This window comes from Nothobranchius furzeri, chromosome 6, assembly GCF_043380555.1.
Source record: "Nothobranchius furzeri strain GRZ-AD chromosome 6, NfurGRZ-RIMD1, whole genome shotgun sequence".
NCBI lineage: Eukaryota > Metazoa > Chordata > Actinopteri > Cyprinodontiformes > Nothobranchiidae > Nothobranchius > Nothobranchius furzeri.
The window spans coordinates 57,105,660-57,166,607 of NC_091746.1; the positions used below are offsets into that span (position 1 = coordinate 57,105,660).

The 60,948-nt window shown below is 41.2% G+C and overlaps 2 protein-coding genes across 4 annotated transcripts; both read left to right on the forward strand.

Moving 5' to 3' along the window:
* Nucleotides 1-9,074: 9,074 nt before the first annotated feature.
* On the forward strand, nt 9,075-10,463 carry tmem250 (transmembrane protein 250). Its single transcript, XM_015942812.3, has 2 exons — nt 9,075-9,263; nt 9,418-10,463. Exon 2 carries the CDS (start codon nt 9,595-9,597, stop codon nt 10,012-10,014), a length of 420 nt encoding a protein of 139 aa, XP_015798298.1. The 5' UTR covers nt 9,075-9,263; nt 9,418-9,594; the 3' UTR covers nt 10,015-10,463.
* A 6,308-nt stretch (nt 10,464-16,771) lies between these two features.
* On the forward strand, nt 16,772-58,710 carry LOC107374665 (nucleus accumbens-associated protein 2). Of its 3 annotated transcripts, none has more exons than XM_054744406.2 (7): nt 16,772-16,991; nt 52,696-52,868; nt 52,946-53,725; nt 55,380-55,556; nt 57,478-57,583; nt 57,796-57,893; nt 57,967-58,710. In XM_054744406.2, the coding sequence occupies exons 2-7, from the start codon at nt 52,757-52,759 to the stop codon at nt 58,482-58,484; spliced, it is 1,791 nt and encodes a 596-aa protein (XP_054600381.1). In that variant the 5' UTR covers nt 16,772-16,991; nt 52,696-52,756; the 3' UTR covers nt 58,485-58,710. The 3 variants fall into 3 exon arrangements, with proteins under 3 accessions (XP_054600381.1, XP_054600382.1, XP_070408446.1); XM_054744407.2 differs by lacking the exon at nt 16,772-16,991 and adding an exon at nt 51,110-51,312; XM_070552345.1 differs by lacking the exon at nt 16,772-16,991 and adding an exon at nt 52,283-52,373.
* The last annotated feature ends 2,238 nt before the right edge of the window (nt 58,711-60,948 follow it).

A 60,948-nucleotide genomic window follows, 5' to 3' on the forward strand; every position in this document is an offset into this window, starting at 1 on the left:
GTAATTCACATTCATCTAATATTGCAGATAATCTACTATCTAATAAAAGCTCAAATTGACCTCAAATAAGTCTTCGAGCTTATAGCAGCCTGGGTGGGGGGTGGGTGGGTGTGGCCAGCTCCAGCTTGTTTTCTTAAAGTGACAGAGCCCTCCTGAAATGCCTCATTCTGGATGGTACAAAAAATGTCCATAAATAAGGACAACTGCTGAAATCACTTCATGTAAGAGATTTAGTGCAAAAACCTTATCAACCACAGAACTATTGCCTCCTTTAACAAGAGAAGATGAAGCATTGTTCCTTTTAAACCGATATGTCTCATTTTGTATCAATAAAGGCTTCACAGATGTGCTTATTAATAAAGCAGATGTTGGCTTTTGAACTATGTGCAGATGAAAAGTCAGGTAACCCTAATTATTCTGACTGAAGAATGTAGGATTAAAACCCTTTATAAATATGAATTTATTAGAAATATTAATTTCATTCATTTACTGTCTTTAATCTATTTTTGCTCTGAGAAGGTAGTAAAATTATTCTGTTCACACCCAACTACCCTAAACCATTCTAAAGTCAAAGTCATTTATTGTCATTTTCTACCACATGTGCAGGACATACAGAGAAATGAAATTCAGTTTCAGCACACACAATTCAAAGATCAGACATACGTGGCATTTCTCTTCACAGAGAACAGGTTTGTCCCATCTGCACAACTAACGGAGCTTCCATTATTAGCTTTTTTCCACTGTGTAATCCACCCGAGTTGTTTAATAGTAAACTCATCTCAGCCCTCCAGGCCTGCACCAATCACTTTCTCACTCCCTCTTTCTCTCAAATATCAACAGAAATAAATTGTACATCTTTTCCAAACAGAGCTATTTCTCTGCCATCTGTTCACCGACGTAAATCAGGCCTTGTTGATGTAAACCTCCTCCTTCTTCAAACCAGCTCCCTTTCCAGTGAGGACTGAAGCAGGCCTAAACCCCCTCTCCAGTCATTCCTACCCTCTAAATCAACTCTGCATATTAATGTCCTCTTCATCACCACCAGTTGGGAGCGGATCTGTATGCAAAGTATGCAAAGCACCAACGACTCGGTTGTGTTGGTGCTTTATTGTGAGCAAAGGGGAGACTGAGAATTTAAATAAAGGTTTTAATCATTTCTATCCTGCATTTGTTGTTGTTTATTAAAAAAACAAGGAAACATCTTTCTTTTACTTCATTCGATACAGATTCTTCTTTTTTTCCACTCATTCCAAACTCCACAACTCTCACACACACCCATCCAGATGTTTCCACATCAGTCCATAATCCAGCTATGCCCCCTTATGTCAGGGATTAACACTGACCAGGTCCAACTGGAAACAGAAGTCTCATCTATAAAAATAATACGTTAAAAAATAACATCTTTTTTAAGATCAGAACTCATTTAGACATCAAAATATGATCAAACTTCACTTTTTTCCTCTGAATCTTCTTCAAAACCACCACTAACTCATTCGGTGTTTGCCATACTGTGGAGATTGAGCAAAACAACCAGCACGACTTATTTACAGTACAATAGTTCAAAGCAACATCTGTCCAGATAAATACTCGGCATCCAGAGTGCAGCGAAAGCAGGTTTTTAATGACAACAGATGGCTGACAGGATTAGGAAACACACGTACCGATGTGCACACTCAAGAGACACACACAGGCAAAACGATGAGGAAAGCACATAAAAGTAAACCTAGTGGTCATTCCCTTCATCGTTCATCTTCTCATATAAATAAAGCTAAGAAACTCTGAAGCAACTGCTTGACCCTCCTGCCTGGATTGCGTTTGGTTTTAATTAGTTTAATTGGGTATTTAATTAGCTCTGCGAGTGTCCTGGGATCTGATCGGTGTTTTGGCTCATTTTTCTCTCTTTTTTCAGTTTAATTGATTGCATCTTAAAGAAAGTAATAAAGGCGGACTCCACTCCCAATAACAAAATAGAATTAGCAGGCGGGCACATAAAAACTGGTTGCATATTTCCCTTTGATGTGGCCAAAGTTTAGTCCAACAACTGGTCTCGAAGGTGAAGAAAGCTTTGATTAAACTTTCAGTAATTAATGTCTCCCCCATCTTATTAGGCTGACTAATTGATTTTAATTTGTTTGAGCCCAGCTATTGGCTGTGACCTCTACTTAGTTAATGAATAAATTGATTTAGCCCAAGTGCATTTGAGGGATTCAAAGAGGATTTTGAAGCGTTGCCCCTTTAATCTTGCTCACCCAGGATGTTCTTTAGGTCATGGTTGCAGTTCATTGGCACAAGGGTGTAAGTTGGAAGGTTCAGTGTCTTCACCCATGCATCAACTTTTCTGCAGCTCATCTGTGGATTATGAAGGTGCGCGGGCATTTGGAAAAATAGCTATTTATTAACTTCAAATAAAAACACAGGTAACCTGTTAATGCAGAAAGGTGAAGCAGGGCTCGAAATATCTTTATATGTTGAAAAAGAAAAATATGATCCAGTAATGCAGCCATAATGCATGATCAGAGCCAGTACACAGCGTTTTACAAGGTCGTGTACCCGCCTAAATCACAAGCATCCTTTTTATTGACATCATTTTTCTTGGTAATGATGGAAGACAGAAGAGCTTCCTCAGCTTGGAAGCAGATATTAACCAGAGGCAGGGGTGAAGGTGACGTCCAAACTTGGCACCATTCGGGGGCATTTGCAGCAGTAATGGTGCTGAATATGGCCATATATCAAGTGAAGGCAGTAATATAGGAGCAGGATTTGGATCAGAGGGGCCTGTGTAGGAAGGGTAAGCGATGGCTCGCTGCCTTGGCCTTGGATGAGCTGATTTTCATTGGATTATTAGAAAAGAAGTGATGGTGGGTCCTGTTAAAGCTGGACTAACAGCGCCCTCTAGTGGTAGAAAATAATAAAAGTTTTTACTTCTGCTCACATCTTTTTTTTTAAAAAAAGGACAATAAACCACTGGTTGATAAATTGTTTAAATAATGTTTAAGGACATTTCTGAATTATAAAATCCATCCATTTTCTGTCCCTGCTTCTCCTCGCAGGGTCATGGGGGGCTGGTGCCATCTCCAGCAGTCTTCAGACAAACAGGCAGGGCACACCCTGGACAGGTTGCCAGTCCATCGCAAGGCAACACAGAGACACACAAGACAAACAATCACACACACACACACACACACACACACACACACACACACACACACACTTAAGGATGATTCAGACTAATCACTCTGACTCTGTACTTGGACTGTGGGAGGAAGCCGGAGTACCCGGAGATAACCCACTCACCCACAGGGAGAACGTGCAAGCCGGGATGCGAGCCCAGGACCTTCATTGCTGCAAGGCAACAGCGCTAACCACTGCACCACTGTGTAGCTGAGGAGCTTAAATACTATATTTTCACATTTTTCTCTGTTAGCTCTGTAAGTGCATGAGCATGTCATCTCTTCCTGTTTTGAACCAGACGGTGTCCCTCTCTGTCGTGAACTTTTCTTAACAGATAAACAGTTAATAGGGGCGGCAGTGGCTCAAGTAATCAGACGGCTTTTCATTTGATCCCAGCTCCTTTCTGGGAATTCTAGTGTCCTTGGGAAAAACACCTCACCTGACTTTCCCGTGTTGGTGGTGATCAAAGAGGCCAATGGGGCAAAATGGCGGTGCCTCTGTCAGACTGCCCCAGGGCAGCTGCGGCTACGTCGTAGTGCAATGTAGTTTAGAATCATCAGCATATGTGAATGAATAATGGATTCTCGGTAAACCTAATCCATTACTTAGTCATCTATACTTACTTATCTATTTAGTAAGCTTTTACTTTTAGCATGACTCTCTAATATTTTGCTTTTACTGTATTATACCTTGTTCTTTTTTCTATTGTATTATGCTGCTGAGAGCGCTGCTCGTCAAACACATTTCATTGCAATGTTGACCCTGTGCTAACTTGCATATGACAAACAAACTAAACTAAACTTATAGTTAAAGTGGTTTGGGACAGTAAAACAGAAATATTCTTTAGTGAATTGATCCTCACATGCCTTCGTAATCAGAGTTGAAACTAACGTTCACACGTTACCCTGCCTAATTAAACAAACTTGCATCTACAGTTTGCAACACCGAGGCTGAGGCATTAACGTTTGGTCTATTTTTGCTTTTATCTAATGTCATCATTAGTAGGTTCTCAAAGGAAACATTCATTTTTCATTGAACACCTCCATTAATCCTCAGATATAAAACATGTCTGTGTGAGCACCCGTCTCTGGGCGGCACGCACATGAGGACAAAACTCATTTGAGAAGAGCATAAAGTTCAGCTGGAACGCTCCGTTGAACAACCAGTGAAGCAGGTTTACGCTTCAAAGAGACTCAACTATTTAGCAATCAAACATTCAGAGAACTCAATCAGAATCCGGTTCTAAGAGCCGGTTCATCTGAACCGTGTTTCTGGGAAAATGTGAGTGACAACTCAAAGGTTCACAGGACTAAGTGTGTTCCAGTTTTACAGTAACGATAGCTTGTGGATCAGTCATTGATCATGTGCACAAAAAAAAAACTAACTCAATTGTTAAAGGCAAGAAAATGATACTGTACCACTTTACACTAAGGCTTTCCTTATAAGTGGCAGCTAAATAGTTTATAGGTGTGTTATTAGTTTGTCTGTAACACTATAAATCATTAATAAGATTTAATACGCATTAACTAAAGGTGGCTCTCTATTTTGCAGCAGCTTTGTCTCAGTCTCATCTAAATTAAAGCAATATTCATTTAAAAAGTTTTATAGATTAATTAGTAATATAAAACATACAAGGAGCTTTTTTGTAAAGAGGAGTCAAGTACAAATACTGAGCTCAGTGCTGATCACAGCATATTAATGACAGCTTGGTTAGAAAGTCCAATCATTTTAGTTCATTCTGGCATGGACATGATAAGAAGCAGAGCATTCAGTGCATCTGTAATTAATTATATCTCTGATTACATAAAAAAACTGAAATGCACAGATGGTTCAAGCTTCTTGTGTCAAACAGCTGCAGAAAATCAGTAATATTTACACGTTGCAAAATACTCATATCTGGAAATCAAATTTCTAATTTTGGTAGCACATTAGGGTCCCTTTAATAATATTACTTAGTGCATTATTAAGCATTAATAAACGAAGGATGCCTTTATTAACATCCACATTATTGTCAAATATTAAGTGTCCTTAATGTTAAAACAAAGGGCCAAAGGGAGTGTCTGCTTAGTAATGAATTACTTAATATTACTATTATTGTTAAGCAGTTGTTAATACTTTATTTATTAGTGTATTCATGCTTAATAATGCACTAAGTAATGTTTAGAAACAAATATCACTCGTGACCAAGCTCTTCAGATTTGAAAAGAGAAACCAAAGAGTCACATGAGGCCACAGGTTGGAGACCCCTGCTTTACATGAGTCATCATCAAATATGAACCTATTTCATCCAGATTGGACTTTTAAAGCTATGAAGCTGCATTGTAGATCTATTTCTGCTCTTTCTGCGTTTTATTGTTTTGATCGGAAGCCGGCAGATTTTAATGGAGTTGAATGTGTTCAAGTTTTTATGGGATGAATGGCTTTTGTTTTATAACAGAGTCTACGTTTACTTTTACTGTCAGTCCTTTTTAATTTCCACATCTATTGCATGTTTGATGTGTGTTCAGCAACTTGAGCTGCCTTTAAGGTGCATATAAATATTTTGTTATTAATAATCAAAGTTTTCTAGGATTACGTCTTTATGCATCTTTGGTTATTAAAAATGAAATATACCCCCTTTAATGAGCCTGCTCTGTTTATATTGTTTCATGATAACTGATCTGATGGCCTTCAAATCGGGTTCATTACCATACAAACGTCGGAAAACGTTCATGCAAAGTATTTGTGAAACAGATGACAGTGGTGTGAATAAACGATTCGTTTATAATGCTGAGCTTGGTTCACAGATAACAGAATGTAGGTTTAAACGCTGAGATGGCAGAACGCACCTGCACGAGTGTAACTCATCATCTGTAAAGACTCAAACAGCTCGGGCATGCTGTGGTGTGAGGTTTTAACAGCTGAGTGCTGCGTAGGAACAGAGGAATTCAGATGTAAACACTCCAATAGTTACTGAGGCTGTTTCCATTCTAATTAGCATTTTGACTCATTTCATGACTAAACTCAATCACAATAAGAAAGCAAATGTTTCTGGTGAAAGTATTCGGCCTCTGCGACTGCTTTATGAATGTTTGATTAAACATTCTAAGGTTTGTTTTTCTAATTTTGCATAATGCACCTGTAAATCCTCCGCAAAGTGACCCAGCGCACTATTAGCAACTGCAATAAACTTTTTTTAATGCCGGCGTTTAGTGTGACTTATGGTCACCTGCTGCCATCTGGCTTGTTGACAGATAGCGGAGATGTAATCCGTCACCCAGCCCATAAATCGGTCCAGTGAAGGTTACGTGATATACAGAGCCAAATGCTTGAAGACACACTTACAGTATGAGGACGTGCAAGTTCATACGCACACTGTGCAACCTTGTGGTGGGGCTTACACACACTCTGATGCACACACGCACCTTTTCAGATGCACTAGAAATGCTTGCAGTTAGGCCTGACTTTATGCTGTCAAACATGCTTTAATTTTTGTGCTTTTTTACAGTGTCTAACATTTTGTGATGTAGTTGAAATAAGCTGAAACCCAGAATAATATAATGCGACAGAATAAAAACCATAAACTGAATGCATACTTCAGAAAATGCTCCTTAACTGAAACGTACTAATACTGAAATACTACTAAGCAATACACATTTGGCTAAATGTTCTTTCAAAAGCAAGTCCTCCAATAAAGTTTTTCTTTCTCAAGTAAATCTAAAAGAAAAAGATCCTGGATGTGTCTGGCTGAAATGAGCATTCACTGAGGTATGATGGAGAGCGCCACATCCAGGTGGGTCTGGGAGTAGAGCCGCTACTCAACTGAGTCATCTTATTAGCCTGGTCACCTCCCCTTGGAGGTTTTCAGGGCATGTTCCACTCAAAGGACGACCTGACGCACACCCAGAACTAGCAAGTGGAGTTATATATCCTGTCTGACCTTGAGATCTCCCCAGAGGAACCGTTACCTCTGTGAGGTGAGTTTGCATGAGGGGATGTCATTTGGTATGAGTTGCATGTTGACATTGCAGAAAGACTTCTGATCTGTGACATCTTTTAATTGGACATGTGGTGTTGTGCAAACATTCATCATATGCAGAGCTGTGTGCAGACTTTATAAAATGAAACTTAATATTCTCTCATGAAATGAAGAAGAAGAAGAAAATATCATTTCTATAGTGCCTCTCATGATAAAAATCACGAGGCGCTTCACAAAAAAATGTAAAAATATAAAAAAGCATTTAGAAAATGTTTAAAAATATATTTAAAATGAGTAAAAAATAGGCAATTGGGATTTAAAAGAAAAAATGATAAGAAAGAGAGAGAGTGAGTAGGAAAGAGGGAAATCAGTGGATCCTGAGGATCCTGGATCATTATGTGCTTGTGTTGAATGTTATTTGAATTAGAACAGCATTAATAAAACTTGAAGGGGTGCACACAAATGAAAATATAAAGAAATGTTTTGAAGTTAAAGTCCTATTACTCATCACACACTGGTGAAATTTATCTCCGCATTTGACCCATCCCCATGGGGAGAGCTGAGCTGTAACTGTGGCCGCCCTGTGGAACTATTTGGTGGTTTAACCCCCAATCCGACCCTTTAAAGTTGAACGCCAAGCAGGGAGGCATTGGGTCCCCTTTTTTAAGGTCTTTGGTATGACCCAGGATTTGAACCCTGATCTCCCAGTCCCAGGGCGGACACTCTACTACTAGGCCACTGAGAAGGTGAGCAGAACTATTGTACAAACTGATTAACTCTGATTAATGCACAATGGTAACAACGGTTTAAAGTCATATAAGCTGCAAAGCCAAAGGAGTCAATGCAGATTGAGCAACTATGACTTGTGCATCCTATGGTTGCAACAACAGGCGAAAACATAACGTGGGATTTCTGTCGACTTTTTTAGCTTGCCTGTTGGGATTTTATATTTTAATTTATTTGGTTTAATTATATGTATATTTTAACTATCGTGCCATAACGTGTGTCTGATTTTGTAAAAAAGCATAAGAAAATGTGTTTTTAGTTGGGTAAACACTTTCCTCAGTAGAAATAACTGCACTGGGGGCACTTCGAGGTGCGATCATGTTTTAATCAGTCACGCCATCCAGCTTGTTTAAAACCAATCCTAAAGCAGAGGCCATTGGAGTCAGTCATACATCCCTTTATTACATCCCACTTGGACTACGCGAATGCGCTCCTTATTGGTACCCCTGTCTCAACCCTAAACTGGCTGCAGGTCCTTCAGAATGCTGCTGCTAGGTTTTCCACTAACACAAATTGATGTAGCCATATCACTCCAGTTCTCGTGCATCTCCATTGGCCCCCTGTCACCTTTTGTGTAAAGTACAAGATCCTAATATTTGTGTTCAAAGCTCTGAATAACCTGGCACTCTTATTTATCTGAACAGCTTACTCCCTGTGTACCATCATGTGTGTTGAAGTCTGCTCACTGTCTTGTTACATCCCATATGGGCTACAAATCATGTGGAAAACAGGAGTTTATGTATGCTGCTTGCTCTGGAATTCTTTACCCATCACATTTAGGCAGGCATCCTCTCTGGCCATTTGAAAATCTAGTTTAAAGACCTACAGTCATGTCTTGGCCTTTGGCCAGTGACACTTTTAGTGTATTTTAATGCTTTTACTTTGTTGTATTCATCCCCCCATTGCCCTTTGTTGTCTTATTTGTTTTTTAATGAATGTGTCTGTACAGCACTTTGGTCAGCTCTCATGTAGAGTTTTTGAATGTGCCCAAGAAATAAAAGTGGTACGGTATGGTGGCGAAAGGGGACCCATCCAAGATGGTGGCCGGCCACTACGACAACGCCTGATCTCGGGGCATAAACGAGAGAGGTGTACGTTTCCTTTAAGAAGCCAGCCTCTGACGTAATCCGTCGCGTATATTTTGCGACGTGACGTTGAAGCAGTCACCGGCTTCCTTACCGTTGTGCTAAAGCTACACTATTGAAAAGAAGGGGAAAAAAGATTATATATTTTCTCAAAAGCTGCCAGCGGTTTGAATGTTTCGGGAATGTTCCGCTCGGCCCTTCAGGATGTCATGAAGTCCTCTAGACGTCTGCGAAACGAAGCTATTGTTGCTGCGGAGGAACACGTAAGAGCCAAACAACGAACACTGTTAGCGTAAAAACAAATCTGTTTTTCTGTTTGAATACGAACCGTCTATGTGTTTTATAACAGTTTTATTCTGCGTATGAACTTAGACCTAGCCTATTATGTTTATTTAATTAATATTATTGTTGTTGCAGGAATTTTCAACACACTAAGGAGAAATCCCGGTGACAGCATCCCCCTCCTTGGACCCCTTCACCAAGAGCAAGTCTGAGATCTGGAAGCAGGTGATTAGCAGCCTCCCAGCGAGCAGTTCCTTCAGTGAATCTCACCTGTCAGACCTGTGCACCACACTGGGCTCCTGTAGCCCCTCCATGCCTGTTATCCCCATCCCACGGCGGGTGCGCAGCTTCCATGGCCCCCACACCACCTGCATGCACTCTGCCTGTGGGTCGACTCACACCTCCAAGCTGGTGCGCACCAAGTACAATAACTTTGATTTGTACCTGCGCTCCCGCTGCATGTACAGCTTCCTCCGCTTCCTGCTGTACTTTGGCTGCAGCCTGCTGACCTCTCTGCTCTGGGTGCTGCTCTCGGCCATCTTCTTCCTGCAGTACGTCAGCGTGCGTGTTCTTCTGCGGCTGCAGTATAAACTGTCAGTCATTCTGCTCCTGCTGGGGCACCGGCGCCTGGACTTTGCTGTGCTGAATGATCTGATCATCTACAGCATGCACATCACCATGTTCCTGGTAGGGGGTCTCGGCTGGTGCTTTATGGTGTTTGTGGACATGTAGCTGGGTTGTGAAAAGGGTTCTAACACTGCAACTTGAGCATCGTGTGTTGCTCAGGACCACACACACCTGTAGCACATCCTGTAAGATGAGAGTAAAAGTACATATTACACTACGGCATCTAAAAATCACTGTTTTAGTTTACATCAATATAATATCAATTTACATAAATCAGTCTCTAATAATGATGCAGTCACTGTCAATATTAGATTATAACGGGACCAATAGCAACAAAGTGTGTATATTTTTGTGTTTCGTGCCATTTCCATAAGTGCTTTTTGTGCAGAATAATTTTTTACTGTAAAAGAAATCATCAATGCTATTGTTGCATGGAATATTGAGATATGTGACTGATCTTGAGCTTAAGTTCTCAATGCATACGGTGCAATTATAACTGTATTTTGTGTGCAAACATCATGTAAATATACAATTATGCTTGAAAACCATGAAAATGCAGTGACTTCATGAATCTGTGTCTGCTGTGAAAAGGAGTTTCTATTTGTTTTATTGTCAAATGTTTCAGACATGACATCCAAAAATGACCTTAGTAAACACAAAAGGAATGTTTCTAATGATTCTCATTTATTAAGGAAGAAAAACTTTCCAAACTAACTTGGCCCTATGTTAAAAAGGTATTGACCCCCAAACTTAATAACTGCATGTTACACTCTTGGAGACAAGTGTTAGTGATAACTGGTAAGAATTTTCTCACATCTCAGTTAATGAATTTGGTCTACTCCTAATTTCTTTAATTCAGTCACATTAGAGGTTTCCAGCATGAATGGCCTGTTTAAGGTGAAAGGTCAGATATTCTCCCTCAGAATTTTCTGCTAGTGGATCCATCGATTACAGCAAGTGGTCCAGGTCATTTAGCAGCACAGCAACCCTAGACCATCACACTACCTCCACCATGAATGACACTTCGTGTAACGTTCTTCTAATGAAATGCTGCTACTTTTACACCCGATGTAACGGGACACACACCTTCCAGATAGTCCCACTTTTGTCTCAGCAGTCCACAAATTATTTCAAGTTATGAGGTAGCCTGGCAAGCCATCCTATAAATGTAAGTTTATAGTCTGGCCACGACCCATAGACAGCTCAGTCGTGTTTACGGTTGTTTTCCAAACTACCTCCATGTTTTATTGGACAGCAAACAACGTGATATACTCACCACTGCAGATGTCAGTCAATGGGGGCTGAAGAAAATCCTTTAAATGAAGGGTACTTCTATCTGCTCATGACTCAAAAATGCCTAAATAGTCCAAAGTCAACATATTCTCACACCCAAAGCGGCTGAAACTGACCAAGGGCGACCAAGCGTTTGTTTCCGATGTGTTGGGAGGCGACGCGCTGCGCCAGAGCGTCGTTTTCCGATGCCTGCAGTAAAACGGACATTTCACCTACATTTAACCTCTAACCTCAAGTGATTTAACCTTCTCCTCGCCCCATCCTAACCTTAACCCAGTTTCTCTTTCTAAATGTCCTGTTAACCGTGTTTGAGAGGAACGATACAACAAGAAACAAAGTTTTGCATGTGCAAGTGGGTTAAGGTTAGGATGGTTGCAAGGGGAAGGTTAAATAGCAAGAGGGTAAAGGTCACAATTCGCTAAAATCTCCATTTTTCTATGGAGCATGGTTAGACCAGCATGCAGAGCAAAATCATTTAGCTTCAGCTCCTGTCTGTCTAGATTTCTAGGCTATGGATGAGGGACGTTTATTTATTGGTTTGTTCTCTTAAAGCATACATTCTGAGTTTTTTTGTCAGAGGGCACCATCTACAAGCTTGGGGCAGCAGTAGCTCAGGTGGTAGAGCGGGTTGCCCCATGATCGGAGGGTCATGGGTTCGATTCCAGCTCCCGCCAGGGGTATCCTGCTGCTGTGTCCTTGGGCAAGACACTTCACCCAACTTGCCTGTGTTAGTGGTGGTCAGAGGGGCTGACGGCACCAAATGGCAGCCTCGCCTCTGTCAGACCTCCCCAGGGCGGCTGTGGCTACAAGTAGCTTACCATCACTAGCAGTGTGTGAATGTGAGAGTGTGTGAAAGCGCCTTTGGGTGTCTAAAAAAGCGCTATATAAGTTCAATGCATTATTATTGTTATTATTATTATTATTATTATTATTATTACAGGCTGAAAAAATGTGTTGCACCTCAAGCTCCACTCCATACTTACTCCGTAGTTAGGACTGGAAGCACCTCTAGCCAGCCAACAGCGCTAAAACACACAGTTTTACAATTATTCTCACATTATGTTTGCACATGTACAAATTTTAAAGACTTCTATAAAAAATGTCCCCAACTCGGCTTCATTTTAGGTTCCTCCTCAAGCACTTGTGCACGCTCTATAATTCACGTGCAGAAATGTGGATGTATAATGCTACTGGCTAATGCTGGGGGTATGTATGGGGCTCTTTGGGATGGGGGCAGACTTGGCAAAATAAAAAGTTGACAAATTGCCTACTTTATATCACAGTACAGGAATGAGCGGTGCCAGGCGGTGAATAGGGGTTACTTAAGCAACGGCAAAATTAGGCCAAGCAACGGCTTAGCGACCCCAACTCTTAGCTCATCGGTCCGCGCCAACGGACAGCAGCACCAGTCACCAAGCAACTGCACAGCAGCTGTAGGTGAAACACCCAGGCGCCGCCCACAAGTACAGGTTAAGACCATCACTTTTATGGATGTCTAAAAATAAAGTCCTATATGTACATAATTCCTGGAAGAGGGAAAACTCCAGATTGCCGCTTAATAAATCCTAATTTGAAAACCATGTTTTGTATTTCCTCGGGTTAAATTTGCCTGTCATTTTAATGAACTGGCTGATCTGAAACATTTAAGTGTGACAGAAAAACAAAACTATATCTTTTCACAGCTCCGTATGCATGTTTGTTGTTGATTATAACACAGAGCCAGAAGAACCGATACATCTTTTGTAAAGATTTATAGGTGTTTGTGTTATAAGCAGAGTTTTTTTCTTTTTGCTTGAAAGCACACGGCTGTGTAAATGTGTTTACTGTATAGCCTAACACCCATGACGGCATGCCTCGAGCTGTGTCATAAGAATGGGTGACAGTTCAGCTGGAGAGCAGCTCTGGGTCAAGTGTTCCGTCAGTCGCGCTTCACATGGTGTTTGAGTTGCTCTGACAGACTTCTCTGTTTAGCTTTCTGCAGCAGCCACAAGTAGACCCCTCGGTTTTCTGCCAAGCATAACAGTGGACGTCACCATGTCCCAACAGCCTTATATAGCCTCTTTTGCAATGGGTGTGAAGTAAGGTTACGTTAACCAATGAGAGCACGAACATAAGCTTATTAAGTATGCTTTTATTTATTCAATTGTTCTGGTTTTGCCACAGTTAACCAAGCAAAATATGCTGGAAACGATCAATAAATCTGATTTATGTATATACTCTGTAGGCAGAGGGCTGACTGAGACATGCTTGAGACCCGCTTGGCCTCAGGCTCTAAATGGATAATCAGGGCAACAATAAAGGTTTGTTCTGAGGATAAACACATCATATGCTTTATATTCTGAGCCTCGGCTGAACAGAATACCCTTCATAGAGAGCGTGAATTACCCTTTAACGTCAATACCACGCTTTATGTGTGCCCAGCAACTCATTGACCATTTTCGTTTCTTCTTTTCTGTTTAAAAAACCAAAGTTGTTCTTAGTCACAATGACTTGCAGGTTGAAGTAATCAGAGCTTTTTATTTCTGATGTTCCTGTTTTTTAAAAATCAGATCTTGAACTTTTAACACCCCCCCCCCCCCCCCATTGTTGTCAGACAGAAACCATTCCTTTCCTTTCCTTCCAGAATTTGCAACGTAAATTAATCTCGCTAAACTAAACACCCACAAAAAGTACTTTTATAATGCACTGACAGACATTAGAAAACAGGGATCTTTTTATTATTTTGCTTAATATACTGATAAAGGTACAGAACGAATGCACAAGTAGATAACATGAGGGTAGGAATATAGATTGACCGGTAGATCGACAGCATTGCCTTCTGGCTCAGGTGAAGTTTTAATCTAAAATGGAATATGAGTAAATTAAAGTCAAAGGAAAGGGTACTAATTTAAAGACTTGTGTGAAAACTAAAAATACTGATAATACAGAGGCATGTAGATCTGTTTCTTCTGTTTCTTTGTCATCATGCAGGAACTCACACGTAAAGACGAACTTCATCATAAAATTAAAACTGTCCTAAAGGCTGTTTACTTTGCCTGGCCAGTTAGGAACAACAGTTTTAAACAATGCCTTATATCATTCAACAGAAATGTGAGAATAAACAGACCTTACTCTGTTGTTTCTATTAGTTTGAGCAATCTCACGTTGTCATTACTGATAAAAAAAGAGCCTGTTATCTATAGGTAAACATAAAGTAATGTCAACATATATACTCAGCATGAAAGATGAAGTGTGTACCTTCAAACATGAGTACACTGTAAAAAAGGATGACTTATGTGAATTTATTATAACTCACTAGTTCTGGCATGATTGACCAATTGTTGGATTTTCAGTTTGATCTTTAGACTCTTTACTGAAATACTGAAGCTTTAATGATGGTTATTTTATTGCAACTGATGTCACCAATATTGTTTAAATCATATAGTTCCACTGAGATCCAAAATCTCTTTTGCAAGGGAGCCCTGGCCAAGATGGCAGATAAAAATAGAATTTATTACTGATTTTGAACCCTTCCGACAATGATATCTAAACCTTTCATATATATATATATATATATATATATATATATATATATATATATATATATATATATATGAAGAGAGAGAGAGCTGAGCTGGAAGGCAAAGCTCTCGATTTACCGGTCGATCTATGTTCCTACCCTCACCTATGGTCACAAGCTTTGGGTAGGGACCGAAAGAACGAGATCACAGATACAAGCAGCCGAAATGAGTTTTCTCCGCAGGGTGGCTGGACTCTGCCTTAGAGACAGGGTGAGAAGCTCAATCATCCAGGAGGGGCTCGGAGTAGATCCGCTGCTCCTCCATGTCGAGAGGTATCTGGTCAGGATGTCTTCTGGACGCCTCCCTAGTTTTGAGGTTTTCCGGTGTCGGTACAGCATCTGCTCGGGTGCAGGATCGGCTCGGGGTCCTTAGACTGCCGATGAACTCAAAGTAGTTGATTGGCTGAACATGAAGCTTACGGAAGTGACGTTATCACGTTATGATTTTGATTGGCCAGGACAAATTTGCGGTCGTAGTCTTAGCGGTTGTAGTCCTGTAGCCCAAAAATCAACACTTTTTGGAGAAAATATGTTTGCATTTCTAAAGGAAATGTAAAATATAAGCAAATGATAAACGGTGACCCTCAAAAGCTCTTGATGTTGATGAAATGGGGCAAAATAAAATTTAAGAACTTTATTGAAAGACACCAAGCAATATTTTGAGTCAAAGAATTTATTTAGATAACAACTAAGGAAATATACAGACTAAGTCCACATTAATACAAGCAGATATGGCTTCACATATAAAAACTTCTATTTTTTGTCAGTCCGATGTTGGTTTTATGCAGTTTCACATTCTTTACAAAACAAAGCTAATATGGTGTTTTATTAACAAATTACAATCATAAAGAAAACATTTAGGTGTTAACAAACAATAATTTAGTAATAAAACTGCTGATGTCTTTCCGAAACGTATCTGTGAAAGCCGAGTAGATTTGCAGTAATGTGACGTCATCGGCAGTCGAAGGACCCCGAGCCGATCCCGCACCCGAGCAGATCCTGTACCGACACCAGGCACGTCCAACCCGGAGGAGACCTAAAGGAAGACCCAGAACACGTTGGAGGGACTATGTCTCTCGGCTGGCCAGGGAACGCCTTGGGATTCTCCCAGAAGAGCTGGCCCACTTGGCTGGGGAAAGGGAAGTCTGGGCCCCCGCAATCTGAAGCACACAGCTGAATCAAATAACAAAGTCAAACAATAAAAGAATGAACACTACCATCAGTAGAATGCATCTGAAGTTTGTGTCACAAAAAGATTTTACCTGTTTTATTTTTTTTTTGGGGGGGGGGGGGGCAGTTTTACCAAGAGAAATATTTGAGAGTATAATAATTTATACATGATGAAACATTTTAATGATTTTGAAAATCCGCATAAACATATAGATAGTTAGATAGATAGATAGATAGATAGATAGATAGATAGATAGATAGATAGAGATAGATAGATAGATAGATAGATAGATAGATAGATAGATAGATAGATAGATAGATAGATAGATAGATAGATAGATAGATAGATAGATAGATAGATAGATAGATATTCTTGAGGTAACGCCGTTGGCGCTTGTAGAGCTCTGCGCATGCGTGACATGGAGTCGGCACTGTCTTGACCGACACGTAAGACATCTAGGCATGTAAATGCCATCCAGGATCCCCCTTAATGTCCCCCATGTCCTACTTATATAACATTCATGTGCTGAAATAAGACCCCAGACTCTATGTGAACAAACTTTCCTCCGCAGTGCACAAGTGTACACCTTTAAGCCCGCGGAGAGTGCACCGAGTTCATGTGTCCGTGAAGGCGCACGATTCGCCCGAGCGCCCGGCCGCTGACAGTTCGTTCGCCCCGTTCGCTCCAGCCGAACAATGCACCGAGAGTGAGCCGACGGCTCCAAAATGTCTGTGTCTTTAAAACAGAAGTCTACACGGAGTGGTGCATGATGTCAGCCCGCTCGCAATCCGTGTGCTGCCCGTGTGAGAGCCGCATTCCACTTCCTGCACAGGGACAGGAGCGGGCAGAGAAAGAGAGAGTGGGATAGCGAGATGGGGCACGAGCGGCCAAGACAGGACTAAAGTAACAGAGTGAGCCATCGGACGAGGACGAGAGAGGAACCCGGGCCTGCTTCAAGTAAAGAATCATTTCAGATTCATAAAGAGTTATCCGCAAAAGAAAGCCTGCCACCTCTGCGCCAAGCCGACTGCTTCATTCTATGGAATAGCGACGTATCGGGTAAATATATCCTCCTTCTTTCCTGGCGCGAGCCTAGTTTGTATGACGCATAGGTCTTTAGCCACTTCTCCCTCTTCCTCTCGCTTCTCTATCTTTATTTTGTTCATCGACGGGACACTCACAAGCTAACAGCAGTTTTTCATAAAAACATCACAAAACAAAGTTTAGAGTCTTGAACTTAAGAAGTAATATCAGAAAAATTTCAACGATATGCGTAATTCCCGCGGCCGTGAACGCAGCACCAGCAGCAGAAGAATTTGATTTTTAAATCAATAGATATTTATAGGTGTACCTGCTCGCCCCGAGGAAAAGACAGCCTTGTAGTTGTTTTGTTTTGTTCAGCGTGACTTGTGATACACTTGCACAACTACAAGGAAATCAGTTCAGGGTAATGTGGGTGTGTGCTGAGATGTACAAATTATCTCATGTTCAATGCAACATACGTGGAATTTTTTCCCCTCGAAACAGAGGCCTTTGAATTGGATGTGTGCCAAATACAAATAAAGGAAAGCGATGGCTCTCAACAGCCGTACTTTGTGTGTGTGTGTGTGTGTGTGTGTGTGTGTGTGTGTGTGTGTGTGTGTGTGTGTGTGTGTGTGTGCGTGCATCAGTGTGTTGGTGGGCTTGTTAGCGTGTGTCCCAGGATGCCCCTTCCTCTATAGACCTCTCAGCTATATGGCGTTCCTACAAGGGGGGCCCGGGCTGGTTGCAAGAAGTGTGGGAGTGTCAAGGAGAGAGAACTGCAACACCAAATCTATAAATGATACCAACATTGGCCCAAAGAAAACAGTCAAAACACAAACAATAAAGATAAATTTGGATACATCTCATGCCTTGAATATCCACTTCCACTGAATTCATGTTTCATTTCCTCTGAAATGGATTTTTAGGAACTGACATTCATCTTTGGAACCAGTTGAGCAGGCAGATAGAAACCACCCAAAGGTGATTTGTTTTTGTTCAACCATAAAAAAAGAGAGAATAGTTGCACATCAAACCTCTGTCACCATTACACTAATTTAACACCATTGCTACATAAAATGTGTATAGCATGCTATGAATGTGCACATCTACAGCAAACTCACTCCTCAACCCTTTATGGTGCAAATGGGCTTTAACGTCTACGCTCAGAGTTTCACAACTTCTCAAAGCATCTTCAGTAACATACGTGTGACGATTACTTCTTTGATTTGTTTTCATGGCACAATGAGAATGACTCGAAACTGCCTCGAAGCATCGGTGCGTAAGAAAGCACGCTCAACGATTTTAATTTTATAGCCAGGCAACATGTTTGACTTTGTGGTACCACATTACACAGCAACCAGCTACAGAGACCTCTACAGAGAAGTCTTTATTTCTGTGAAATCCATAAAACATTTGAGGAAAAACTGCTTCATAGAAGTCTGAAGAGAAAATAGCCACCTTCTTGGTAACGTGCACACACCATGACCAATGATGGCGAAGGGACCTAAAATACTAAAAAAAATAAAAATAAAAAAGGAAAAGAAATAATGTTGACTAAACATTGGACTCTTTTTAAAACCCCCTACTGGGATTTCCAAAGAGAAAACAAAATGCCAGATTGAGTCGTTCTTGCTGATCATCAAGCCAACGTATGGTTTTACAATCACAGAGAGATTCTGATATGAAATCCACCGTTTAGAAACTCAGAGGCTACATTGATAGAAGGTTGACTCAGTCAATGACTCAGACAACAAAACCATAAAGGTTTAACTCTGACACACCTTTATTTCTGCTGAGCATCATTTATTTGCAAATGCAGGAGTAACTATTGATTTGGTTTTGTGTCCTAATTTTTTTCTTCGGTTGACTGAAAAGTGAAGGTCTTTCAGAAACGATATATTTCGCCATTATTTTTCTAGTTTTATACCAGAATCTTGAAGGTCTTCTATCCTTTTCAAAGCTTCTCTTTTCACAGTGTTTCTTCTCCTGCAACCCTTTGTACAACATTACAGTTTTCCATCTACAGCTTTGCTTATATTGAAACAAATGTGTTTTTCTGATAGTGTGGTTGCATCTCACAACTGTTCAAGGAAGCTCAGGTGCAAAAAATTAGCCAAATCCTGAATACTACAACTTCCCGTCATAGTTTAGGAGGCATTTAAAGTGTCCCCAATTTTGGGGGGGATTGGGAAGCCCTCATAAACATAAAGAATCAAATGCTTACCTGAAAAAATAGTTTGTATGACTTACATTAGGTTTTGTTATTACTGGATTTCTAAAAAATAAAGGTATATTTGAGAGCTGTTACCAACCTCTAGACTTTACAAAAAACAATTAGAACATTTTCAGTACACCTTTGATATTTGAAGGACTCTAAATTTCTGTGTTTGCGTTATCTCACACAAGTTTAGGAAAAAATAAGGGCTTTAAAGGTCAGTCTAGGGTTTGTTTAACTCTAGATTTTTAAGGGAACAGCAGACTGCTGGTTTAAACTATCTAGCAACCTTGTTTTTCCTGTATCGTGTGTGTGTCTGTGTGTGTGCGCGCGCGCACACGTCCGTGTATGTGCACGTGTGTGTGTGTCTATTCACACACCTTTGTGCCTGGAGCTTTTCTTTCCCTGTGTATCCGTGTATGCATGTGTGAGGCGTGTGTTTATTTGTCTATAATTTTCCTTTTAGACTGTGATGAGTCATTGCTGATGGTATGTGATACAGGGCACCAGTCATACATCATAATCTCAAACAATTGTGCTGCGCATTCTAGGTATTGCTGGGCTTGTTCAAGGTAAAACCTGAGGGGTAACAAACCTGTTTGGGCTGGTGTGTTCAGGCATGTTACCATTCGTGGAACTGGAATTCAAACAGTTAAGTGGAAGAGGAAAAAAAGAAAAAAAAATGTCCTTTTTCTTAGCTGTGTCTGAGAATTCCTAAAAAGACATTTGTCGTTAGAAAACGAAAAGCTAGTGTTTTTTCAGGGACATAATATTCATTTTGAAGGTGATAGAGACGAGTCGTATCAACAAACTGTACAAACTTTACCAGGTGTTCATGCTCAAGCTAGAATGAAAAACAACCTTTTTGTTTAGTTTTGATGAGCATTTCATTACCAAAATCCTAATTATAAAGATGCATTACCCCTAATCGCATCAAACACTAAAACTAATTACTAGGAATATCCAATATTATCGATCTGCGGTTTAATATCAGCCAATATAAACATTAAAATTTAATATCGGAAAACATCAGTATATCGGATATCGGTATAAAAGCCAATATTGAGTATTCCTACCACAGACAAAAACGCCAACTTTATTGCGACCATGTGTCTTAAACCAGTTAAGTCAAGCTTAAAACTTCAGTGAATAGGCTTTTAAAACAAAGATAATACCAATATTTTAGTACACACATCTTTTGTACGTTCGTTCTGTGTGATTCGTTAAATGCAATTGCTTGGAGCCAAGCAGTGGAATTTATTACACACCTGTTTTAAATGAAGGAACTTAAGAACCCAAACCCTTGCAGAATAGAAACCTACATAGAAAACCAAAATCTAGGTGGAAAATAAATAAAAGTTGTAGTATATATATATATATATATATATATATATATATATATATATATATATATATATATATATATATATATATATTATATATATATATACTGAGCAAAAATATAAACGCAACACCTTTATTTCTGCTCCCGATTTTTCATGAGATGGGCCTAAAGATCTAAAATTCATTCCAGATACACAATATTACCATTTCTCTCAAACATTGTTCACAAATCAGTCTGAATGTGTGATAGTGAGCACCTGTGCTTTGCTGAGATAATCCATCCCACCTCACAGGTGTGCCACATCAAGATGCTGATCTGACATCATGACACAGGTATACCTTAGACTGCCCACAATAAAAGGCCACCCTGGAATGTGCAGTTTTGTCTCACAACAAAATGCCACAGATGCCACAAGCATTGAGGGAGTGTGCAATTGGCATGCTGACAGCAGGAATGTCAACCAGATCTGTTGCTCGTGCATTGAATGTTCATTTCTCCACCATAAGCCGTCTCCAAAGGCATTTCAGAGAATATGGTAGTACATCCAACCAGCCTCACAACCGCAGACAACGTGTAACCACACCAGCCCAGGACCTCCACATCCAGCAGGTTCACCTCCAAGATCGTCTGAGACCAGCCATTCAGACAGCTGCCGAAACAATTGGTTTGCATAAACAAACAATTTCTGCACAAACTGTCAGAAACCATCTCAGGGAAGCTTAACTGCATGCTCGTCGTCCTCATCGGGGTCTTGAACTGACTCCAGCTCATCGCCTTAACAGACTTGAGTGGGCAAATGCTCACATTCAATGGCGTCTGGCATGTTGGAGAGGTGTTCTCTTCACGGATGAATCTCAGTTTACATTGTTCAGGGCAGATGGCAGACAGTATGTGTGGCGTCATGTGGGTGAGTGCTTTGCTGATGTCAGTGTTGTGGAACGAGTGGCCCATGGTGGTGGTGGGGTTATGGTTTGGGCAGGCATCTGTTATGGATGAAGAACACAGGTGCATTTTATTGATGGCATTTTGAATGCACAGAGATACCGTGATGAGATCCTGAGGCCCATTCTTGCGCCGTACATCCATGAACATCACCTCATGTTTCAGCAAGATAATGCACGGCCCCATGTTGCAAGGATCTGTACACAATTCTTGGAAGCTGAAAATGTCCCAGTTCTTGCATGGCCAGCATACTCACCGGACATGTCACCCGTTGAGCATGTTTGGGATGTGCTTGACCAGCGTATATGACAGCGTGTACCAGTTCTCACTAATATCCAACAACTTCGCACAGCCATTGAAGAAGAGTGGACCAACATTCCACAGGCCACAATTGACAATATGATAAACTCTTTGCGAAGATGAGTTGCACTGAATGAGGCAAATGGTGGTCACACCAGATACTGACCGTTTCTGAGTCCCCAGAACCCCAATAAAGCAAAAAAGTGCACATTCCAGGGTGGCCTTTTATTGTGGGCAGTCTAAGGTACACCTGTGCACTACTCATTATGTCAGATCAGCTTCTTGATGTGGCACACCTGTGAGGTGGGATGGATTATCTCAGCAAAGCACAGGTGCTCACTTTCACACATTTAGACTGATTTGTGAACAATGTTTGAGAGAAATGGTGATATTGTGTATCTGGAATGAATTTTAGATCTTTAAGTCCATCTCATGAAAAATGGGAGCAAAAAAAAGTCTTGCGTTTATATTTTTGTTCAGTGTATAAATATGCACACGAATTAGATGTCACTTGAGGTAATAAAAACTTGAGTATATGAGAAAATTCATGAAACGGGCTGTGACACCTGTGTCACAATTGATTCCTACATAATGGTGTTGGAGCAGATAAGGCCTTTGTTGGAACTGCAACAGCATAGTTTTATTTAAGGAAAAAGTTGTAACTTTAGTCAAAAACTCAGGTTTACTCATATGTTTAATACATTTTTGGTCTGTAGAAGGGACGAATGCCTTGAAAGTTGTTCTCTGTGGAAGAAAAGCTCAGATGCTCCTGTTTGAGGAGAACGTGGCAGAAGATGGCAGAGTATTTGGACATCTAGCCTCTGATTGGCTAACCGCAACGTGACTCTACCACTGACTCTGTTTTGCAATGTTTATGTTTTATTTCCACAAATAACACAAATCCAATTCCTAATTTATTTACAATGCACTAATAAAAAACTGGCTTGTACCACAAGTCTGAAGGGTTCTGCCATGTTGTGGAGTTGCTAACGCTAACCCTGAATCTACACTGGAGGCATTAGCGGTGCGGAATGTTAGCGGAACGGTTTACGAGGTTCACAGCACATCAATCCAAACCAGGAGCTAGTCTCACGTGCAGAGTGGCTTCTCTGCCGTCCTCCTCTCAAGACTTGTAAGATCACAAAATCACTCAAGACTTCAAAGTTCATGGTTTGTTTATGTCATCCGCCATTAAACCAAGAAGATGACCACGTTTGATATTACTGTTTGATGTCAGGATGAAAGCCATAAATAACACACCCATGCACTTCTCGAAAGATGCTGAGAGTAAACAAGCCGTTAGGTCACATGTATTGACAAAATCTAAATAGATAAGAAATCACATCACTGCAGTAGTCTTTTATTTTGAAAATTCTCATATGTTTTACACTGAAACCTTATGTGATTTCTTGCCTAGCCCTATGTCAACTGTGGAAATTGGTAGTGGTGCGCAGCAAAAATAGAACCCAATCATATCTTTAAACCGCGAAGCTTCTGGAACGCACCTGAAATTTTTCGCACCATAACCAGTTTGGATGAACCCTATAATAAATTCTCGCTGATGCCTCCAGTGTGGATTAGGGTGTAATGGTTAGAGAGTAATGGTTGGAGACATTCTCTGTATCTCCTGGATGCGAAACCAGCAATAGCCCTTCCTGTGAAGGTGTGACGTAGATCTGTCAGGCTTTTCTGATCCAAGCGTTTTCCCGTCTATTTTCAGTATATAGTTGTAGAAGGCTATTTTCACAGTCAGAATGTATGTTAAACTCAGAGTGGCTGATCATTTTCAAAGATAATAAATAAAAAGTGGTGTCTAAGTGAACCCACTCTTAACCCTCCCACTGTCCTAATGGGTGTGACTCCACGAGGACAGTTGACCATTGAGCAGGTTGATGATTTATCCCTTGGGTCCATGTGGCAGGGGTGAGGAGGGAGCACCACCTCACCCCTGCCACGTGGACCTCAAGGGAGAAACCATCAATACTGCTAAATGGTCAACTTTCCTCACGGGGTCACCCATAAAGACAGTGGCAGGGTTAAAGAAATACACAATTTCATCTTGTAATTTAATGAGGATGCCTCGATAGTGATACCTAGCCTGGCCTGCCAGACTCATCCTCTATTTACACAGAGAACTATTCTGGTTACTCATGAGCAGAGAGGCACATGAGAGGCGGGACTAGCCAGCTAAAAAATAAACAATCCTAAAAAAGGAGGAAATGCCGACTGTAGTCAAAAATGGTGTTTGGCGGTGGCGCAAGCATCTTTCTTTAGAAGAAAAGCTTTTAGCGCTCCTACTTTTCGTGGTTTCAAAGACATTTTTAAGTAATTTAGAACAAAGGAAAGAGCTGCAGCAAACTCCACTTCAGTCGCCATGTTTATGAGAAACTCAGCGTCGTGGTGTGTGATGTACAGTGCTCAGCGCTGATTGGCTTGATTAGAATTCTCAGGTGCTGGGGTTATTTGAATAGGAGAGTTTGCAGACCCATTCCTTCCCATAAGGAAGCTTGGGGCTGGCTGGTCAGGCTAACTGATACCATAATAAGTATCCTATCTTGTAAAAGTGCTCTGGTACTACAGAACCAATACTGAATAGTACAATGCTAATCTCTTGACAGAACTGCAGCAGAGGAAAACAGCCAACGCTGTTGCATATTCCGGTTAAGATGGAAGTCCAACTAATGGAGTAGCACTACGTGTTTTCATGCCGTATAAATCCACATGGCAGTGATGTTTGGTCTGAGTAAAGTACACGTGAAAAAATCCATTAGTCACAGTTGATTGCTGCTCCCAAAGTGGCAACACATTTTATTTTTTGCTAACAGCCATGACAGAACAGGATCAGGAGAGCTATTGAAAGTTCTCAGCTTGAGACAGAGTGAGCTTCAGATTAACATGCAGAGGAATAAGGCTCCAACAGTTTGGTTCTAATCAGCTGAGGAATACGTCACAGAGGCAACGAGCCACGTGCTAGAAGTATATATGTAAAGCTGTTTTAAATAATCAAACAAGTTTTGAAACCTGCCATGGCAGGCCATTTGAATATTTGTTCGTTCATTCTGATATCAAAGACTCATGTCTTGCTTTAGGAATCTTCTTGCTGAAAAATTTGGTTTTATTGTTTCTTATTTTATCTATTTAGTGTTTTCACATTAGGAGATGCTATTTACTTCTGTGTTTCTGCTCTGTCTTTTCCTACATCAAGTCCAGATTTAAAAAAAACTAAAGTAAATTCTCCTCAGTTTTAAATTTGAGTGTATTTGTTTTGGTAAGAAAAAAAGAAAGAGAGAAATCGTTCTGGAGTTGAGCAAACTTCCTGATTTGACACATGACCTGTAAGACATTGTTTACAGTTCAGACTGGATGAAAATGGGACTTTTTATTTTATTGTGAAAAGACTATCTAATGAATTTTGTCTTGCTATAAATGACCTGCCACCATACACCCTCCTCATTAGCACACAGGCTTTTATTTATTTATTTATTTATTTATTTATTTATTTATTCATTTATTCATTTATTCATTTATTCATTTATTCATGTTTAATTACCTAGCTTTTTTTTGTAAAATTAGCATTTGGCATTTTTCTGTTGCACTTAACCCATACCACACTGTGTCGAAAATCAAGGGCAGTTACTAGTAGTATCGACAAGTACACAACTTAAGTATTCTTGGTTTTGAAAAATGAATTATATTTTTAGATGTGAATACATAACATTTCACAAGGTTTTGCTGTCATGTCAAAATCAAATGTTGTTTAAGTAACATCAGGGAGTTGAGACACAGCAGTCTCCATCGAAGTGAGGCCAGGATGTTTGTACAGATAAAACTGGACAGTTTGTTAATCGTTTGTCAAGCATATTTATTTGCTCTGTAAAGAAAAGGCTTTCAGGTGTGATAAGCTTCTAACAAAATCTGAGCCCTCAGCTCCCAGCTTGTGATGTCTGTCCTTACTGTACTGATTTATACTCTTTGAGAAAGTTGTTTTGAAGTCAACAGAAACCTGTGAACTTGTCCCTGAGCATTTTACTGATACTGTACACCTAAAGTAAACTTTTTTGATCTCAGAAAATAGTGTAGAATCCACCCTCAGCTTTGTACCATTGTTGGTGTCAGATTGGTGCTGTCAGAAGAAGGAATCTAAGAAAATATTGGAACTCTAGTATTGTTTTTTGTGTTGTGTCAACTTTTACTGCATTTCTTTTGTGTGGTCTGATTCAGACGCTGTCTGCTAGTTGGCAGCAGTTTTTACCACCTTCATTCTGACAAAAGAACGCGATCTCTTGATAACACTGGATGTCTCTTGGAAGAATTTGAACAAAGTTTTTCAGCTAAATTAAGCCTTGAAGGTGCAGTTTGTAAGAATGAAACCCTCTGGTCCAATTAGGCAACTGCAGTTTATTTTCCTAAGCAATGCAATTAATTTCATGGCTGTTGCCAGTTACGGATCAGCGCCAAAAGGTTCTAGTTGACAAACAAAGAAGTCACACACAGTAAGCTGATAAGTAGATAAATACATCTGATGTTGGCACGCAGATGTTTTACAGTAGGGAGCACTTACCACACTTATTACGGTAATATTTTTCTGGCATTATAGGAATTAGTGATGGAATTTATGGCTCTTTCAAGGGCGCCATTCATTAGTTGGTAGTTTACCTCAAAGAGCCGTTCAAAAGACTGGCTACTTTGAACAAAGTGAAGCCAAGAAAGCGTGTGGGGGTATTAAGAGCAACGTGTTCTTCTGGTGTCTGTGAAGGCGCACGGTGTTGGGTAGCGTTCCTCCTACATCCGTCACAGCGGTGGGTGGGGTTTGAGCCGGTGCGCTTTACCGACTTCTGGGGTGGTTTGTTACCAGAAGACAAGGTGAACGGCCCTCTACAGGGACTCGACTCTCATCGTTCACTATGAAAACCTGTTCAAAAGATTTGATTCATTTGTGAACGTCACACCATTACCCCCTGTAACAGTTTCGGTCTCGCGCAGGAGCTAATTTGTGTGCATCTGTGTGAAACGCATAGGAAAAAAAGAACTACAGAAAGAACAGCTCCCCCAGCTGCGACTCGGCTCCCATCGTTCATGTTTATGAGCAGTTCAAAAGAATCGGTTCATTCGCGAACGTTACAACTCTAATAGGAAGGGGGGTTGTTTGCCATCTTGCTGTTAGCTTGTTGTTATAGTTCTGAACAACTCATTAAAGGAAGTAAAATGCCAAGGTTGACTCATTATTTACCTCAACCATACATTTCACTGTAAAATCAAGTTGTTGGTATTAGAAAAAGTAGCTTGAAAAATTTTTGAGCTAAATATTTGTTTCCAATTCACCATTAGCATTGTTAGCTCAACGTTAGCCTCTAGCCTGCTTCACCTGATATTGGAGTAAAACAATAATATGCCGTGCCTTCTTAGGAGTACAAGAAATAACTTCTGGGTCACTCCTGTGTAGAAATCATCTATAATAGAGCTCCGAATGTCACGTGACTCTCAGAGAGTAGACGCCATGTTGGCAGGCAACAAAGGTAAACAAAATGAACGGGATCGGCTTGGATTTTACTCCGTTGGAGTTTACTTCACACTTTAAAACTGAAGAAATCGTTTTATATAGTCAGAAATTAAATAGACTAAACATCTCCAACCCTTACCGTGCCCCTGGGATACTTTTTAAAAATGCTAGAAGCTGTCGGAGTGGACCTCTTACTGGATTTGTGATGCCCTGACATTTATAATTTATAAAACTAATTAAACAAAAACACAAATAATATAGATTTACATGTAAGAAGTTTAAAAAAGAACGACAGCATGGAATTAAATAGAGTGCTGTGCTGTTTGAATGTATAAACTGAATGCCAAGAGAAATCACTAGTGTGATTTTTTTTTCCGTGAATAAAATAAATGTCAGGCAGGAGCGTCTCACGATCTTTCTGAGATCTGTCTCGGTGAGACAGATAATAGCAATCCAAAGTGCTTTTTATGTGCGATCTGACAATTGATCAACCATTGCTTAAAAATGAAATACAGCTTAGCCGGTTTATTGCTGTGGTCATAAGGCACATAAACGGCAGCACGCAGAAATCACTAGGCAACGTTTTACGTGATGTTTACTTGTTGCTATGAGTAATCAGACAGAAAAAGCCACGCCATAATAAGTTTAGGAAGCCCACTAAGAATCGTAATAACGTTGGTTTAAGTACCTGATATGAAGTGATTTCTGCATAAGCAAAAACCTTTACTCTCGGGATCCCACAGTTTCATTTTAGCCCGGTCACTAGCGCGTTTTATTGCAATGATCCAACGTTTGCAGTGCTCCGGATCTTGGGGAATCCTGTAGAAGGCTCTTCCCTTATCTCGTCCGCGTCTGTTTTGGCATCCTGGGGCACAACAGGAATCTACCATATTTCCCATTTGATTGAGTTTTCTGACAATAACAAATAGCCTAGTTGTGGGCTACCGCCTGCCAAGATGGCGCTGTTTTGATTTGAACTGTTGCATGCCGGGAGAAGGGACATCAACTCCTGGAGCTCTTTAGGGAACCAATATTGTTCTTGAATGTTACGTTGACGATGCTGGTTGGGATAAGTCTGTTTTGTTCAGTCCTCTCTTCGTTTGTTTTCTTTCTATCATGATGATGCTCACACCACCTTCAGTCCATCAGATCAGAAAACATAACAGTCCAAGATCTTTGTTTACACTGATATTGGATATTGATAAATTTTGGATTAATTGTTCAACACTATGATTTTATTGTTGGTACAACAAAGCCCTTTCTGTCTTTATTGAAAATCTCATCACTTCTTGAATGACCACCAACCTGTTGGTGGTTCAGTGGTTTTTCTGCAGTTGTGCCCTCCACTTCAGTTGTTGCACCCTTGTTGCTGCTGTGTCCAATTTCTATTTGACTTTTTGATATTTCTTCTCAAAGCAACATCAGTTAAAAACTGTTAACATTATAATCCACCCGTCCTCGTGGATTAGCATTTTTTGTTTCTTTTTCGCCAAGATGCAATGTTCTAACAAGCCTCTCTTGTGGCATTTTTCACAGAACACTTGTAACAAATCATCTAATGTATCAAAAGGAACGTGAGACATTTTGCCTGTGTTCTGTGGAGGAACAGTGTGTTTGCAAGTGTGAATGTTTTTTTTGTTTTGTTTCTCACCCTTTAAATGCTTTCCACCAGTGGTTTTAAATCCACACCATGAAGGAAAGGGACAGGGAGAGAGACAGCAGACATGAATCCAAGTTTTCAGTTGTGTTTAACATGATTTTGTCACTCACCAAAACACGAATGCACAATTAATGTTCATGTTGAATCACAGACAAGAAACATGGAAGCGAGCAAAGCACATGAGAGGCAGAGGGGATCAGCAGGAGCTATTAGGAATCTTTAAATGTATTTGGGCTGCTCTGGCTCGCTGCGTGCTTTTCAGGAAGGCTTCCAAGAATCCAGACAATGAACAGTAAACATGGCATGTTCCTAGAACAATTCCACATTAGATCTTAGAGATCACGTGTCGTTTTTTTTTCTCAGAATTCACTGCCCCCACACCACGCAGCACGGTAGATAACTAGCTGCTGCGTCTCATGTTCCCTGTGTATGTACTGTACTTAAACTGGACACAAAACTCTCACAGACTGACAAATATGCAGAGTATCAGTGTTTGGTGTGTGTGTGTGTGTGTGTGTGTGTGATTGTGCGTGCATGCTTGCTCTTTCTCACTCTGTCTTCTGTTAAGTGACATGTCTGGCTGTTGGCATAATTCCTAGCAAGATCACATGTCACGAATGCGGTGGAACGCCTATACTTGCACAGTATGTTGGGCGAGTGTGTGAAGCACAGGCGTGTTGTCGTGCATGTCTGTGCTATTGTATTTGGGTGGGAAAGAAACTGTGTGGAAAGGAAGAAAAAGGGAGTATGTACACATGGGATTTTTTCTTCTTCTTCCGAGTATTTTACAGCATGAGTAGAAGCACATAGCCACAGTGGAGTTACAGAATCCTGAGAATTATGACAAACAACTGTTGCCGAAACAGTCATGAGATCAGGTTCTCAAATTGAATGGAAAATTGGATTTTTTTTTATACGTAATGGTACCTCATAGCCGGGCAGTTTTGTCTCGTTTGACAAAAATGGTGGCATTAGCTCACTAAAATTTTATTAGGCTTATAGAGAGTTAAAGACAAGTTATTCTATTGATATTTGCAGTATGAATTAAGAGCTTGGAGAAAATAAATATGCTCAAATTTGTGGATTTATGTCACCTAAAAAAACAGCTTTAAACTTTCAGTGGGAGGGGAGGGGGGATTTGACTGTGTGTGAAACTAGAACCAGTCATTTATGCTCACAGACCTGCAGAAACACTCATACACACATTATCCAACACCAAAACAAGCAGATACACACGCACAAACAGAAGTAGCTCTGTGGGTGACATTTATGTTTGCAACCCCCTTCAATTTTCCATGCTCTTTTGCTTTGCACCGTACATAATTAAAATGCTGCAAACTCCTAGCCTGATTCGATACTCTGGCCTGATAAACAACACTCTGCAACAATCAGAGCTGAAGATAAAAGTGAGGAAAAGGCAGATAGAGCTGCCCTCTCCTCTGTGGCGATGACCTGCGCTGTATGTGCTTGTCGTGTTCTCACGGCCCGACAGAATGCCGGTGGGGGCCAATGGAAAAAGACAGAAATCTGAGGTGAGTAGTTTTATTGCATGGCCTAGCTTGCCTTGCTCTTATTACCAACGCTAACATGGGTTAGCACACATGTCACAGCATTACCTACCTGATGATTTCACATATGTTCATGATCAAAGACATTCAGAATTTTTTTTTCTTTTAATTAAAGTCATTCAGCTTTTCTTTTGGTTATTATGGATGTGAAATCCTCTCAAGGTTTCATTTTGAATCTGAAGGAAAAGGAAATCATACCAACATAGTGTTTCACTTCAATAAAAATTATGTTTTGCTAAACAGTTTTTAACCGTAAAGGTAAGAAATTTAGTTTGCCTTGGTGTCAAACTAAATCCAGAAGTCTACATGAATACCTGAGAGTGATGGCACGTTTTTTTCCTGCCGATATTTATGAGCAATGAGTTCAGCTTTGGTCCTAAATAAATCTCACTCCCACCACTTATAAATGCATGCACAATTACACTGACATTATATTTTACCAGTATTTAAAATTTTATAAGAAATTTAAAGGTTGAATATGGAACACAAACACCAAAACGACATCTAGTGTGTGGAGGTTGTCATTGCAACAGTAAAACAACGTTTCCAGCCGTCAGGATACCGGGTTCGCTGCCGTGAAATTATTTATTTGGGTCCATTAGGCTTCACCTAAACTCTGGTTGTAGATCTTTTATGGCCGCTCCTCTTCTGAGAAGAATAATGACATCTTCTGGTCTCAGATGCAGCTGCTTGACTTGCAGAGTCCGCTATAATTTTATTTGACTGAGCAGAATGTCACATTTTAAAACAAACACAATGTAAAATCCAACTTTTTGCCTAAAAGTTGAATCAAATATGAATATTTTTAACATCCGTGACATTTGACATCTAAAATCATTTAACATTTTAATATATTTGATTGTTGAAGGATGAATATTATAACAGTGATGTAATACCATAGGTCATGTGACAGTAAGGAATAATCACTTCCTTGAGGCACTGTAGGGATGTGATTTGGGGAACTTTGTTTAGTTATTATAAGTTCCCTGACCGAGTGACCTCCATTTACATTTCTGAAAACCTTTTGGGCTGTAGGAGGGCTTCAGTGGTATTTACTAAATTCAGATTTAAGACGGATAAACAAACACTTTCATTTCAGTAAGAGGGGATGTGGTTAGCCAAGGTGACATCTTATTTGTGCACATATGCTAGTTTGGTGTGGCGCTGACGGGAATATTCTTAGGTCACAGTAAAGTGTGTGTGTGTGTGTGTGTGTGTGTGTGTGTGTGTGTGTGTGTGTGTGTGTGTGTGTGTGTGTGTGTGTGTGTGTGTGTGTGTGTGTGTGAGAGAGAGAGAGAGAGTACATATTAGGTGGAGGGAGGTAGGGCAAAGTACTTAAAATTAACATGTATGTGTCTCTGGACACTGGTATAAACCATCTTTCATAGAACCTTAAAAATAAAGAAATCAGCTAACATCAAGAGGTTTTTTTTTATTGTTCTCAGACATGTATTTTAAGCAGTTTTTGATCATTTAATTCTGAAACTTTCTGTTCACTCTAATTAAAGGACATGACACAAGGGACACCCACTCTCTCCCTTTGTCTTTGTGTCTCTGTGTATTTCTGTTTTCAGACAGTGGAGCACTGATGCTGAAAGATGTGCCCTCGTTTTTCTTTTCTTTTTTACATTGCACTGGATTCCTCTGGCGACCATGTTGGGCTTCCCTGATGTCACACATGTGTCACAGTAGAACATTCAGCTCAGAAACGACAGTGTGAGGGATCAAAATGGCTTGTTCATTCTCTCCATACTGCCTTTTGTCTCGGTGTTTGTGTCACTCTCCTTCTGTCTAAGGGTGTCGCATGTCCTGGAAACTTTGCAACACAATTTATCATTGAGTGTTTTCTTCCATTTTCTTTTCAAAATTGCAGCAAAGGGCGATTTGAATGCGTAAAGCTCCTGGAAGGGAATCAAATCATTTAAAGGTGTGTCAGTTTTAAATGTCTCTATAGATTTGCATTCCCCTACTTATCCAAGTTACAAACACACTACTGCACACAACCTTTGTAAAATTACAAGATTCTCTTTCAACAATTTTATTTATTTGTGTTCAAGATTAAATTAGGTATTTTTAAAATGCACAAATATAACTTTTCTGGGGACATCATTGTGCTAAAGACATTTGGTGTAACCATGGACATTAGCATGCACTTGGCCGGGCCTTTCCATCGGACGTGTAAGTGTCATGTAAGAATTGCATGTCTGCAATACTGTTAAGAAAATGCTATGCTTTGTATGATTTAATATGATCATTTATTACTTTTTTATATTGTTATACTTATGTTTTTACTGATTATCTTTAAAGCTATTGGCCAAATTCTGAAAATTGTAGAAATTCTGTTTAACTCCACTTTACCACCTATTTATATAAAAAAATTAATTAAAAAACTGGGTTCTGTTTTTCATTTTGTAAGCTATTTTGTCATAAATCATTATAGAAATTCAAAATTCTTTCCTCTAAACACTGAAAAACTGTGCTGCGCACACGTCACTGAAAGACGTCTCACTGCACAGCTGCTGCAAATGCTACGTGATTAGCTGTATTTTCTTCAACTTTGTGCTTTCAGAGATTACGGAAAATTGCGTTTACAGCTGCAGCAAAAAAGTCTGAGCCACATGTCAGAGTCCTACATGCATTTTTAACTAATATAGCAACTTTAAAGTTCTAAAACTGTGAGGAGAAACGTAGCGAGCTGAAACACAACACTAGCTTCCTGCTATGACCATTAGCACAGCTGATGTAAAGATTACAGGGGCTATTCGCACACAGGTTTAATCTAAAATAATAATCTACATATTGCAACTATAAATCCATCTGGGACAGCTACCACTGCCCTTCGTTTCCTTTTGGATTACTGCCAAAACAACGAGATGAGCTAACGAACGCTGCAACACCACCCAGTCAGGAGAAGTCATTCTGGTAAGCTATGGGGTTATATCAGTATATACACAAAGCCGTAAAAATGGCAGTAAGGTGTTTTATTTTTCTGTAGATTATTAAATTATGAAATAGCTCAAGAGGCTAGCAGAGTTGGCTGCTATGTTAACCCATCTACCAGCAGAAGTAAAACATGTACACAATAGTAAATAAACACCGACATTGGTTTTGAAAACAGTCAATATCTTTCCACGTTGGCTTTGCCATCAGCGTCCATATTGATCTACATGCTGTCTGAGTCTTGAATTTGTCCAGCTGTGCGTTAGCCTCGTAGACTAATCGGTGTTCTGATACTGGCTTGCAGCTCCGAGTCAGACAGGCGGTGTGATACAGCGAGCGGCATCCTTCCGGCTTTCCGATGTCCGTTCTCCTCATAGTAATCCAGAGAAAAAAATCTGGCTGACTAGCAGAATTTTTATAAACTACACCTGACTGATGAAACACTGTCCTCTGCTATAATGCTAACACGGATAAACCGGAGTTGGGGATTGTTTACACTAACTGTTTGAGCGAAGCTCCCTGTGAGATGTCACCATCAGCCCGGGGCTTAGACCGGAAACTTTTTTGTTTTTTGCTGCGCTAGTCAAAAAAAGTCAGATTTTCTTAAAAATCCTGCAGTGAAAATCCAAAACCTTTTACATCTGAGGTTTGAATGCTTTTTTACACAATCTCAAATGAATTTTGCCTCCAGCCATATACAAGGTTGTTTTCATAGATTTCACAAGTTGTTGACTGCATCTATGTAACTCGTGTTAAAGACTTTGACTGCCCAGAAATAATGTGACTCAATATCACATGCGAGACCAATGATCTTGTGATGTACTGAAACAAAGTGGACAAGCCTAACCATGTGTGGGTGTAACCAAAGTTGTGTGTAAGATAGTAAAAGGCTGTGCAGAAGGAGACCACATCGAAGGAGGTAACTGACTTGGATAAGTGATTTTCTTCCCTTGCAAGTAAAACTGAACAACTGTGTCCGGTGTTTTCCTTACTCTGCCATTCTTTATGTACTTGAATCTTTTTCTACAAAACGTAGTATACAGCAATTACCCACCGTTATAGTGGATCATTGTTTCCACCGGCCACGAAGAATCGCATTTTCCAGGTCCCAGAACCGTAGTGATGCGTTGCTCTGCAAAAATGTTTGCTTCAAGCCCATTTTTACGCGCTACGTTTCCTGAGTGCATCAAGCTCAGCAGTTCAGATTGAGCCAGATGCTGAAGTGCTGGAAGCCATTTAAATTGTTCTGCAAATATTTGAGACCCAATGGAAACTGTCAGTCAAACATGAAAGCAGTTTAAAACATCTGTTAAACTAAATAAAAGTCATGTATGGATTTCAGTTGCTTAATTAGTGCAAAAAAGACATCAGTTTTTCCCCTAAATAGGCTCAGCCATGGCGCTGCGCAACAGCTACAAAATCACAAAAGCAGAACTAGCCACTATATATACTAAACTATATACTGACTCTGTCTGAATTTATACAAAGTGTGTTTATGGTCCCTGAATAAGCAAAGAACCCTAGAATCCTCTGATTAAACATTCAAAGATCAATCAGATTGATGTTTCATATTTGTATGGAATACCACATCTTATTGGTCATAATTAATTGCTACAGCAACCACGGTGAAAAGGCTTGCTAAAACACACACAAACATGCCCAAATAATAAAAGCCACAAAGCCAAATGCTAAGTTTAGAGCAGAACACTTTAGCAGCTATAATCGAGTATGGTGTGCTTCTTCAAAGATTCATAATCCTTTATGTCCGCATCTTAATACATCCATTATTAAATTATTTTCCTCAGCTCTACCGAGCACCCCAGCTAAACAAACCAACATGCTGCCTTAAACTTGCCCTGATTGGTTCATTGGTGTGTCTTTTGTGCCAACAGAAGCAGACTAGCAATTAGTGTGACTCGGCTGGAAATAAATGTGTGCCCGTAGACGCGTCCAGAAATAATGGCACAGGAGATGAAACACAAAGAGAAGGTTCTACAATCTCCGATCTTTGGTAGACTGTCATCACTTAATAGTCCTTAACTATCTTATACCATCAGATCGCACGGCCCTACTTTCAGGTAAAGCGTGTTACTTGTCTCTTATGCATCCTTACGCATCATTAAACTGGGAATGTTCGATATTATCAGCCTATTATTATTGGCTGACATTGCCATTAAAGTGCAATATCGCAATTTGTTGTAATCAGTTGTTATTCTTTTTACATACCATGTACATATAACTCTTCAGCTACTTTGTCTCTCACCCAAAATTTCTAAATACGATGGATCCAAGGTACAGCTTTTGAGATATTGGTTTTTTTTTTGGTACAAGTAGCCTAACTGTAATTGCAGTATTATCAGATGTTGCACAGATAATGTTTGTCGTTTAAGTATGATAGGAGATCTATGATGTTAGTTAGCTGAATGATTTAGTTTTTCTTTTTTATGAGAGGGGAGCCTGCACATAATAGTTTAGGTTGATATTGGTATCAGACATTAAGCGTTAGACAATGTTGTAATATCGGAAATCGGTAAAAAGTCCAATATCAAACTTCTTTTGTTTAAATATTTTACTTCTAGTCTAGATCTGTTGCTCAGAAATTCTGTCAGATTGAGAGTTGTGGCTAAAAGAAAACATATTTTTTGCTGTGAGGTTTTATGTATCATCTTAACCCTCACCCGTGCGTGCGTGCGTATGTCTGTATAAGCATTTTTACCAATGTTACGGAAACTAATTTCAAACATGTGCTTGACATGCAAATTTTCTTGTTCCAGTTTAGTTTAATAATTTCTGCCTCAATATGTTGCATGACCATCAAGCAACCATTGCAACTTGTTTTGGATTAAGTGTTTGTTTACAATGACATTTTAACAACTGAAAACTTCTAAAGGGGCACCAAACACTGAGAAAAGTAGCCAATCCTCCACGAGTAGACATCCCAGCTCTCCCTGAGGTTAGACTAAACGGTACTCAGAAAATCACATTTAAACCAAAGACACGGTTATGAGTTAGGATAATAAAGTTTATGATGTCATGGCTTTTAAGAAGAATAAACAAGTATAACCTGTTTGGAAGGTTTGTCAGGAGTAAACCAGCATTGTCTAAACAGTTGTGGGAAAATGTTTGACTTAGGTTCCAAAAGTTGCATCTCAATAAAACTCAGAACTTCTGTTATGGACAGATAAGACCAAGGTTAGGATGTCTGTTCTATGTGAAAAAGAGGTTTAGGGTCTGTAAGCAGACCTGTGTACAGTCCAGTCAGATTTTAAACATGTTAAAAATGAATAAAAATATACTCAAGGATGAGAGCAACTTCCCAAAGGCTAATTGCTTATATACAAGTTTTTTTTAGAGTGGAAAACGTTTGGTAGCTTTAGCCCCCTTTTTAGGCCGATTACACAGAAAACCTTCTGTAGCACATATTCCTAAAAACCTAAATCCTGTGATTACATCACGGTTCTCCATGCACAAGAATGCACAGCTGCCAGAAGGTCAATGTGCCCATGCTGACCCGTTTCCACAGCTTGTAATGACTACACTTCACATGTAAGGGTCAGAACTGGATCAAGACCCAATGCAGAAACATCCTGTTCTTATGAAATGCTTTTTATATACAAGATGCATATGTTTTCACCATTTATCTGGTGAAGGAATGGCAGCATGTGGGTCTATAAGAGAAAGGTCATGGGAAGCTCTGATCCACACTCCAGGAGACCTTTAGTCTTGTAGAGCCATTCAATACTTACATCACCTGTTTAAACGCTATTCCAAACAGGTTTTTCCCTGAGCAACATTTGGGTGGTATTCCCAGAAACGTTTGAGCAGGATTAAACATTTTCTTAGTTTACTTGGCCTCCAAGTTTTCCCATGTTGTGATCTTTTTTGGTGACTTCATGATTTTCTGAAAAAAGAAATATAATTCAGCAGAACCTTATCTTTATTTTACAAAATCCCTTCTCTGTGGTTGATTCAAAAGGACATAATGTCTCTGTTATACCATCTCACACAGCTCTGATTCATATTGGAACAAATGCATAGTGCTGATGCAAATAATGTGGAAAACATACGGACTTCTTGTGAAATCTAATGTTATTTTGGACCGTGTGTGACAGCGATATTCAGCAGAACTTCCCATAGCTGCTTTGGGCTAAAATCAAGAATTTCCAGAGAATTTCCCTTAAGTTTGTGTTTTTATTTCACAAATGCCTTTATCCAAAGTGACTCGCACTTCAAAATTTAAACTAAAACTGCATGTTTTGGGTGTGTGTGTGTTTGTGTGTGGGGGTGTTATTGGGAGAAAACCCATACATGCACAAGGGGAACATGCAATCTCCAGGCCGAAATTAGCAACGAGACACAGCGCATAAAGAAGACAAAACCATGGCAAAGTTTTTTTTTAATCCAAAATCTTGTTTTATTCTGTATTATATGTGGTTTTTGGGTTTTTTGGGAGGAACAAACCAAAAACTGACTTTTGAGTGTCTTTTGGAAGTGGGGATGGCTACCGAATTCAGTACTTTTTAACGCACCGACCGACTTCCATAGTACAGATTGAGTACCGATTCGCATCATATGAAGCAGTGACTTTTTCCAGTACCCGTGCCACACACCGGCGCAAGAGCATAATGTCGTCAGTCACTGTGGGCAAGCTGTAAACAAAGCAACATGGCAGAGAGGAAGCGTTCTGAAGTTTGGGTCAACTTCACTAAATAGGAAGGGTAACTGGGTGATGATGAAACCAGCAACAACGATCTAAGTGAGGCATCATCATCTTAATCTACTCCGGTAGAGGTTTTGTTATCTTAAAATGTTTAAGATAACATTTTCTTGAATTGTTAGCTAGTTCCGTTCATCTAATGGTGCATTCGCTTTCTCCTCAGAACTTCGAAATACCAACTAGAAGAACGCGAACACGTTCTAAAGTTTGGCTTCACTTCACTAAATGTGATGGGCTATTGGGTGATGATGAAGCCAGCAACAACGATCTCAGTATGAGGCTTTTTAATCCGCTCAAGCAGCAAAATAAACAGTTTGAGGTAAAGTTAGATTAGTTTAGTTTTTGTTTACGTAGCTAATGGTGCGTTCGCTTTCTCCTCGGAAATTCCAACGTACGAGTAGAAAAAATGAACAGTTTGAAAATGAACAAAAAACAGAATGAAGATACAGAGAACATTTAGTTCACAGCAAATATGCTTGCTTCAGTGTAATTTGCAGTTTATAAAACTACAAGGACCCACCATTAGGCCCTATTTTTACTAATTAGACGTGTGAGCAAATACAGTGCACTTGATTATCAGTTGTCTTGTGCTCAGGCATTCCAGTAACACTGACACACCTGCTTTGTGATTTTACTTGCAGGAATAAATTATCAGGGTTCTCAAAACCCAGGCATCGACCATGTACAGCCAATTATCTCCTCCGTGAGCCAATCACGTGGCATAATCACTGTTTGGAAACGAGCACACTTGAGATGCAACAAAAGCTCCCCCCAAGAGTAAACTGATGCCCTTGTCAAAGCAGAGTCACAAGGCAGGACTACATCATTCTCACTGTACTGCCAAGGGCAAATTATGTGTCATGTTTAGCTCACTTCTGTTCTGTTTGTATGCACATAGCTTTGTACACAGAGAAAGCTTAACAGATTATTTTCTTAACAGTGCAACTGCATGTGTACTGTTGTCTGTATTTTCAAATGAAATCATCAAATACACCTGTTACCCCCATGAAAATAATCTTTATTGTAATATTGTTCTGCTATATTTACTTTATAGAAATTTTCCCAGCTGTGGTGTGTGGGGAGGTGCTCGTTGCGCGCAAACCGTTTCGCTGCCATGTAATGTGCGGGTGGCGGGTCCGGGCGTTGTGCGCGATGCGTTTTGCTGCCATGCATTTTCTGGGGGAGGGGGGTGTTGTTGCGCATGGAGTGCTTTCCTTCTGGCGTCTGTGGGGGGGTGAATCTCGTAGAGCCTATGTCGGGGAAACACTGATTTGAGTTTCCCAATGATCCTAGGAGCTAAGTTGTCTGAGGCTTTGTGCCTGTGGTAGGGTCACAAGTTTTAGGTGAGGGATCAGACAAAGAGCAGCCCTAAGACCCCTTATAAAGAAAAATATACATGAAAGCAGTGTTCCCTCGCTTGGATGCTGGTCACCTGGGCCCCCCTCTGAAGCCAGGCCTGCAGGTGGGGCTTGTTGGCAAGAGCCCTGTGGCCAGGCTTTATATATATATATAAAACATCATTTGAACTGTTTTTTATTATTATGGGAAATTATGAAACAATCTTAGGAAGCAGGCTGAGGGAGCAAACTCAAAGTGCAATATTAAAAGTGCAAAACATTAAAAAATGTTTAATCTTTCAGTTAAGTCCCTTTTCTATTTTTCTGATTGAACTTTGACTCCTGCACACAGCATAGACATAGAAGAGTGGACGCCGCGGGTTCTACTTTTTATAAACTCTATGGTTAACAGGATGTTTTAGCTAGGCCTTAGATCCGGAAAAGCTCCGTGGAGATCTGGAGCTAGAACAGTGAAAGAACGCGTTCATAAACCCGTTCACGCATGCCTGACGAATGCACTCACTTTTATGTTCGTCAGGCAAAATACGAATGAGTTCAGTTCACGTTCACCAAAAAAATGAACAAATTCACGAACGATCGTTCAATGAACGCGTTCGGGCACAAAACTGCATCTGGACCCCTCAGTTTTAGTTCATTTTAGACTTATTTCTCAGTTACCTATTTTCTTGCTCAACTACAGATTTTTCTAAAAGCTAATGATGTTTTAGAAAGTTTCCAATCTGGATTCAGACAGCGACAGTACAGCACCTGTCTTACAAAAGAATCACAGTATTATTGCCCTGTCCATAGAAGGCAGGTGCCAAGTTGTTTTGGTGCTGCCAGACCTCACAGCAGCTTTCGACACGGCTGGGCGATATGGCCTTAAATGCGTATCACTATTTTGTGAGCAGTTAGTCTCGATAACGATAAATGGACAATAAGTATTCATACAGCGGCAGTAGGAGGGAGTGATAGTGGTGGTAGATTTGGTCGAGGAGAGACCTATTCCCACAAAAACTCTTCAACATTATTTGGCAACATTTTGAATTTGATCACTGCCACAGGCCGCTACCCTCTGCCCCCGTCCACTGCTTCAATCGTTTAATAATCCTCCTTTTTCTCTGTCTTTCCCTTCTTGTTACAGACCAGATGGGGTAGAGCCACTTGACAAAGTCACGTGGCTTCACACCTCTCAGTTTGTAGCACAGAAACATGAGCATCAGCAAACTACACACATATTTTAGGCAAGGCCGCTTTTTTTGTATAGCACATTTGATACAAAGAGGCAGTTTAATGTGTTTTCCATTAGCGAAAATAGTACAAACATTAAAGCAACATAACACAACTAAAATACACAAATAAATTTAGATCAAACTAAATCAGAAAAAAAAGACAGTCAAAAGGTGAGCAGTTACAGTGCAGAAAGTGCAGCATAACAAACATTTATTCAAAGGCAAATCAATACATGAAAGTTTTCAATTTTGATTTTAAAGTTACTAGAGTTGGGGCACATTTGAGATTATACAGAAACTGATTCCATCTGTGAGCAGCAGAGTAGCTAAAAGCAGCTTCACCCTATTTGGTTCTGGCCCGAGGTTATGCCAGCTGACTGTTTCCTATAATCTCAGAGCCCTGCTGGGCATATACTGGAAGGAGATACGACATGTATTTTGGCCCCATGCAACTGAGTGACTTATAAACTAATAGAAGCACTTTGAAATTGATTCTATAGTTTACTGGTAACCAGTGACAAGATTTTAAAACAGGAGTTATGTGCTTGATAGTCTTGGTTCTTGTTAAGACTCTAGGAGCAGCATTCTGAATAAGCTGCAGTTGCTTCACAGATTTTTTGGGAAGAGCAGTCAAAATACCATTGCAGTAGCCCAGCCTGCTGGAGATGAATGCATGAATGAGGTTCTCAAGATCTTGTCTGAACATGAGACCCCTGAGTCATACTATTTTGTGAAGATGATAAAACGCTGATCTAGTTATAGCCTTAATTAAACCAGTGAAGCTCATATCTGAATCAATTATGACACCAAGATTTCTAACCTGGGTCTTTGTCTTTATTTCTCTGGAGCCAAACTGAGCGGTAACCTCTGTTCTGTCTTTATTTCCTAAGACAATAACTTTAGTCTTGTCTTGTTTTAACTGAAGGACTGCATCCAGTCATTATCTTGCTCCAAACACTGACAGAGTGAATCTAAGGGACCGCAGTCACTGGGTGAGAGCTAGGTATATATGGGTGTCATCTTCATAACTATGATAGGCATCAGCAAACTACACACATATTTTAGGCAAGGCCACATATGATAGGCAGTGTTGTTATTGTTTATGACCGGACCCAGGGAGAACATATAGATTGAAAAGCAGTGTTCCAAGAATTGAGCCTTGGGGGTGTCCACATGTCATGGCTATCTGCTTTGATTTATGATCACCAATCATAACCCCTGCCTGCGAGGACAGGGGTTATGTTGTTTAATTATCTTTTCAAATACCTAATATATTGACATGGGCAAAATGAAGTTGGTAATAGACATATATTTAGTATTGAAACATTTGTGGTACTGTGGACTACACTGTTCTCATGTCTCCCCTCTCTCCCCTCTCATGTCAGCACTTCAGTGGTTCACCTTCTATTTGGGAGATAGATTTTTCTCTGTCCTCGTTTATAAGAAATCATCCTCCAGTGCTCCTTTGTTGTGTGGGATTCCACACGGTTCAATCCTTGGCCCCTATTTTTTCACTTTACTCACAATTCTGTCTTCAAATGCAAAGCATAAAATAAGATCTCCAAGGCTTATTGAAAACATAACATTGCTGTGTTTGAAATCCATCAGTTTGCATGTGAGCAGCTGCCAGAATAAATTACATTTTTTAATTAGAATTGTTCTTTAAAAGAGGGGAGAAATGATTACACAACAGTCCTAGCCTTTGTATACCTTGGTTTAGAAACTATTTAAAATTATATAGTAAGTTTATGTGGGGACAATAGCAGCAGTTAATATCCTTTCAAACAACTTCAAATCGGCGAAGGCAAATTATTTCTGACTGAATTGACGAGCTAACAACTAGTCACTGAAATGTGTGCCGTCCTAACACAGCATCAGTCTCAAAAATGTAGTTGTTCTGGCTAACACTTTTGTAAACCTTTCAATACCATATTCTTTATGACTTCAATCATTTACATTAACTTCTATTCTAGCCTTTCCTTTTTAGTGTAATACTACTTCTGCTAGAATTACAGTGTAATACAAACTTCTGTGGCTACGTAAAGGTTTATAAAATAGTTTTGGATGGATATCTGATGGAGAAAATCCACCGTTTAACCGACCCTATTACTGTTAGTTCATTTTTCCAGTAAGAACTAGTATCTGTTTCTCAAAATTGAGGGGTTTCAAGAGCTAGTATCTAGAGCAGGTAAGATATTAATTGTTCCAAAGAAACCCAACCTCAAAAGCTCTGATTCATGTCCTTCAGCCTATTCATTCTATGAGTGTCTTTTTGAATCACCTCAGACTGGTGGGCTCTCTCTTCCGTACTCTTCTTCCTGTGTTGCTTACGTGTAGCTTCCCTTTCATTTGTTAAGTTTAGGGAGTTTTTGAACTTGTGTCACTTGTTGTTCAAAATATGTCAGTCTTACGTGAGCCTGTGGCCAGATTTTCCTCGCCGTTCAACCGTCACCCTAATAATGTGTTGCCATAACCTGGAAGGACCCGCTGGCCTTGCAGTTCTGCAACAAGAGCTAAATATTGCTTAATAAGAAAAATCCAACCTACCTGTTGTTCTCGTGTCATGTCAGGTTTGATTCCCCTTTTCTTCTGTATTTACTGTAAATTTTGACTCCGAAAATAGGACCTCATCATTGGAGATGAGTGGTTTTGTTTATTTTTTGTTTTTGTTTTGATCATTTTTCCTTCATATGTCTTTGAGAGTTTTACTGTCACATCACTGGCTCATTTCCTCGTTTCTTCTTAACTCTTTTCTCACTCTGACTGTGCCTTTTCCACTTCTCTTTTTGCTTTCTTTTAGCATCTTCCACTCACACTCCCTTGTTTGTTCTTTTATACTTTCATAAATCTTCCAGCCGCTTAGGTCTTCATTTAGAGGAGCACCATTCTCCTCAGTTTGCTGCTGCTGTCTTCAGCTCTCTCTTTGCATGCCCAAAAGCTGTCGTGCATGTTCAAGGGTATACGGGTTGACATCTAAGTGCCCACTGTTCTATGCTGCTACAGTCACTAGTGTTTTGGTGTGAGGTAATCGCCACTAAAACTGTTTTGTTTACCTCCCACAGCCATTTGGCATTCATTAGCAATGTCTTTGCCTCAGGAGGATCACTCAAACACACACACACACACACACACACACACACACACACACACACACACACACACACACACACACCCTTTCCATTTGTGTATGCCTTCATCTGACTGACTGATCTGATGCAGGATATTTCTGATTTTAAGCTTTTTTGTTTGCAACCCTGAATATTTTTGTTTTGCTCCTTGTGTAGGTTTCAATTGATTTGATCTCACTTTTCTTACTTCTGTTCATGCAATCTAACAGCAACTGACATTACGTTTGAATTATTCTGAGCCTCACGATTTTATTCAGTCCCAAATATCTTAAAAGTCTTCTCAGTTTTACAAATCCTCTTATCTAAATGCACATAACCTTTCTTAGTCATAAGAGTTGATCTTTTCATCAGCCTAAATGATCTATTTTGTGCTTTCAGTTTTCAAATAAATGTCTTCATTGTTAAAAGTTTCATCTTTTGACCCATTTTACTTGTGTGCAGGCTGTTTGGTACACAGGAGTTGTGGGTTTTAGTCTAGCCATAGAGAGCAGGTATGACTGTTTCTGCAAGGACGAAACATTTGAAGTGTGATCTTCACACACACACCATAGTTCAAAGCTTCAGCAGCTACATGTAACATAGCAATGTAAATCTACGTCATTGTTCTGCCATGGCAGAAAAATCACCACCTTTTACCACCGTTGTGTTCATCAGGCTTTCATCAGCTGCAAACCTTTTATTTTCTCTCTCCGATGCAGAGAGGATTAGCCAAGATTCAAAACCTTTACTTGGCTTTTCTAACTACTAACACAGTTTTGATATTCATGCTTAAACAAAAATAAACTGAACCAACATTTTTAGAAGTTTATCTGTAAAACAACCCTAAAAGGAAAATAGAACAGATATAGCATTTAAGCTAAAAGATATTTCTGATATTTTCATTCTGACCATATTTATCATAGTATGAAGTGTGGTATTAGTTTAAAATGAATCATTGCTAGGAAGATGATGTAAAAAAACCTTCTGATTCTGATTCTGATCAAGCACAGGGTGCGCCACACCTAAAATGATCTGGGCGGAAACAGACTCTAAACATGCTTTATTGTACTCCTACTTTCTGGTCACGTCCCTGTTTACTTTAGGAATGCTGTAATCTACCCGCTTCTTTACAAAACAGAGTCATGACCCTGCTCTCCAAAGCAGCTTCAGACCCATATCTAAACTAGTGTTCATCTCCAAGATTTTGGAAAAGGTTGTGGCTAAAGAGTGATAGTTTCCAGTCAGGTTTTCATAGAGCTCATTCTACTGAATAAGCTATTCTTAGGGTTTCTAATGACGTTCTGACCCACAGTGATCCAGGGGACTGTTCTGTTCTGGTCCTGCTGGACCTGACTGCAGCCTTTGACACTGTTGACCATCACCTGCTACTGGAGAGGCTGAGAGACTGTGTAGGCCCATCAGGAACTGCTCTGGAGTGGTTCTCCTCTTATCTGTCAGAGTGTTCCTTCTCTGTGGCTGTTTCCAAGTTTCGGTCCTCCATTACCTTCCTCACCCAGGGTGTCCCGCAAGGTTCTGTGTTGGGGCCTCTACAATTCCTCCTCTATCTGCTTCTTCTCCAGCACACCCTGAGCTCTTTTGAAGAAATCATTTTGCAGATGACATCTCCTTTAAGCTCCATGATGTTTAAGCTGCAGCTGTTACACTCCTGCTTAGAACCTATTAAAACCTGGATGGCTGGGAGCTTTCTACAGCTGAATGAAGATAAGACTGAGATCCTCATCTGTGCTCCAGACAAGCTGGTTCCTAAAGTCAGACACTCTCTTGGTCAGCTTGCTTCTCACACCAAACCCTGTGTCAGTAATCTTGGTATGACCTTTGACCCAGTCCTCACCCTGGTTTCTCTTGTTCACTCTTCCTTCTTCTACATCAGGAACATTGCTAACCTGGGTCCCATTTTGTACCGCTCTGAACTGGAGATTGTTTTCAACACCAGTAATCGGAAGGTTGCAGGTTTGATCCCGGCTCCGACCAGAGAATGCTACTGTTTTGTCCTGGGCAAGACACTTAACCCGCCTTGCCTGCTGGTGGTGGTCGGAGGGACCAGTGACACCAGTGCTCGGCAGGCCTCACCTCTCTCAGTGCGCCCCAGGGCAGCTGTGGCTACATGGCTACACCGTAGCTCATCCCCACCAGTGTGTGAATGTGTGTGTGAATGGGTGAATAAGCGCCTTGGGGGGTGAGGGTGGTGGTGGGGTGGTGTTGGTGGTGGGGTGGGATGGGGGGGTAGGATCCTAAAGCTTGGTTTATGCTTGACGCATTCACTTTCCGCTTGGTGATGGGGCTCGCGGATGGAACGCGCTTCACAACTCGCAGCATTTATGGTTCATGCGGCTCGTCTCTGCGGTGAGCCAATATTCTCCCAAACTGAACGGGGCAGCATGGAGCTCTACGGCATGCATCCAACACTACACCATAGTAGAAGTAAAAATTACTGTTGTTTACAACATGGCATTCCAGCATTTTTAACAGCGTCCTCGTCTTTTCCGACAGTGCGAGCTATTTCTCTCCAAGAATTATTAACAACATGTTGATCACAGTGATCTTTGAGAGCTGAATCATACAAATGTCTGTATTTACGAACTCTGCCATAACTAGTTCTTGCCGGTCCGCCATGTTTTTCTGCATCCGACCGTCCGCGTGGTTAGAAAATTTCCCAGGTGCGCGTTGAGGAAATTTTGGGCCGTGCGGAGGCGCGGTGGAGGGGCGTGATTGTTAAAATGACGCAAAATGATGCAACTTTTCCGCGCGGAGCTGTGCGGACCTCGCGGACGCGTCAAGCATGAACCAACCTTAAGGAGGCACTATACAAATACAGGCCATTTAGCATTTACAAGGCAATCATTCTTACTAGAGACCACCGTAAATGAATTAAAATTATGAGTGAAAGACCTCTTTTATAATTTCAGGCAGTTTGAATTCTTTTAGAATTTTTGTGGCTCTTGGATGGAATAATGACGAAGTGTAATTTTTATGACTTTGTCAGGGCATTTTAGCCTTCTTCTTGGCAAGTTCATTGTTTTACCTCAACAGGTACCAATGTGTACATTGGTTGTTCTTGCAAACTAAATGCTCTTCCTGCTGGTGATGAGTTTGCAAGTCAATAGCTGCATTCGCACCACTAAAGTAGAATCTCAACCATTGCCTTTGACCTGCTTTCCTTTGAACATGTGCAACACAAAGCAGACTCATCTGTCATCAGAGTTCTTACCTTCCCGCTCTCTTTCCGCTGAATGTTTGCAGCTAAATCAAACCAGTGACCCACAACACATAGATAAAACTGCCCTGTTGTTGTCAGTGGTGAATGTCATGTTAGACGTTGCTGTGTTGAGTGTTGCACAATCATAACATTCCCTGGTGTTGCAAACAAAAAAAAAACCTATAGTATCAGAGAGTCCTTATTACAACAGTCTGACAAGACGTCTCAGACCCATGTTGTGTTTTGTGAAAGTGGCCTTGCAAAGACAAAGATCACATTTTGCACTTAGGCAAAATAAATGGCCCAAATGTGTAATTAACGGAGTAAAATGTATGTTAGTCTGACACCAGAAGACTTTTGGCAATGAAAAAGTGAGGTGGGATTCAATAAAATTACATTAATGTAGTTACCAATGGGAATTCAGGACCATTTCAAGTGGTTAGATATCTGCGTATCACGTTGACTGCCCCACTGACAACACTAAAAAGAGCTGCAGCTGACATTTTAACCCCTCCTTTGTGACTGTCATGAGTTTCAGTCCTACTTTTGTCCCCCCTGAAACAACTTTATCCCGTTTGATAAACCTAAAGTCAGACATTTTTTTTTGTTTTTCTCTTCTCTTCAGACTTCTATTAGGTCTACATTATTGGTGCATCTAATTGATGCATATTGAGCGAACACAAGTGGAGAGTTAGGAGACAATATCAGCCCACAACAAATCATTTCATAGCTGTCTCCTGGTTTCGTAACTGCATGAATCATAGCAATTTTTCCTCTTCCTTTCTGCGTTTTTTTTTTTACCAAGAGATTATCTTTTTGATCACGAAGTATGTGCAGACAACTTTACCCAGCAGCATCTATAGACGAGAGCCACATTACAACATAAGCAGTGATAAGCAGCCTCTCTCTATCTCTCTTTCTCTCTCTCCTCGACATCCCATAATGATACTCAGACAGACTCAGGCAGACACCCGCTTGTAAACGATTGGTAGAGCTGTTGCCAGGGAGCGTTGCCGTCTCAACGTGGATAGAATCTGTTGTCTGCTACACTTTAGACATGAGAATAACTGCAGGATCTGAATATTTATAACGGGGGGACTGTTCCTATTGAGATTGTATAGAGGCAACTTTAGCAGGAAAGGAAGGATGTGCTCCTCTTTGGCTCAACTTAAAAAAAAATTCATGCTTTTCTTAATTCATGTCGCTTTCCTTAAGTGTTGCTGCACTTTAAACGACTTATGATGACTCAGTTTCATTACTTCTGTTTCCCGTGAAGAAACATCCTTCTTATTTTATGAACTTTAGTTATCCGCATTGCGTTTTACCAACTTTACTTCCATATTGAACAATTTTGATAACCGGTTTATGTTAAACCGCCCGCCTATTGTCATCTAGGAGTACAATAGAACAAGTAATTAAAAATTTGTGATTGTGTGTGAGTCTGCACATGTTTGTTTGCCATCTGGCGAATCCTCTCATGTCTTCATATTATTCAAATAAGCCCGGGCCTGCTGCATCACTTAATAACGCTGTGCGTAGGTATGAATCCTTGATTAAAACGGACGTTTCAGAGAAAGCAGACAGAAGACAACCGGAGCAGCATCTTAATCTCACATCTGAACTCAGAAACCGTCTGCACCGCCCCACGTGGCGTGCCCGACATCACAGTCAGGGTGTATCATGAAACTTTTTGACAAATGCTCCCAACAGAAAGCATGGATGCAATTTTTAGTCAGAATCTGTTGTTGGACAAGAAAGTTGAGGGAGTTCATGCTTTTTATTTCTTTATCGGGGATGTGCAAAGTCTGTATTTAATGCACGCAGCAGTCGGCTGGAATCTGCATGTGCATGCTTGCGTGTTTTGTGTCTCTGTGAATTTCTCTTTTGCCCTGCTAATGTACGCTTCCCTGTTTTAATTTCACACACTTACATGAATGTGCAGCTATGTGCATATGTGGCACTCCACTCTGCTGTCTGCCTGAGTCAACATATTCCTTGTTCACTCTCCTTTGCTCTCTCTCTCTCTTTCTTCCTCACCTCCCCCCTCGCGCTGCCTGGCTGGCACGTACATGCATGTCTGTAGACTCTGTACTGTGCTTGCTGCTGTGGCACGCGCCAACTTCACTGCAATGCAGCCCTGTGTGCATTAATTGGCAGAGAGACAGTGGGTTCGTGGTATGCAGGATGGGAAGGGTAGAGAAAATGGAGAGGCGGGGGGAGGAGAGGGAGCAAGAGGCAATGTAAGGACACAATAGTAACAATAACCGACGGACGGACAGAGAGACAAGCCGTCTGGCAAGCTTCCCAGAGGGACGGACAGTCAAACAGAATGTGTATTGCTGAGTGTGCACAGGGAGATTACCTGCCTGTGTGTGTTTGTGTGAGAGTGAGGGAGGAAAGGGAGAGCGAGAGCAGGGGAGTTGGTGTATGTCTGTTTGCATTAGTGTGTTTGCGGATTTGTTTCCCCGAGCTTTTTTTTTTGTGTGTGCTCACTCGTGTGTGCCTATATGTGCCGTGCAGATATCACGCTGCTGTGGCGAAGCTCTCGCAACCAAAGTCTGACTCACTGCGCTCAGCCCCCTTTGTGATATCCTCACTTTCATGTTTCCGCTGTGACCGAACAGTAAAAGTTTTGTTCAGTTTAGCGCAAACTTTCTCCAGTTGAGGTTTCTCTGGCACCGAATCAAATGAATTACACTTTCAGGAGAGATCCTCCGCGCCAGCTTTGTTCATTTCTCTTTTCAAGATGGAATATTACGAGTTGAAAAAGATTTTCAAGGTCATTTCATTTTAAAAAAAAGTGATAGAGATATTTCCATTGTGCTTTTTTCTGGTTTACTCTGACACGCAAGAGTGACACAACTTCTTTATTTCTACACAAATGCAGTAGAAGTTGTTACACTCATCTGCCACAACTGTTTTGAATTCGTATCCTCCCACGCTCATCTTTTCCACTAAGCGTCCTTTCTAATAGGAGTTTTATTTCTCATAGCCACGAGGTCTGCAACATCCAGCTCCCCGTCTCCACCTCGTCCACGCACCGAGGCCTCTCGCTTCCCGTCCCAAAAAAAGTACCAGTGGGAACAACAAAACGGCGCCCAAATAGTCCAAGCTACAAAAGCGGAGGTGTAAATTAATCATTTAATTTATCAATTCATGTGCAAAATATCCTTGTGTGAAGACAGTGCTTCTTCTCTGGTTGTGTGTGTAGGAGTTTGGCAAAAATGTCCTGGCATGATTCACAGAACATACACAACACTTGCTCAAAAGTGAAACCTCGATTTTCTCTCTCTCTCCCTTGCTCATTCTCTCTTCTATTGTCTTTATTAAAAAAAAGTGGAAAATACCTTTTTGGAGAACTTTCTCTACATGAACACTTCCAGGGTCTGTTACTAGGGAGAAGGTGATGCAGTCTCTCCAGACTTGCGTCAAAGTGGCGTTTTGGAAGTTTCGCTATTCGCTGTGTAACAAATGAACGGTTTTCATGACCTCTGCAGGCTTTTCTCGTTTCTCTTTTGTCTGAGCCACTCTCCTCTCTTCTTCCTGTCGCCATGTAGACATCTGTGTGGAGGGGCACACGTTGCTTCAACCTAATTGTCTTTCTCTTTTCGTATTGTCCTCAAATGACTTTCTCTGTCTCAACTCTCCCCTGCCTCCCTCCCTCCCTCCCTTCCTCCCTCCCTCCGTCGGACTCTCTTCAGCTCTGCCCAGTGTCCGTCTCAGTCTGTAACTGTAGCCTGTGTTTTTCTCTCTCTTCCACTCCCTGCGACGTATAGATACTGCATTGATCAGACACACACGTGCAGACACATGCACGCAGCGAGCCTCCCACTCCTTTCATCATTGATTCGCTCTGCTCTTTTTTTTTTGGCGCCCCCCTCCCTATTCTCTATCTCCCTCTGTACAGCGGCACTTGTTGAATTCAGCCCTTGGAGAATAGAAAGAGGGGAGCGAAGCAAAGAGGGAGATGATGGCAAGGAGGCAGAGGGAGGCACTGAGACAGGGAGCAGGGAGGGAGAGAGAGATAGAGAGAATGGGGTATAGGAGAATGTAGACAGAAAGAGGAAAGTCAGTCAGAAAAGCAGAGAGAGCCATCTTTTGAAACTAGAGGAATGACACCTGAAGTAAAAGAGAGTGCCGGCCAGACGGAGAATATCAGACTGCTCTCTGCGTCCGTCTGTAACTACTCCTCCTCCTCCGTCCTGCTCCTGACTTTTGCCGGCGTGTTTGTATGTGTCAAGGCGGTGTGTTTGAACCAGAAGACTGGCTTTACACAGGTCAGAACTGTCTAGGCTAACAGTAAGCACTCTGTTTTTATGTATATTTGTGCATGTTAGCAGAGGAAAGTTATGTGCCGATTCCTCCAGGTGAGCGCTCGGGTGCCAGGTTACACAGTAATGTCCCTATGCAGGCTTCTGTGCATGTGTGTGTGAGTGTGTGTGATTGTGTATTAATGCATGCACGCTTTTACGTAAGCCCAAGTGCATGTGTGTCTATATGAAAGGCGAGAGAGAGAGAGAGAGAGAGAGAGAGAGAGAGAGAGAGAGAGAGAGAGAGAGAGAGAGAGAGAGAGAGAGAGAGAGAGAGAGAGAGAGAGAGAGAGAGAGAGAGAGAGAGAGAGAGAGAGAGAGAGAGAGAGAGAGAGAGAGAGAGAGAGAGAGAGAGAGAGAGAGAGAGAGAGAGAGAGCATGTGTGTGTGTGTGCACTTGTGTGTTAAAGAGGCGGTGACATTTTTTCAGTTTGTATTCCTGGAAACTGCTCTGCAGCATTGCTCAATAATGAAACTGGTGTGTGTGTGTGTGTGTGTGTGTGTGTGTGTGTGTGTGTGTGTGTGTGTGTGTGTGTGTGTGTGTGTGTGTGTGTGTGTGTGTGTGTGTGTGTGTGTGTGTGTGTGTGTGTGTGTGTGTGTGTGTGTGTGTGTGTGTGTGTGTGTGTGGAGAGAGGAGGTGGAGAGACAAAGACAAGGTTCAGGGATGTAATGAAGGTGTGAATGTTCCTGGAGAATGTGTTGCAAAGTAATTCGAGGAACTAGCTGAGGTAATACCTAAAAAAGTAAAAATAAATAAATAAAATCCTGGCTAAAGCGTCGAAAGGTGAAGAGTCAGCAGACTGAAGGAGGACCTCTGAACTCTGACATGAAGAACTGGCAGCGTTCACCTGTCGAGGGAAGTTATTGCCCAGCGAACTTCCAGACCATCAAAGTCCACGCGGCTGTGAAAACTGTTTGCGATACGTTTAGTGGAGTTTGTGGAGCGAGCCCAGGGTTCCTAGAACTCAAGTCATGTCAGACAACATAGCCTTAAGACGTTCCACAACATTTCACACACACACACTTACAGTAGGCTCTGTATTGTTTTTACTTTTTTTTCCTCCCGTGGAGTGACTTGACTCCTCCTTCCTCTCTCCTGTCTTCAAACTGTCACCCACTATCTTCACAGATCCATCTTTCCTTCACACTCCTCTCACTTCTCCCTCAGCTGCACTCGTTTTCTCACATCATTCTGTTTCCAGCCTTTGCTTTGTCCTCCTGGTTGTCGCCTCTCTGCCTTCTCTTAGCTTATCCGCTCATCTTTTGCACATTTTTTTATTTACCAGTTGCTTCCCTTTTCCCCCTTCTCATTCATATCTCTATACATTTTTTTTTTGTTTTGGATTTACAGATGCCTCTCTCGGTGGCAGAGACTGCAGTGAATATTTAAACGCCTCTTCTCCGTGGCCAACATGTCCCAGCTGCTCCACGTGGAGATCCCGAACTTTGGAGCCACAGTTCTGGGTTCCCTCAATGAGCAGCGCCTGCAGGGACAATACTGTGATGTATCCATACTGGTTAAAGGTGGGCTAATATATATATTTTTTTGTTTAGAGTAAGACTTTGAGACATTTTAATCAACACCTTTCTCTCCAACCCAGGTCAGGCGTTTAAAGCCCACAGGGCGGTTCTGGCTGCCAGCAGCCTCTACTTTCGTGACCTCTTCAGCAGCTCGACCAAGACCCAGTTTGAGTTGCCTTCCTCAGTCACGCCTGCTTGCTTTGAGCAGATCCTTGGGTTTTGCTACACGGGGAAGCTAACGATGGCAGCCAGTGAACAGCTGGTTGTCATGTACACAGCTGGCTACCTCCAGATTCAGCACATAGTTGAAAGGGGCATGGACCTAATGTTCAAGGCTAACTCGCCTCACTGTGACTCGCAAACTGCAGGGTCCTTAGAAGAAATGGGGTCTGAGCCTCAGAGCCCTCTTAATAATGGGAATGGCCTATCTGTGGCCACCATTCTGGGATCTTCGGGCTGGTCTACTTCATCCCTCCTCATCCAGCAGCGTAAGATTAAACTTGAGGGCAGCGAACCGACGCCGATCTCAACACCCTTGACGCAAAGCAAAATTTCCACGTCGGAGCTGGGGAGTCGACTGGCAAGGGCCAGTGCGCTCTTCTATTCAGCATCTGGAGGGACCCCCATCCCTGGCGTGCCTTCTGTCTACCTTCAAGGGACCAGTGGAGGTGGAGCAGGAGGTGGGGCGGGGGGAGGGACGGGTGCAGAGAGGTCCAGCCCTGGAGAGTCCAGCTTGCCCACCACCGACAGTCCCACATCCTATCAGAACGAGGATGAGGAGTTTGAGGAGGAGCCATACGACGGAATCGCAGAGGAGGGCTACAGTCACATCTATGGACGCTCGGCTAGCTCCTACGGAAGTGAGTACGATGGTGACTAATGACAACCCACGCAAGATGTTGTGGGTAATAATGTGCATGTGTGTGTGTGTGTTAATGGGGTGTGTGACGTAGTGAGTTTAACTAGAGCTACATCCGTTTCAAAATTGCACAAGCTGATGAAAATCTGTTCAGACATAGTCCAGCTTTTTTCTTTTAGGTCTTTTATTTTGCAAAAAGGAAGTTGTTTTGTTTGCACTGTCCATACACTTGCCAAAGGTGTTGAGAAGAACTATAGAAAAATCATATTTTTTATTTTAAAAATATATGAATGTAATAAATTATTGCTGTATATTCTACCTTTACTGTGTTATTAGTGTGTGTGTCTCACCTCAAACTCAAGGAACTCACAACAATAACTTGAAGCTTTTTTCAAATCAAGGACTGAGTGTTACAATCCAATTCTATACCAAATTTTATCTTTCTAGTCCAACCAAGTGCATTACTTTTTCATCTGCCCTTGGCTTGAATATAGGAAATTCATTTGATATCGGACAAATCTAAAAGTAATACTCGGCATGACTTGCAGAAAAAAATGTAGAGGTTTTGTCCTTTGCAACAAAAAAAAGATGCACACTCATTTTTTCCCAGCTACATTATTTAATCTTTCATAAATCATGTATCTTGCACATCTTGGAAGGGCAGAATCTTGTGCCACCAATGTGTGTGTGTGTGTGTGTGTGTGTGTGTGTGTGTGTGTGTGTGTGTGTGTGTGTGTGTGTGTGTGTGTGTGTGTGTGTGTGTGTGTGTGTGTGTGTGTGTGTGTGTGTGGACTCCCTCAGCTTAAAGATAGCCTTATGGAGTGCATTGTGACCAACAACAGTCCTTATCGCAGCTACAGCAGCTGCCCTGGACTGCATTCTGTAATGTTTCCTTTTTTATTTACCGTAAATTTCCTGCTGATGTGAAAATCTGTACTCACACAAGCATGTGTTAAGACAGTATATATGTGTATGTTTGCATTCACATACACACTAGCCTAAATTTCTACTTGCAAACATGAAGTGTGCACTGTCTCACACACACACTCCATAAATCTTTACACCCTGCAGCTGAAAGGCATGACACGGCTTTGTTAGAGTCTAGAGTTTCAGAAATTGATGAAATCCACTCTATCTGCAATCAGTCAGAGCACTGCAGGGTGACATTGGTAGATATTTGAGAAACACACACACGCACACACACACACACACACACACACACACACACACACACACACTCATCTTCCTTGTATGAAAGTGTGTGTGCATGGTAGAATCATCTTCAAACACACAAAAGAATAAATCCTCTATTTTGGACGTGCTTTGCTGTGATTGGTAATGTGTGTTTGTCTGCGCTTGTGTGCAGCTCATTCTGGAGGTTCAGGGAAAAAGTTTTTTGGGGGGAGAAGAACCTTACGCTCATATCCCCCCCCCCCCATCAGCCCCTAAAACTCAAATGACTAATGCAGCATCCTGGCTTATCTGGGATACATCTGCAACGGTCTGAAACATCTAAGTGTGCATCAGATTACCTGAACTTGCCTTAATAATTAAGTCTTGATGTCTTTGATTTTATATTAAAGATTTCAGTAAAAGTGTAGAATTCTGTTTTCCTGTGGTTAAATCCTCTTGTGTTTTCTTCTTGGTTCTGTTAGTCCAAGACAAGCCGGAGATGGCAGCCATACCCTTGTCCTTAGAGAGTCGTAACTGCGTCCTGATCCGGAGAGACCTGGTAGCTCTTCCTGCGAGTCTCATAAGCCAGATTGGCTACCGCTGCCACCCTAAGCTCTACACTGAAGGGGACCCAGGAGAGAAGCTGGAGCTGGTAGCTGGTAGGCAAACACATTTAGTATGTGTAATTTTTTTGCTGAGAAGTGACGGAGTTGTAGCAATTTATGTCAAATCTAGTAAGAATCTTGAAAGTATGTGTTGCGAATGACTCCCAGCTGCATGAAGACTAAATCGTAGATCAGTGGCTACTTTTGCTAAGGGTGGTTTGCAGCGGTGGCCATCTTGAACTGGGTTGACTTCAAAAGCGAATCCCTTGTGGATGCACTTCCATGTCGGAGAGTTTTATTTGAACTCCACCCTGTGGTTCATTAGATGTTTTGACATAGTCAAAGGCAAAAACATCATCACCTGTCTTTTGTCTTTTTGGCACGGGAGTAAGCACAAAACGTATTTTTATGAGCAAACTCCCCACAAAAATAAAAAGCACTTGAAAGCATCCGGACCTGTTCACAATAGCCTCTTTTATAAAACATTGTCACTAATTAGCTGCAACGCTGAGGCGTCATCAGGGAGCCTTTGCTCGTTCGCAAGTGGTCCGACTGTGGCGGTACTGTGGCGCGATCATGTGCTAAGCAATGGCGGTGTGAAGGGGTTGCGGGGGCATTCTCTGTGCTGCCACGGACTTTCCTTTAGCTTGGATTAACTTTATTTATTGCGATTGAAGCCGCTCCTAAAGGTGTCTGTCCTCCACATTCCCCCGTGAACTCTCTGGTGATTTGAGCTCCAGCTCTAACGGAGAGAAGCTTTCAGAGCTCTGCATCGCTCTAGTTTGCCGTCTCAGCTGAGTCTGTTAACAAAAGCTAAACTTACGCACGCGTTTACTCTCATTTTCAATGTAGTAGCCGGCCGGAGCTTGACGGTAATTCCACACATGATCATGACACCTCCCTCTGTTGCGCCAAGGCGACATCTTCATTCACAAGTCTAGCAGTAATATTACTAACAAGGTTGGCGGCATGAAATCCGCGAGATGGCCGCATCGCCATGCCGCCACAGCGCTTTCATAAAACACACTGCAGCGGCAGTATTACGCTGATTTGCCTATGAAAACGGCTTTTAGGATTCAAAATTCAATCCTCTTGAAATCTGATTCTGCTTATTTAATTCCATCAAACCAATAAACCCAGGGTGTTGGGGGATAGCAGAAGCACTTGATGCTAATGAAAACGAAGCCTGATCATTGAGCCAACCTCCAAGCTGAGGTCCCACGTGTCAGATTTCGTGCACCCAAGCACGAGTGTACATTCGGGTGAAATGGTGTTAGCACATTGCGGTTAACATCTTAGCTCTGACTGAAAGACTATATCACCAGGAGAGGGTCAGAAACGGTTGGTGTAGATCAAATTGTTCCGATTGGATTATATAATGGATTTAATCCTCGGTCCATCTGAAAGGAATAAAACAAAGCTGCAGAGTTTCTTTGGAGAGATTTAAGGCCGTGACACAAGGACAACGATCTCTGCAGTTGTCATCAATCAGGCCTTTATGGAAGAGCGTCTCGATAGAAGTCAGTCAGAAGTGAAAAGCATATGACTGCCTGCCGGGGGTTTGCTAAATGCTCCTTACAGAGTTCAGGGAGTGTAGGGGTGGTGAAAAAGTATGACTAGACAAAAAAAAAGTTTACGTTGGAGTTTAGATTTCAGATGTTGCTTTTGGCATTTCAGCACTAGCAGGTATGACTCGGCACGTTGAGCGCGGAGTATCATCAGCAGAGTATAGCTAAAGTTAAGTTATCACCTGATCAAATTCAGCCTGCAGCTCATTTTACTCTCTTTAATGGTTTGATAGTGAGTTGTTTTGATCATTTTCCAGATTTTCCTAAGTTTCTGACTCCGGTTTCGGCTGATGAAGCCTTAATCCTTTTCTAAAAGCAAAACTGGGGCAAAAGAGAGACAAGTCTTACTTTACTGATTCAGTTGGAAGCATTTCTCTGTAACCTCTGCTCTGTTCTTTGAAACACAGGCACCCAGGTGTTTATGACCAGAGGCCAGCTGATGAACTGTCATCTGTGTGCCGGCATCAAACACAAAGTCCTGCTCCGCCGTCTTCTAGCCACGTTTTTTGACAGGTGAGTGTAACGACAAGCGCATTTGGGTTGAAAAGTTTGCATTGGTCTTACATCTGTGCCTGACTCCAGTCCTGCTGTTGTGATCACAAACTAACTTTCACGCTCTGTCTGTGTCCATGTTGTGCAATGCACATAGCTGTTCCCATGCTGGTCTTCTGTAAATATACCTACTGCTGACTCTGCCCCCTGGTGTTAACACCGTCTTCCTACAGAAACACTCTAGCGAACAGCTGTGGGACAGGCATACGTTCTTCTACCAGTGATCCCAGTAGGAAACCTCTGGACAGCAGGGTCCTCAACGCTGTCAAACGTAAGTTTATTCTTCAAATCCTTTAATAAATGTTAGAGAACTCGTACCAAATGCTGTTTTCTGTCATTTACAGTCTACTGTCAGAATTTCAACCCCAACTTCAAGGAGAGTGAAATGAATGTGATTGCTGCTGACATGTGCACAAATGCGAGACGGGTCCGCAAGAGATGGCTGCCCAAGATCAAGTCCATGTTGCCTGATGGCATGGAGGTGTACCGGGCGGGGATGGGCATGGGTGCTGGCGTGGGTCTGAGCCTGGCTCTGGGTGCCCCTCAGTCCGGCGTGCCTCTCCCGTTTGAGCATGACTTCAAGGCCCTAGAGCAACGGCTGTACCTGGAACGCAAGGACCCCCTTAGGACTGACCCGCCGCTGACAGAAGGCAGCCCCGGTTCCAGGGGAGCCGACGCAGAGGCAGAAGGTGAAGCTGCAGTTCGGGAGGAGCAGGAGGAAGATGAGGATGAATCTGGGTTGGAGGGGGTAGACGGATCGCTGGGGGGACCCCTGATAGTCACTGCGGGCGACAGAGGCATCACATCGCCTAAGCAGGAAGTGGAAAGTTTTGAACACGGACTGAGGGTGAACGGACAGTGAATGTTCCTCATATTGTGAAATCCGTTTAACCCACACATCTTCTCTCTCTCTCTCTTTAACTCCAGCATCTCATCCACCACCCTTTCTCCTCCTCCTCTGTGCTTCCTCAACAGGAGTTTTCCAGCACAAAAAGCAGCACTCGTAAATCTTATTACACGGAAATTTGCCACGCATGCATGCGCTCGTGTACTCACGTACAAGCGGAACACTGATGGCAGAGGTACACACAGGCATGGCATTAGCTCATTCAGAGAATCTGCCCCAGTCAAATCCACCCCTACTCTCTCTTTTATTATATTAAGTATGCACTCAGTATTTGGGTTCCTGCAGATATGTAACAAAGACCTCATAGCAGAACAACTGGCTGTAATGATTCATCTTATCCGTGCAATACAAAAGCTACAGCTGCTTGGCTGGCTGTGTGTGTAATGGTTTGTAAAACGACTCAATTTATTTGTTGTTGGTTTTTTGGGGAGGGAAGGTTCATCTGAAAACAACCAGACAATTGGGAAACCTAGCTTAGAGAAACCGCTAACAGGAGCCACGTTTAACCCTTTGATGCATAATGGTCACTACAGTGGACAGGTACTCAAAATTGTTATTTATTTGTTTTTTCTATTAAGCACAGCTGTTGAAGACTTTATTGCATTTGAGCCCCTCCATTTGGACTTCAGTAAGCCAAGCCAACATATTTCATGCTCAGAATGCACGCTGTCCACTGAGGTAGACATGTAGTAAATTATTAGTAAATTATAAAATTTTACAAAAAATATTTGTTGAAATTTGTTTCATTCACATCTAAAGATGAATGAAAAAAATTGTTAAAAAAATCATGGTTGAAGATTTCATAATTCATGCATCAAAGGGTTAAGAAGTTTGTCTACAGTCCTGTTTATGGATTACTATTATAATTGGCGGTGACGCCATAAAAGGTCATGTGCTGTGACAAAACCATCTAACAACCAGCATGTCACCTTTATGATGAAAATTACAGAATATAATGTGACAAACTTTCCCCCAGAATGCCAAAACAAACTCAGATTTCCAAATGCATTCAACAGCCCCTCCTAACATCACACACATGCTGCTAAACACACACAAAAATGCATATTTTTTATCATTACAAGCCATTAAAATCCATTTTCAGAGTTGCATTTGAATTCTGAATTTAAAAAAAGAGCATTTTTATTGCATCAAACTGTCTTGGAGATGCAGAATAATAACATGTACTAACGTTGAGGCTTGCATGCATAACTGCAAATGGTGGATAGAGAAATACAGAAAACTACAGCAAAGCCACAGTCATGCATCCAAATAAGAAAACCGCTACTGTTGCCTGGAACCGTGCCATTAAAACCAGGAGGATTTCTCCTTTTTTACTGGAATCTTGAATCCAAACATTAGAACTGGCCTTGGGTGCAGCCTGGGATTTTCAGAGATTCCTGTATGTTAGCTATGGAGTTGTCACTTTTAAAAAAATAAGGAGGTTGAATCTGGCGTAGGAAGAAGAAGTGCACTACACTGATGGTGGTGTGAGACTACACAATCCTGCTTCCACCCTGTTTCTTTTCTTTCTTTTTCCTTGTGGGGGAAATGGGTGGGTAAATTATTAGAACTTTAAAGAGCAAAGTTGTGCTGGCTTTGGTGCTTTTTGCACTCAAGAAGAGTTAAAAGTGGACTAAATGGACCTGCAAAAGACTGCAAATTAGCACCACATCACCCCTGATTACAAACCTAATCAGGCATTCTGTGGGCTTGGATAGAAACAACGGGTCTCTCTGACAATGACTGTTTTTGTGTGTTTTGATGGGGGAGTAAGGGCCATACATTCGTCATGCTCATTATTCTTTTTTTGTTTTTCGTTGTTAGTTTTCATGCTTGTTGCCTTTTACACAACAGTCCCTACTGCCTCTTTCTTTTCTGTCCCGTGCATTTTTATCTAAAGCTGTCGAATGTTCTTTGCGTTTCGTAGGCTCCAATCAGCAGCGAAAGCAAATCTAATCACAAGAGCAGACCGTTAATTCCAGTGAAAGAACTGGGAGCCTTTTTTTTTTCTTTTATAGTTTGGAAATGTCATCCAAAAAGTGATTGGGAAAAAGTGTATTCTTTATTTTTATTAGCCGCAGAAGTGATTGCACGAGGAGATTAAGGATTAAAAATGGCACCTGTATATTCTCCCCTGTACATTTTTATTTTTCTCGTGTTCTGTGATGTGCCACTTTACCGGTTGGGCCAGGTATTTCCTGTTGTCTATCCTCCAGTTGTCTTTAGAGTTAGCTTTAAATGGCCCTGCGCAAGAAACACAAGGTCATGATTGCACTAGGTGATGTGGATGACGTTTACATTGTTTTTTGTCTTTCCTGGAAGAGATGTGATCTGCCACACATAAACCAGGGTTGTGATAGAACAGCCAAGTTAATGGATGAATGTAAACCGTAGCACTGCGTTGGTGAGGGTCTTGAAT

What these genes read in the sequence shown, in the direction of transcription:
- LOC107374665 (XM_054744406.2), top strand. Translation starts at nt 52,757, where the DNA reads ATGTCCCAGCTGCTCCACGTGGAGATCCCGAACTTTGGAGCCACAGTT. An exon ending in GAAGCTGGAGCTGGTAGCTG is followed by an intron (nt 55,557 to 57,477) that starts GTAGGCAAACAC and finishes TTTGAAACACAG; the next exon opens with GCACCCAGGTGTTTATGACC. An exon ending in CTAGCCACGTTTTTTGACAG is followed by an intron (nt 57,584 to 57,795) that starts GTGAGTGTAACG and finishes GTCTTCCTACAG; the next exon opens with AAACACTCTAGCGAACAGCT.
- tmem250 (XM_015942812.3), top strand. Translation starts at nt 9,595, where the DNA reads ATGCCTGTTATCCCCATCCCACGGCGGGTGCGCAGCTTCCATGGCCCC.